Source organism: Muntiacus reevesi, chromosome 22, assembly GCF_963930625.1.
Source record: "Muntiacus reevesi chromosome 22, mMunRee1.1, whole genome shotgun sequence".
In the NCBI taxonomy this organism is placed as follows: domain Eukaryota; kingdom Metazoa; phylum Chordata; class Mammalia; order Artiodactyla; family Cervidae; genus Muntiacus; species Muntiacus reevesi.
In genome coordinates this window covers 6,299,374-6,371,462 of record NC_089270.1, presented here as the reverse complement: position 1 = coordinate 6,371,462, position 72,089 = coordinate 6,299,374, and the positions used below count along the sequence as shown (strand labels likewise).

At 44.2% G+C, this 72,089-nt stretch overlaps 1 protein-coding gene across 1 annotated transcript; it reads left to right on the top strand.

The window, feature by feature from the left end:
• Positions 1-18,194: 18,194 nt before the first annotated feature.
• Positions 18,195-71,823, top strand: CD38 (CD38 molecule). Its single transcript, XM_065914605.1, has 8 exons — positions 18,195-18,550; positions 50,122-50,251; positions 52,777-52,909; positions 59,822-59,907; positions 62,279-62,352; positions 64,421-64,507; positions 65,172-65,258; positions 68,491-71,823. Exons 1-8 carry the CDS (start codon positions 18,342-18,344, stop codon positions 68,516-68,518), a joined length of 834 nt encoding a protein of 277 aa, XP_065770677.1. The 5' UTR covers positions 18,195-18,341; the 3' UTR covers positions 68,519-71,823.
• Positions 71,824-72,089: the final 266 nt, after the last annotated feature.

The window sequence follows — 72,089 nt, the reverse complement described above, 5'->3', positions numbered from 1 at the left end:
TCTGAAAAGTTGGTGACGAGGCTTATGAGAGGCTTATATCAAAACTGTAGGCTTCCCTGGTAGCCCAGTTGGTAAAAAAAAATCCGCCTGCAGTGCAGGAGACCAGTTCAATTCCTGGGTCGGGAAAATCCCCTGAAGAAAGGATAGGATACCCACTCTAGTATTCTTGGGCTTCCCTAGTGGCTCAGCTGGTAAAGAATCCACCTGCAAGGCAGGAGACCTGGATTCGATCCCTGGGTTGGGAAGATCCCCTGGAGGAAGGTGTGGCAACCCACTCTAGTATTCTTGCCTGGAGAATCCCCATGGACATAGGAGCCTGGTGGGCTACAGTCCATGGCGTCACAAAGAGTCGGACACGACTGAGTGACTGAGAACAGAACAGCACAACACATGTCAGTCTTGTGTTGACCTGGGAATGTGATAACAGATCCAACAATTGCTTAGATTGTGTTCAGTAGCTATACTTTGTGACAACTTTATACTAAAGAATTTTCTTTCCATCATATATACTGGGGCAAGAGGCATCTAGAAGTAAAACAGTAATTTTTGGTTTAGAATGGGAGACAAACATTTGGAAACAGTTCAACTGAACTAGTAGGATGGATCATACAGGTCTGGTCCAGACCTGTGAGTTACAGCTATCCACTACTGTCTTATTCTAGCCTTCTTCTCATCTTGTGATCCTTTTAAAAAAAAAAAAAAACTACTTCATGGTACATCCCAGATAGCTCAGTGGTAAAGAATCCACCTGCCAAGCAGGAGACATGGGTTCCATACCTGGGTCAGGACGATCTCCTGGAGAAAGAAATGGCTACCTACTCCACTATCCTTGCCTGGGAAATCCCATGGACAGAGGAGAAAGAAGGGCTACAGTCCATGGGGTCAGAAAGAGTCAGAGATGACTCAGCGACTAAACAACAACAGCAACATGTTACATTTAGAAATATTTAACCTGTAAGCATTTAGTTTAAAAAGATTATTTATTTTAATTTATTTGGCCATATGGGGCCTCAATTGTGCATGTAAGATCTAGTTCCCTCACCAGGGATCAAACCCGGGCCTCTTGCATTTCAAGGGTGGAGTCTTTAGTCACTGGACCACCAGAGAAGTCCCTATAAGCACTTACGTTTCAACAGAATTGAATAGAACTCTTCTATGGATTAATTTTGGCAATATCATCCAGAAACAGAAACATACCATATATGTAAGATATAGACAAACATCTAAATAGACACAGAGATCACCTAGTTTTCGTTTTAAAACTTAGTCGTGAATCATGTATTAGAGTATAAAATTCATTGTGTGTGTGCGCTCAGACAGGTCTGACTCTTTGTGACCCCATGGACTGTAGCCCGCCAGGCTCCTCTGTCCTTGGGATTCTCCAGGCAAGAATACGGGAGTGGGTTGCCATTTCCTTCTCCAGGGGATCTTCCTGACCCAGGGATCAAACCCAGGTTTCCTGCACTGTAGGCAGATTCTTTACCAACTGAGCTACAAGGTTTTAAAAATATATTTAAATATATATTATGAATATGAATAATCTTATTTGCAGTGCATGTGTGAGTTCATAAATAATCATAAGGAAAAGTTAACTTTGCTTGCTTTTCAAAGGTCTCCCCCCTACCTTTTTTCCTTTTGCTGCTGCTGTTGCCGCTAAGTCGCTTCAGTCGTGTCCGACTCTGTGCGACCCCATAGACGGCAGCCCACCAGGCTCCCCCATCCCTGGGATTCTCCGGCAAGAACACTGGGGTGGGTTGCCATTTCCTTCTCCAATGCATGAAAGTAAAAAATGAAGTCGTTCAGTCGCTCAGTCGTGCCCGACTCTTAGCGACCCCAGGGACTGCAGCCTACCAGGCTCCCCCGACCATGGGATTTTCCAGGCAAGAGTACTGGGGTGGGTGCCATTGCCTTCTCCGTTTTTCCTTTTGCTGCTGCTGCTGCTGCTAAGTCAAGTCAGTCGTGTCCAACTCTGTGTGACCCCATAGACGGCAGCCCACCAGGCTCCTGTCCCTGGGATTCTCCAGGCACGAACACTGGAGTGGGCTACCATTTCCTTCTCCAGTGAATGAGAGTGAAAAGTGAAAGTAAAGTCGCTCAGTCATGTCCAACTCTTTGTGACCCCATGGATTGTAGCCCACAGGCTCCTCTGTCCATGGGATTTTCCAGGCAAGAGTACTGGACTGGGGTGCCATTGCCTTCTCTGGTTTTTCCTTTTAGTTTCTACTAATTGAGTCAGATAGAGCTTCCAGGTGGCTCTAGTGGTAAAGAACCCACCTGCCAAGGCAGGCTAAGAGTCACGGGTTCAGTCCTTGGGTTGGGTAGATCTCCTGGAGGAGGACACAGCAACCCACTCCAGGATTCCTGCCTGGAGTATCCCATGGACAGAGGAGCCTGGTGGGCTACAATCCACGGGGTCACAAAGAATCAGACACAACTGAAGTGACTTAGCATTCACAGCACAGTACAACTGAGTCAGAGTCATAGTCTCTGGCCATGTGGGCTGTGTTTACATTTCAAGGACTTGATAAAAACAGTTATGGTTTTAATCTCTCTCCTAGGAATACTTATGTTCTCTTGGCATCAAAATTTTGAGAAAACTTTGTCGGGCTAACTTGCTCTAACTGCGTACACGAAAGGCAGTTTGGGAATGTCAGGAGAGCCCCATCTTGGCCACTTCAGGTTGAGATAAGTATTTTCAAGGACTGGCTCCATTTCAGATGGACATGAATTCAGCTGGAGTTTCAGGGGCAGCTGCCAGCCTGGGAGCTGGTAGGCTTTAGAAGCACAATTTCCCTTTTTCTTTTAGTTTCATTTTACTGTAAAGTACAGATCTTTCTAATTTTTAGCCATGTTAAAAAATATTAGCCAACTCACTTCACTCCAAAGTTCCTTCTATCTCTTTCCTGCCTAGAAATGCCCTCTGTGTGACTTGCTCAGAAATTCCCCGTTTCTCTACGAACTTCCTCCTCTATCCCCTGCTAAGAACTTCCCGCTATGTCCTCTGCTTAGGAAATTCTCCCTAGATCCCTTTCACCTAGAGACTCTACTGCTACCCCTTTAAGATTCCAAGTCTTGGGACTTCCCTGGTGGTCCAAGGGCTAACACTTCACGTTCTCCATGCAGGGGGTTTGGGTTAAATCTCTGGTCAGGGAAATAGATCCCACATGCTGTAACTAAGAGTTCAAATGTCACAACTAAAGATCCTGCATGCCAAAAGTAAGACCAGGTGCAGCAGTAGAATAAATAAATAATAATTTTTTTTTTTTTTTTAAGTCTCCAAGTCTTAGGAAAATAGCCAAACAAAACTCGTGGCGCATCACTTAGTACAAGAAGATCTAGCTATCCGGAAAAATTCACTGAAGCGTCTGAAGAGGGATGTGAAATACATTGAACAATGCCTATGACAGTAACCAACAAACAATCTATAACAGGAATAGAAAAGAGGTCTATTTGAGCCAAACTAGGGGCTATAGCCGAGGAGACACAGGCTCAAGAAGCAGTTGAATTGTTTTCCACTGGACTATAAAATGGGAGAGGCTTATCAAGGCAAAACCCATAAAATTTCTTAAGTCATTTGTCAAGAATCGTAACTGGAGCTGTAAGAAGTAAGAGAGCTTGATAAGTAAGGGTAGTTTGGGTTCTGAAATGACTGCATGTTACAACGGAAGACCGTGAGATCATACGGCTGCAGCTCTGTTAGCAGATACAGTTTTGAGCACGGTGGTGTCCTGAGTCTGATTCAGTTCAGAAAACTCAGGTTCTCAGTGATGCAGGAATGTGTCTGAAACCACCTCCACAATGGCCATCAGGTTCCATTTTGAATGCCTGAACCACAGCTACTCCATTTTGATTTTTAAATAGTTAAAGCAAATGTACAGTGTATGTTATAATGGGCCACAAAACAGGCTGTCCTAGTCAACGTGAAGTTTAAGCTAAACTGCTTTTAAGCCAGAATAACTTCCCCATGTCTCAGTATGGAAAAAGCTCTTCCATCAGGTTTTACAGGGTTAAAATATGTATTAATTTCCAGTTCCTTCTGATTTCTGTCACTTTTCTTCTAATACAAAGAATAATATTTTAAATTGACATAATATTGTAAAGCAACTATCCTCTAATTAAAAGTAAATTTTAAATAAGAATACTATTTTTTTCAAATTCCAGAACTTATTTTAAGAAAATCATAGGGGATGTACCCAGAGGTTTTTAGTTTTTTTTTTTTTTTTTTCTGGATGCTATAATAGCATAGCAAAAGATTGGAAATAGTTGAAATTGAGATAATGATCAAATAAACCATGGTAGGCCAATACTATGGAAGGCTATACATTGTTTGCAATACTACTTATGAAGAATATTTAAAGAGAGTAAAATATCTGTTAAAATCCTAGAGTATAAATGTTAGGAAAATCATATATATAATAATAACTTATTATATATTAATATATTATATATTAATTATAATATATAATTAATTATATATTTATATAATATAATATATTTAATATAACAAATTAATTATAATTAATATAATATAATTAATTATAATAATTTAATATATTATAATATATTTAATATAATATAAATATATTATATATTTATATAATATAATATATAATTAATTATATTATATATAATATATAATTAATTATAATATATAATTACTATTATATTTAATTATATATATTTCTGAGTGATGTTATGAGTAATTTTATTTTCTTCTTTGTAGTCTTCTTAATTTTAAAAATTACATATCACCAGAGACTGAGGCTGGGTAGGACTGTGGGAGCACCAGTTCCTAACTACTAGACAAGGCCCTGGCTTTGCAGAAAAGAATTTCCACAAAGACAGAAAGCAGTGAAGCAAGTAAAATATTTATCAGGAGAAAAAAGAGTGCAGCACGTGTAGAGAGACAAATGGTGGACTCAGAGAGGGAGATAATCGCTGAGTCACACCTTCATGGCAATTGGAATTACTTTTATGGGTTGTTTCTTTTGGATTTCCTTTGGCCAGCCATTGTGATTTGCCTGGTTCACAGTCCATATTTGGTGTATTTCAGGATTCTGCCGGGTTTGCACATGCATCTCTTACCCATACAAAGAGGCGTATGGGTAGAGCATCTCTTGACATCATTCCCTTTTGACCTCCAAGGAGGCTTTCTGCACTTGTGTGGCCAAGGAGGTCTTCTAACTTTCAGAACAAGAAACATGTGGTCTAGGCTCCTCCCTTAATTGTCCTGCTATTCTTGTCTTGGAGTTTTAGACCACAGGGAATGAATCTCCCGATCACTTAACCCTGGGACGGGGGTGGGAAGGTGGTTGATGTTCAGCCGCTCAGTCGTGTCCAACTCTTTGTGATCCCATGGACTGCAGGACACCAGGCTTCCCTGTCCTTCACCATCTCCCGGAGCTTGCTCAAAATAATGTCCACTGAGTCAATGATGCTATCTAATCATCTCATTCTCTGTTTCCACCTTCTCCTCCTGTTCTCAATCTTTCCTAGCATCAGGGTCTTTTCCAGTGAGTCAGCTCTTCACATCAGGTGGCCAAAGTATTGAGCTTCAGCATCAGTCCTCCCAATGAGTATTCAGGGTTGATTTCCTTCAGGAGATGGGGGCGTCCAACTACCTCCTGCCTCCTTATCTTGATGAGTTTCTCTGTTCCCTCTGATCTTGCCTCAGGTGATTTCTTGGCTCCTCCCTTGATTATCAACTGTTGGAATCCACCCCTTGGAACACAGTGAAAATCATGGAAGTTGGAGTCTTACTTACAAGAAACAGGGGAAAACAACAAAAAAAAGCCTTCCATGTTCAGAAGCCCACAGGTCTGCCCCGGTTTCAGTTACAAGTCATTATATATTTGTGAAAACTTGTTCAATATACAGTACCAAGGATCAATCTTTATATAAAAGTGCTGTTGCTCAGTCATGTATTACTTTTTGCGACACTATGGACCGTAGCCCGTCAGACTCCGCTGTCCGTGGAATTCTCTAGGCAAGAATACTGGAATAGATTGCCATTCTCTTTTTCAGGGGATCTTCCTTACCCAGGGATCAAACCCAGCTCTTCTGCATTGCAGGCAGATTCTTTACCATCTAAGCCACCAGGGAAGTCTAATCTTAACATAGCATATGAACTTTGGGTGATTATGATGTGTCCATGTAGGTTTACTTGTTGTTCAATCACTAAATGTCCGACTCTCTGTGACCCCATGGACCACAGCATGCCAGGCTTCCCTGTCCTTCACCATCTCCCAGAGTTTGCTCAAAGTCATGTCCATTGAGTCAGTGATACTATCCAACCATCTGTCCTCTGTCATCCCCTATTATCCCCTTCTCTTCCTGCCTGCAATCTTTCCCAGCATCAGGCTCTTTTCTAATGAGTTGGCTCTTTGCATCAGGTGGCCAAAGTATTGAAGCTTCAGTTTTAGCAACAGTCCCTCCAATGAATATTCAGGACTGATTTGCTTTATGACTGATCTTTTTGGTCTTCTTGCTGTTCAAGGGACTCTCAAGAGTCTTCTCCAAAACCACAGTTTGAAAGCATCAATTCTTTGGCACTCAGTCTTCTTAATGATCTAATTCTCACATCTGAACATGACTACTGGAAATACCATAACTTTGACTACACGGGCCTTAGTCGACAAAGTGATGTCTCTGCTTTTTAATGTGCTGTCTAGGTTGGTCTCATGGCTGTAGATGGTGACTGCAGCCATGACGTTAAAAGATGCTTGCTCCTTGGAAGAAAACCTATGACAAACCTAGACAGCGTATTAAAACGTAGACAATACTTTACCAACAAAGGTCTACAGTAGTCCTATTTGAATGTGAGATTTGGACCATAAAGAGGGCTGAGCATTGAAGAATTGATGCTTTTGAACTATGGTGTTGGAGAAGACTCTTGAGAGTCCTTTGGACTGCAAAAAGATCAAACCAGTCAATCCTAAAGGAAATCAATCTGGAATATTCATTGGAAGGACTGATGCTGAAGCTGAAGCTCCAATACTTTGGCCACCTAATGTGAAGAGCCAATTCATTAGAAAAGAGCCTAATGCTGGGAAAGATTGAAGGCAGAAGGAGAAGGGGAAAAAAGAGGAAAAGAAGGTTGGATGGCATCACCGACTCAATGGACTTGAGTTTAAGCAAGATCTGGGAGACAGTGAAGGACAGGGAAGCCTGGTGTGCTGCAGTCCATGGGGTCACAGAGAGTCGGAGATGACTGAGTGACTAAACAACAGTAGCAACTGGTTGGTTTAAGAATTACAACAAACGTGCCTTCCTGGTGGAGGAGGTTATGGGAGGGAAGGCAGTGGGTGTGTGGGGGAAGGGGGATATGGGAACTCATTCCTTTCTGCTCACTTTTGCTGTGAATCTAAAACTGCTCTAAAAGCTTGCTTATTTAAAAAAAAAATTAGAAAATCAGTGAATGATATACAATATCCTTCCTTTCAGTGTATTCGATTTGGGGCTTTCTTTTGAGTGTCTGTTTATTTTGTTTTTAGCCTAAAAAAATACAAGACTGAGAAAACATAGTTTCACAGCTGTCTCTTAAATATTCAAGAATGTGTTCCTCCTCCCAGCTGAGATATTTGACCTTTAGCCCTTTTGCGTTGGAATATAAGAATGGGAAGCACAAGTGTCCGAGGGACCCTTATAAAGGAAATCATTGAGAAGGCTTTGGCATGACTTTGGGGAGTTCTGGGTGGTTTGTCATTCAAATGTGTAATGACTAGCGTATAATCTTTGCCCAAGTTAGATTCACCCAGGCTAGATTTGACAATGAGTGTGCTTTCCTGCTGTCTTTAAAATTCAGCATCTACTCTCCCTTCTTCTGGGGATGATATCCTGATTTTTTTTCTATGGAGGGGCTGTAATTCCCAGATCAGGCAACAGGAGACTCAGACCTAATGTCACCAGAATGTGTCAGCCCCTGGCTACAATGATCGGCTCAGAGCCAATGGGAAGAGCTTTTTAAGTGACTGGAATGAGGGAGTGTGTGTGTATGTGTGCGTGTGTTTTCTCAGCTAAGAGGAAGCATGGCATAGAAGAGCATGCATTTTATACCCATGACTTGGGTTTGAATCCCAGCTACCCAGTTCCACTACCCTCTGGCCGAGTGGCCTTGGAAAAGTCACTCATCCTTTCTGGGTCTCAGTCTTCCCCTGCAAAATTGGGCCAAGAATCCTCCCTGTCTCACAGGTTGTTATGGGGGTTGAACGGGTGAATGTTTGTAAAGCCTGTCCTGATGTTTGTCTCCTCAAAATTGTCATGTGAGCATCTCAAATTTAACACTTTTCACACAAATTCTTTCATTGTCTTCCTCAGCTCAGTGAATGACATCAGCTTTCCTGTTGCTCAAGCCAAAAATCCTTGAAGTTGTCTTTGACCTTGATCTTTGTTTCTTTACTCTACAAACAACTCTGTCAGGTCTATCTTCAAAAATAGATCCAGAATTCAACCAACTTCCACAGATGTCAACCTGGCTCAAGGCACTATCATCTCCTATCTGGATAATGGCACCATAGCCTCCTAAAGTTCTCCCTGCTTCTGCTTTTGCCCCACTTTAGTTTATTCCCAACAAGCAGCCAGAGTGAACCTGATAAAACCAAGTGAGAAAATATCACTCTACTGTACTGTTGACCTAAAAGATGGTCACAACCTAAAAGTTGAGAGTTATATTTTATTCGGTGGGAATTTTTAGGACTTAAGCCTGGGAGACAGCATCTCAAATAACCCTGAGAAATTGCTCCAAGGAGAGTTCAGATTATATAGAAGTTTTGCAACAAGGGGCAGGTAGTCTGAACATCAGAAGTGTTTTGTGAATTAAAGAAAATCAGATATCCCAAGTTAAGGAATTTAGGACTTTTCTACGTATGGGAAGATACAAGAGTCTGGGCTCACAGAAGTCATTCTTTTCCCACACATCTCAGCTATCTGGGGCCAATATCCTGTGTTTTTCACATCCTGGGTTCCTCGGTGCTCACCATAGGCAGTGGCTGCAGCCTGTTGACTGCTGGATTGTGCAAGGATTCTTCTCCTTCCTGGGTGCCCTTAGGGCTCAGAGATTCACATGTGGAGAGACAGAATTGCTGATGACCATGACAGCCTTGTTTACTGGTATGGCAGGAATACTCCACTTCTCAGCACCATGAGTGCCCATCTACCCCATCACATGCCGTCACGTCTCCCCATCTCTAGCCTCTTCTCCCACTTCCTCCCATCTTGCTCTCTCTGCCCTTGGCATCTCTTACCTGACTTTTGCTCTTCTGTCAACACACCAGGTCCTCAGCACTCGCTCTTTTTCTTCCCTCTGCTGGGACTCTGCTTGCCCTGACGTCATGTGGCTACCCCACCTTCTTCAGATCCTTACCCAAACGCTGCCTTCTCAGTTGGAAGGTCTTCATTCCAGTGTTGCCACCCTTGCCCTCCTCTCCCAGTACTTATCTCATTCCTTGCTTATTTTGTTTCCTAGCTCTCATCACTACCTTACATGCCCTGTGATTTGCTCATGTTATTTTATCCATTATATGTCTGCTCCCTCCCATTAGAATCTAAGCTCCACAAGAATTGAGTTTTTAAACTGCTGTGTGTCTGTGTGTGCTCAGTTGTGTCCAACTCTTTGTGACCCTGTGGACTGTAGCCCACCGGGCTCCTCTGTCCATGGGATTCTCCAGGCAAGAATACTAGAGTGGGTAGCCTTTCCCTTCTCCAGGGGATCTTCCCAACCCAGGGATCGAACCCGGGTCTCCCACATTGCAGATAGATTCCTTACCATCTGGGCCACCAGAGAAGCCCTTCAACTTATACAGTGATGTATATCAGCTATTTCTCAATAAAAATCGGGGGGAGGGGAGGTTAAAAAAATGAAACGGTTCATGGAACATAATAGGGGCTCAGTGACTATTTAATGCATAAGTGAATGAATAAATGAGTAAGCAAAGAAAGATTTGCATTATAATGTGATATTCTTCAAGATACAGTTTTACAGACACACAGTTTTGTGTCTACTAGGGGTCAGAGACTTGCTAGTCACGGGGGTCACATCCGAGAAAAAGATTGTTTCAAATTAAAGTCTAGAGTAGGGCAAAGAAGAATGAGGAAAATGACCCCAAAAATCCCCAACCGACCAAGCAAACAAAACCACCCAGGAAGTTTTGGGTGCATATGGACGCTCATGACAGGAATGAGAAAGTTCAGAAAAGATTCTAGACATGGGGTGTGTAAGCTGTGACCTAAAAGTTCACGAAAGGGCAAGTAAGTCGACCAAAGAGGTGGAGGGTGAGGAGAGCTAAGTTGCCAGATCTATTAGGCTGAGGTTAGAGCACTGACTGAGGAAGAGGCTGAGAAGTTGATTTATCACAACGAGCAAGCCAGGGCAGTGCAGAGAGAACACACAGCTCACAGTGAATAAAAAGCAATTCACGGCTTTCTGCCAAGTCGTGTCAATTCTGTTTCATTGAAAATACAGGATAAAGGGTGAATGACGTGGCTGTTCTCAGTTTCAGGATGTGGGAGATGTCACCGTACGGCTTTCGTTTTCACAAGAAGGTGAGAAGAAAAAAAATCCCCAGATGAGAGGCTGTGATGTGTTTGACATCAATGGATGTGTGTTTCTCATGGTTTTGATATTTGGCATCTATTCACCCTTCTGATTTGGAAACACGTTGCAAAGACAAATGCCTTCTTAAGAAAATAGGTCTATTCTAAAACCCTTGATGATGCTCGGAGTTGATGGCTGCCATGGATTCATACCCAAAAACATGTTTCCAGAAGTTCCCACTCTGGACCACAAATCCTCTGTAGCAACAGGTTGAGTCTGTCAATGCTGGGCCAGCACACAGCTGGAACCATTGACTATCTGCTGCCTAAGTGCGTAGAGGTAGGATTAGCTGGACAGGCTTGAAATGAGATTGTCTGAGTTCAAACCCCTCTGTGACTGACTAACTTTGGCCAAACTGCTTACCTTTCTAAGCCTCTGATTCCTCATTTTTTCTAGTCTTCATGTGGACTAACAAAGAATTTACACAGTGGCAATGCTGTAGGGTATTGTACACAAAGTATGTGACAGTAATTGATGTTAGCAATCACTACTGAAGGAGGAAAAATAACTCCGTAATTAACCAGAGCCTTTCCCCTCCCCTCCCTTCAACATTGCACTATACTTGTCAGATGACCAACAGATGCTTACTGGATGGATCGGTTTTAGCTGATGAGTCTTTTTCATTGGTTTCGCTGGGTCTTCGTTGCTGGCTCTTCTGCTCTGCAGAAGAGGAACTTGTCCTTCAGAGATATTTTGTTACTTGCCCCACTGGCAGAAAAAATAGGATCTTTGGCTCAGATGGTAAAGAATCTGCCTGCAATACAGGAGACCTGGGTTCGATCCTGGGTCAGGAAGATCCTCTGGAGAAGGGAATAGCTACCCACTCTAGTATTCTTGCCTGGAAAATCCCATGGACAGAGAAGCCTGGCAGACCACAGTCCATGGAGTTGCAAAGACTTGGACACGACTAAGCGACTAACACTTTCTCTCACTTTTAAGTGGCAGAGATCACTCAGGTTAACTTAACTGGCAAACTATGCTCTTATTGTAGATTTAACTTTTTGATCATTATTTTTATTGTTATAACATTATGGCCCAAAAGATGGGCAATTAAGTTTCCACTTTGGGTAAAAAATTGAAGTACAGTCAATTTACAATATTGTGTTAGTTTCAGGTGTATAGCAAATTGATTCAGTTGTATATCTGTATTTTTCAGATTATTTTCCATTATACTTTATTACAAGGCATTGAATACTGTTCCCTGTATTATACAGATAATCCTTGTTGCTTATCTGTTTTATATACAGTAGTGTGTATCTGTTAATTTCATATTCCTAATTTATCCCTCCCCCTTCCCTTTCCCCTTTGGTAAAAATAAGTTTTGCTTTCTATGTCCCTGAGTCCATTTCTGTTTTCTAAATACATTCATTTGTATTAGATTATTTTTTAGATTTCATGAATAAATGATATATGATATTTGTCTTTCTCTTCCTGAATTACTTCACTTTGTATGATCATCCCTAGGTCCACCCATGACACTACAAATAAAAATATTTCATTCTTCTTATGGCTGAGTCATAGTCTATGGTAAACATATGCCCCATCTTCTTTGTTTAAAAAATATTATTTATTTATTTTGTATTTTACTTTTTGGTCACGTGAGGCATGTGGGATCTTAGTTCCCAGACAGCATATTAAAAAGCAGAGGCGTTACTGTGCTTGCAAAGGTCTGTTTAGTAAAAGCTATGGTGTTTCCAGTAGTCATGTATGGATGTGAAAGTTGGACCATAAAAAAGGCTGAGTGCTGAAGAATTGATGCTTTAGAACTGCGATGTTGGAGAAGACTCTAGAGAGTCCTTCAGACTGCAAGGAGATCAAACCAGTTCATCCTAAAGGAAATCAATCCCGAATAGTCATTGGAAGAACTGATGCTGAAGCTGAAACTCCAATACTTTGACCACCTGATGAGCTGACTCATTTGAAAAGACCCTGATGCTGGACAAGATTGAGGGCAGGAGGAGAAAGGGACGACAGAGGATGAGATGGTTGGATGGCATCACCAACTCAATGGACATGGGTTTGAGTGAACTCTGGGAGTTGGTGATGGACAGGGAGGCCTGGCGTGCTGTGGTTCATGGGGTCACAAAGAATCGGACACGCTGAGCGACTGAACTGAACTGAAGAGGAACATCCAGGGTAGGAGAAAGAATGACTTTCTACATATTTACCTGGTTCTATTTGGCTTTTATTCCATGTGTATTTATCTTTTCTTTTAAAGTTTTTTCTTATTTTGGTAAAAGTGACATAACATAAAACATACTATTTAACCATATTTAGCTGTACAGTTTAGTGGCACTGAGAACATTCACATTGTTTTGCAACTCCTACCATTGTCCATCTCTCAAATTTTTTACATTCTTGAACTGAAACTGTACCCATTAAATATGAAACAACTCCCCTATTTCCAAAAACAAATGCCTTGTTACAAGGGATTGTTTTGCGTGGCAGATCTTAGATGCTGTAATAACAAAAGACTCAGTTCAGTAAGGAATAGGAGTAACTGATTTTGGATCTTGCTCAATATTCAGTGTAAAACAAAGTTCACACCCAGGAGAAGGGAGTGGAGGAAGGCAGAGCGCAAGGTCAGAGATCAGGGAAATGAACCCTCGGTCAAAACCAACTTTTCTTACCCCATATTCATACTATTTCACGTAGATCTGAGATTGTAAAAGTAACCCTCTGAATCTAGTTTGGAAAGGATGGGGTGGCAGGGGCCAGAAAGAAGACTCTGGTCTGTGATTCATTCATCTATTCATTCAGCCAGCAGTTGTGGACACCAACTTGAGTCCCAGGATACTGAGAGAATGAGCTACTGTTCCTGCAGACCCAGGCTCGAGCAAACTCTGGCCCAGTTGAAGAGGACATCTTGAAGAAATTCTCAGAGGACGTGTTCCTGGTCTAGGTGGTCCAGACCAGAGATCTGGGGCTCTGTATGGTCACTGACATCTGTGTTCTTCTGCTAGGAAAGTATACAGCTTGGAGACCTAACCCAGTTTGGGATCTCCATGGGGTCAGGAAAGGCTTCCAGAGAAAGTCACATTAAGGGAAATCAGGAGGAGTTGGCTGGGGATGGGAGCAGGGGTGGGGAGGGGGGTGAAGAGGTGATGGCATCTGTGAAGACCCAGTATCAGGGAAGAGCTTGGGTTTAATCCCTGGTCTGGGAAGATCTCCCATGTCACAGGGCAACTAAGCCCGGAAGCTGCAACTACTAAGCTGGCATGCTGCAACTAAGCCCATGTACCTAGAGCCTGTGCTCTGCAACCAGAGAGGTCACAGCAAGGAGGAGCCTGCCCACTGCAGCTAGGGAGTAGTCCCCGCTGTCTGCAAGCCCGCACAGCAAAGACCCAGCACAGTCAAAAATAAATAAATAAACAAAAGTTCTAACGCATTACAAATGGCTAAGATGTGAATCAAATTAAAAAAAAAAACCAACAACTATATGTGTCCATACCCATGTCTCCAGGACTAACCCCTGGCCTGAATGCCAAATGTTTATATCCCATCAGTCACTTGGTGTCTGCTCTTGCAGTCTAATAGGCATCTCAAACTTAAGACCTCTGAAACCAAATTCTTGCTTCATTCCTTTTCCCCCCAAAACCAAATCTATTTCACCCCCAGTTTTTCTTTCGCTGTACATGGCAATTCTGTCCTTTCTCTGGTCAGTTACTCAGACCAAAATTACTGGAGTCATCTTAGACTCCCCTCTTTCTGGTAAACCCTACATCCAACTCATAAGTAAATTCCCATGCTTCTGCTTTCAAACTAAGTCAGGAATGCAACTTCCTTTTTTTTCTTTGCTGCTTCTGCTGTTACTCTCCTGGTTACAGTCATCATGACAGGTGTCCACCTTTCTATCTTTACTTTCCTACAATTTATTCTCAATACAGAAGCCAGACGGAGCCTTTAAAGTGTTATATCTGATCAAGTCCCTCAGTGACCTTAAATAGGTTAAAAATAAAATCCACAGCCCCAAAAGTCCTTCGTTTGTGCTGCAGGCCCATAGGTGGCCTGCCTTCCCCCTACCCTCTGAACTTCTCCCCTGATCTGCCTCCCTGAGCCCTGCGTAACAGACCAAGAGCTTTTCTTGTTGTTGTTCAGTCGCTAACGCGTGTCTCACTCTTTGCAATCCCATGCACACACACCAGGCTCCTCTGTCCTCCACTACCTTCTGGAGTTTTTCTGCCTCAGGGTATTGGCACCTGCCCTCCACACTGTATGGAAATTTTTTGCCCCCGGAAATCGCTTTCCTTAGGTCTCTGCTGAAATATCAGAGATGCTCCTAGTGTAGAACCTTGAGAGAGGCAATGCAGTGGGTGCGGGAAAAGCCATTGGATTATTTATTGAATCACTACTTTGAGTACTGACTGCATGCCAGACACATGCCAGGCATGTTCCAAGCAGCACCGCGTGGGTTACAGAACTGCATCCTGTCGACAGCCTCAGGGAGTAGTTGAGGGCTTATCATGCGCCTAGCTAAACACTTGGCAAGTGAAGAAGTGAAGTGAAAGTCACTCAGTCATGTCTTTGCGACCCCATGGACTATAGCCCGCCAGCCTCCTCTGTGGCAGGCTTCCCTGTCCATGGAATTCTCCAGGCCAGAATACTGGAGTAGGTAGCCATTCCCCAGTCCAGGGGATCCCAACCCAGGGATCGAACCCAGGTCTCCCACATTGCAGGCAGATTCTTTACCAGCTGAGCCACCAGGAAAGCCCTTGGTAATAATGAGCTCACTCAATCCTCATAACAACTCCGTAAAGTCAGTATGACTATGGTGTCCACTTTACATCTGAAGCACAAAGAGGTCAAGTAACTTACCCCACAGCACCCAGGCAGAACTTACACTGATGCCGCTGGAGAGAAGGCTTAAGCAGAGCCTTTACAGGAGGCTGAGCAGGTGTTTCTCAAAATGATAAGCAGAGGTAGATATTGCACGCACACAGGCTGGGAGGCAGACAGTCACTTTGTGTAAAGTTCGCTTGGGAAAGGGAGCCAACCAAGGTGTATAGTTATACTGTCTGTTCTTTGAGCATCTGCCAAGTAAGGTCAAGGGCTTCCCAGGTGGCTCAGTGGTGAACAATCCGCCTGTCAATGCAGAAGAGGCCAGTTTGATCCCTGGGTGGAGAAGATTCTCCAGAGAAAGGAAATGGCAATCCACTCCAGTATTTTTGCCTGGAAAAATCCATGGACAGCAAAGCCTGGTGGGCTGCAGTTCACAGGATCGCAAAGAGTCACGACTGAGCAACAGGACAACAAGTAAAGACAAAGTGGTGGCTTCTCCCTGGAGATGAGGAGCCTGGCTCCCTCTGCTCCGGAAGTGAACAATTCAGTTCAGTTCAGTTCAGTCAGTCAGTCGTATCTGATTCTTTGCAACCCCATGGACTTTAGCAGCCACGCCTCCCTGTCCATCACTAGCTCTCAAAGCTTACCCAAACTCATGTCCACTGAGACAGTGATGCCATCCAACCATCTCATCCTCTGTTGTCCCCTTCTTCTCCTACCTTCAATCTTTCCCAGCATCAGGGTCTTTTCCAATGAGTCAGTTCTTCGCATCAGGTGGCCAAAGTATTGGCCATTCATTCCTTCCAATGAATATTGAACACCACAGTTCAAAAGCATCAGTTCTTTGGCCCTCAGCTTTCTTCACTGTCCAACTCTCACATCCATACATGACTACTGGAAAAACCATAGCCTTGACTAGGTAAACCTTTGTTGACAAAGTAATGTCTTTGCTTTTTAATATGCTGTCTAGGTTGGTCATAACTTTCCTTCCAAGAAGCAAGCATCTTGTAATTTCATGGCTGCAATCACCATCTGCAGTGATTTTGGAGCCCCCAAAAATAAAGTCTGTCACTGTTTCCACTGTTTCCCCATCTATTTGCCATGAAGTGATGGGACCAGATGCCATGATCTTAGTTTTCTGAATGTTGAGTTTTAAGTCAAATGTTTCATTCTCCTCTTTCACTTTCATCAAGAAGCTCTTTAGTTCCTCTTCACTTTCGGCCATAGGGTGGTGTCTATCTGAGGTCATTGATATTTCTCCTGGCAGTCTTAATTCCAGCTTGTGCTTCATCCAGGCCGGCATTTCTCATGATGTACTCTGAATATAAGATAAATAAGTAGTGTGACAATATACAGCCTTGATGCACTCCTTTCCAGATTTGGAACCTGTCTGTTGTACTACGTCCAGTTCTAATTGTTGCTTCTTGACCTGCATACAGAGTTCTCAGGAGGCAGGTCAGGCAGTCTGGTATTCCCATCTCTTTCAAAATTTTCCAGTTTGTTGTGATACACATAGTCAAAGGCTTTGGCATGGTCAGTAAAGCAGAAATAGATGTTTTTCTGGAACTCTCTTGCTTTTTCGAGGATCCAACACATTGACAGTTTGATCTGTGGTTCCTCTGCTTTTTCTAAAACCAGCTTGAACATCTGGAAGCTCATGGTTCAGGTACTTTTGAAGCCTGGCTTGGAGAATTTTGAGCATTACTTTGCTAGTGTGTGAGATGAGTGCAATTATGCAGTAGTTTGAATATTCTTCGACATTGCCTTTCTTTGGGATTGGAATTAAAACTGACCTTTTCCAGTCCTGTGACCACTGCTGAGTTTTCCAAATTTGCTGGCATATTGAGTGCAGCACTTTCACAGCATCATCTTTTAGGATTTGAAATAGCTCAACTGGAATTTCATCACCTCCACTAGCTTTGTTCATAGTAATGCTTCCTAAGGCCCACTTGACTCCACATTCCAGGATGTCTGACTCTAGGTGAGTGATCACACCATTGTGATTCTCTGGGTCATGAAGATCTTATTTGTACAGTTCTTCTGTGTGTTCTTGCCACCTCTTCTTAATATCTTCTGCTTCTGTTAGGTCCATACCGTTTCTGTCCTTTATTGTGCCCATCTTTGCATGAAATGTTCCCTTGGTATCTCTAATTTTCTTGAAGAGATCTCTAGTCTTTCTCATTCTATTGTTTTCCTCTATTTCTTTGCACGGATCACTGAGGAAGGCTTTCTTATCTCTTCTTGCTATTGTTTGGAACTCTGCATTCAAATGGGTATATCTTTCCTTTTCTCCTTTGCCTTTTGCTTCTCTTCTTTTCTCAGCTATTTGTAAGGCCTCCTCAGACAACCATTTTGCCTTTTTGCATTTCTTTTTCTTGGGGATGGTCTTGATCACTGCTTTCTGTACAATGTCATGAACCTCCATCCATAGTTCTTCAGGCACACTGCCTATCAGATCTCACCCCTTGAATCTATTTGTCCCTTTCAGTGTATAATCATAAGCGATTTGATTTACATCATACCTGAATGGTCTAGTGGTTTTCCCTACTTTCTTCAATTTAAGTCTGCATTTGGCAATGATGAGTTCATGATCTGAGCCACAGTCAGCTCCCGGTCTTGTTTTTGCTGACTGTATACAGCTTCTCCGTCTTTGGCTGCAAAGAATATAATCCATGTATCTGATCCAGTCCATTTTAGTTCGCTGATTCCTAAACTGTCGATGTTCACTCTTGCCATCTAGGAAGTGAATGGCTGAAGGCTTTTTAAGACCGTGAGATCCTTATTGGTCGAGCGATCGCCACCGAGGGACTTCGAAGGAGGGGGGAGGAGCAGGAAAGGAAGCGAGAGAAAAGGCGAGCGAGCGCTAAAGGGGAAGTGCAGTTTGAGAACCGGGCTAGGGCTCTCCTCCCCGGCCGCTGGGACTCTAGCAGCCTCTTCTCCAAGTCGGTCCCGGCGACCCGCATCCGACTCCATGGGTGACTGCTGCACCCAGAGGAAGCTCTGCTGCTTCGTTCTTTTGTGCCTTCTGGTGGCGGGGATCACCGGGGGGGCGATCGGAATCTACAAGTGGCACTACTCCGGGCTCAACAGGTGGCACGGGAGAGGCAGCACCGCCGATTTTCAGAAAATCATCCAGGAGCGATGCGACTACTACACCCAGCAGATGCGGCCGGGTGCCAGGTGAGTGGGCGTCTTGGGCGCCCCGCGGGGCCCCAGGCGCGGTGGGGACGGCGCTCGGCGGGCGCGCTGGGCACAGCTGGACCCCGCGCGCCGAGCGGCAGCCGTCTGCATTTGCTGGCAACAAGGCATCCACTGTCCCGAGTCAGCTGAGAGCCCGCCGGGCGGTGCCGAGTAGGCAGTCCGGGCTCGCGTTTGCGCGCGCCACTCGCTAGAGGTGCGGGCGGCCGGGGGTCCCAGGGAGCCAGCCGAGAGCGCGCGGCTCCCGGCGCGTCCGCTCGGCGGGTGGGACTTGTCCGAGACGCCCAGAGCCGGGCCTTCCATTTGGGGCCGCAGCCCACCCCCCCGCCCCGGGTGCCCACCGGGTTCGGAAGGTCAACGGGAGGCAGGTGAGCTGCTGGCATTATCTACTTTGCGCGGGGTTTCTGTTCGCCATCTCTTGCCTCCCAAGTCCCCGGAGTGTTGCAGATGACACTGGATTAAGTGGTTTGCGGAGGCTGGGGTCGGGGAAGGACAGTGTCTGGAGGGCCGGATCACCGACATTCATTTCATTCATTAATATACCAGCCCCGAGATTCTCCTTGTGCGCCCTGAAATGAATGTGACCAGAGCTGCCAGTAACGACAGAAAGCAAAGTAACAGCAAGGTTAAAAATTAAGATTCTAACAGCCGCGAAAGTGCATCTGCTTTATGAATCGGTAGAGACCCTGGAAACACCCAGTCTATGGAAACTTTTGTGAAGGTTTCTCGGGCCCTATCCCAGCTAGCCACTAATCTTCCCCCCAAAGTGAACCGATTTCCTGACTTCCATTCCCAGGGCTTAGTTCCACCCGGAAAACTCAGTTTTGAAATTGTACATGAAGTAGTAAATAAGCTGGGAAGTAAAAAGGTGCTGGTTGCTTTTTCCAGGCCGCCAAAGGCGGGCAGGCTAGCTGCGATATCCACCTATGTGATTCAATTCAGTTCTGCCTCCTATCACACTTGACCCCGGGTGGGGGAGAGAGGAAATGGGTAGAGAGACCCCCCCCTTTCCCCTTCCCCAAGCCTCCCTGCGTGCCCTTGAGTTCAGGTTCTAGCGCAACCACTGAAGTTTCTTACTTGCAAATTGTTCTAGTCCAGATTGCCTAGGTCTCAAGTGTTTTGCTTACAATTAGTTAATTGAGAGAAAATGTAGAAGATGAGCTATTCCTTTAGATTTCATTTAACATATCAATTAAATCAAGTGATGTGCTGTGCTGTGTTTAATCGCTCATTCCTGTCCGGCCTTTTGCGACCCCATGGACTGTAGCCTGCCAGGCTCCCTTGTCCCTGGGGATTCTCCAAGAAAGAATACTGGAGTGGATTGCCATGCTCTCCTCCAGAGGATCTTCCCAACCCAGGGATCAAACCCAGGTCTCCCATGTTGCAGGTGGATTCTTTACCATCTGAGCCACCAGGGAAGCCCCTGAATACAGGAGTGGGTAGCCTATCCCTTCTCCAGGGGATCTTCCCCACTGAAGAATCAAACCGGGGCCTCCTGCGTTGTAGGCTAATTCCTCACCAGCTGAGCTACCCCGGAAGCTCAAATCAAGTAATACACAATCTGAAATGGTAATGGTAAAAGTGATCATTTTATTTTCATTTAATTTAATAGTCTTTAAATTGCTGTTGTTTGATCATCTTTGGGGCGTTCACATCCGTATAGCAAGCAGGATGCCATAGAGATTAGGTGGCTTTTTAGTGCTTGTCAGGATGCTTCCTCAATGTTAGACACACACTCAGAATTCGAAACACACAATGTCAGAAAGGCACATCCTTTGGTGAATGCATATATATGTTTAAAATATTAATGGGGATATCTTGTTACTATTTTTTGAACATCTTTCCAGATATCTCTCAATACACTTACACACACACTTTGTGTAAGCAGGTTAATAATTAATCTGGTACTTCCTGTGTGCCAGGCACTTAAAAAATGTTAAACCAAATATTTAGCCCTTTCACAACTATCTGAGGCATTACTTGTGCTATCTCCTTATTACATGTAAGCAAACTGAATTGGAGAATTTGAGCAAACTGCCCCAAATTTGGCTCCAGAAACTGAACTCTTAACACTCTGCTACCTGTGTAGGTTCTGTAGGTGGAGGGATCATAATGCATTGACTGTGTCTGGAGCTTTTTGGAAAGAAAGGGGACACTATTCATAATTCTGCTGGCCTTAATCAGAACATACAGTCACTTTATCCTTGGATAGTTTAAGAGCAGGAACTCTGGAGTCACACTGGGATTAAATCCCGGCTCTGTCACAGTGTAACTGGGCAAATTACTAACTTTCTTTGAACTTCAGTGTTCTTAGCTGTGAAATGGAACGTCAGTACCTACCACATGGGGGGAATGATGGGAATTAAGAGCAAAAATCCTGATATGTTTTAAACGTTCAACATGCTATCTTTGAGGGAAGTGCAATATCACAGACATCTTTCAATGATAATAAACATGGACCAAGGCCAGCATCAAAACAGATGTTCCTTTTCCATAATCGGCCTAAAGGTGACCTCTAGTAACCATTTGCTGTTGGTGCAGGACTTGCAGAGCTCATGGTCGGATCAACCCATGCATGAGCTCTCCCGGTCACACTGAGATGATCCTCACTGGAAAGGAACAGATTATTCCTAATCTTCCCAAGCCGGGGATCAAACCCGAGTCTCCTGCATTGTAGGCAGACGTTTTACTGTCTGAACCACCAAGGAAGCCCTAAATCAGAAGAGGAGGTTGCACAAAAGAAAAAGATATCCCAGAAGAAACTGAAAGAACAAAAACTATGGCCTGGTAATAAATGCCGCAAAAAAAAAAAAAAAAAAAAAAAAAAAATCCAAATAAAAGTAAAAGCAAAAAACAAAAAACGTAGGTGCCTAAGATTTGATTTATTTAAATCACAATCCACCAGATCAATCCTTCAATGATGAAAATTTTTTTCTACTGTAATTATTATTATTATTTTTTTTTAATTCATAATTGACCCCAGAGATCTTTCAATGTCACTACACATAGGTTGTGCAGGTTAAGTCGCTTCAGTCATGTTTGACTCTTTGTGACCCTTTGGACTGTAGTCTACCAGGTTTCTCTGTCCATGGGATTCTTCAGGCAAGATTACTAGAATGGATTGCCATGCCCTCCTCTAGGGGATCTCATGGACCCAGGGATTAAATCCCCATTTCTTATGTCTCCTGCATTGGAGGGCAGGTTCTTTACCACTAGCACCACCTAACAGCTAATAGTATTCTGTAGGGTGGATGTAAATATTTCCTACTGATAGAAAATTAGTTTCCAATGTTCAGTCCCATTCATTTATTCAATAAATGTCTGTTGAGCATCTTCTATGTTTCAGAAAGTGATCTAGTTCTGACAATACAGGACTGAAGGACAAAGTGCCCACTGTCATGAAGCTATCATGCCGGTTGGGGAGAAACAGGCTGCAATGAATATTTTTGTTAAATATATAATTTTTGTTATATATATTATGTTATATATATATTTGTTATATATGTTATATATATATATATAGCTACCCAGGCTTCTCAGTGGTAAAGAATCTACCTGCAATGCAGGAGACACAGGAGACAAGGGTTCGATCCTTGGGTCAGAAAGATCTCTGTGAGGAGAAAATGGCAACCCACTCCACTATTCTTACCTGGAGCATCCCATGGACAGAGCATCCCATGTAAAGAGGAGCCTGGGGAGCTACAGTCCAGGGGGTTGCAAAGAGTCGGGCATGACTTAGAGACTAAACAACAGCATATACATATATTTGTGAACATATGGGAGTGTTTCTATAGGATAGATTTCTACTGGGCCAAAGGGGGGTATTGTGCATATTTTAAAAATTTGATAAATATTTCTGAATTCTCTCCAAAGTAACTGTATCGTTTTATACTCCCATCACCACCTATCAGAGGTCATACTTTCCCACAATCTCTTCATTGTTGACTAGTAAGAACTCTTTCGAGTTGTGAGAAAAACAACTAACTGTTCCCTGATTATTGGTGATTCTTAGAGTATTGTGTATGGTTATTGGTTATTTGTATTTTTCTTCCTGTGAGTTTCCTATTCAGATCCTTGTTAATTTCCACTGTGTTGCTTATTTCTTTCCATGAGAATTCTTCATATATTATAGATTATATGTAATCTAATGGTGTTTTCTTTCTCTCTGCCTGTTGTCCTTGTAGCCCTCTAATTTCTGTTCCCCCAGAGACTTTAACTTCAAGGTCATGGCTCTTTGGTTAATAACTTCCTCCTTCCTTGTTGTTGAAAGTCCAGCATGCTATTTCCCTTGTAGTCATACACTCTTTTCCCTGATGAAAGCTGAGACCATTTCTGCGATCCTTCTTGGCATCCATCTCTTGCCTAGACTACTCTCTCTTGCCTTGATTATTTATAGAGGGCCCAAGCAGCAATTTATGCCAACTGTTCAAGTTGGTATTTCTACTCTAATCTGGCTCTTCTTACCCCTGCAGTACTTTATTCAAACTATGTATAACATATAAAAATGTGATAAGTAATATCATGCAAAACAAGACTGTCATAAAAATGATAATAATTGCAGCTGTGTAAAATCGAGTGTCGAGGAAGAAAGACAGAATGTGGCAGTGCTAGGTAAACGGACTTGTTAGCCACTGATAATTATCACCCCACTGCCTTCAGTAGGTTTATGATAGGTCTCTTCCCTTATTACTCTTTAGTTTCAAATAATCTGTAGTTGGTATTTTGCTTATCTATTACCATGTAACAAACCATCCCCAAACTTAGTGTCTTAAAACATAAGTCGTTTTACTGTTTTGCATGACTCTGAGGATTGATGGGCTTAGCTAGGTGGTTCTTCTTTTCCTTGTGGTGTCAGCTGGGGCTGAAGTCACTGGGGGGCTTAGCTAAGCTGGAGCATCCCAAACAGCTCAGACATCACTTCCGTGAATGGCATGGTGGAAGGGTCAGCTGAAAGGCTGGCGTCACCTGGGATGCTGGAAATGCTGAGCTTCTTCTCCATGATGTCTCAGAGCCTTCCAGTCACACCTCTGAAGTCTTGACCCTGTGAATGTGTTTTATTGGCAGCACCCTGGATGTGATCATTGCCTGGAGGCCATTTCTTGCTTTGAAATCCTTTTACTAGGAAAGATTGGGAACAAAAAGCAGTTTTATTTCAAACCTAACAAATCTTGACTTGGAAATGCTTGCTCTTGAATCTGCTTAGAAAGGAACAGTTCTCTTTTGGTTTATTTCTCTCTTTCTCCCTGGATGTTTCTCACAGACAGCTAAAAGAAATGAGTTGGCACTTCCAACATTCTGCCTGGAAATCTCCTTAGCCAAAACCCTAAGTTCACTAGGTCTGTTTCTATTGGCTCCATTATGGCAGGTGACAGGTCTTCATAGCACAGGTTTCATTTTCCCAGCCTCCAATAACAATTTCTGTCCTGTCTGTTCAGCCTTCACAAATAGTCTTCTTGAGGCCTTTCAATTAATAACTGTAGCTTGTCACCCAGTCCTAAATGCCAGAGCCACGTTGTAATCAGCAAGAGAAAGAGACAGAGACAGAGAGATAGAGACAGAGGGAGAGAAAGAGAGAGGAAGTGCTCATTTAGCGTATTATTGACCAGAGACGTGGCAATGTGTTTTTAAGAGTGAAACAGTTAACATCACCATGAAAAATTGTTAGAGCTAAAAATTGATCAAGGGTTCATTATACAACTTGTGGTTGTTATCATTCATATTTTGCTCCATTAGGTTTTTGTTCCAACCTTATGTATATCATAAGTAAGTTTATTACCATAAAAAATTTTAAAAGGACACATCACAAAATTTTATTTTATTTTATTTATTTTTATTAGTTGGAGGCTAATTACTTTACAATTTTTTTTTTTTTTACAAAATTTTAAGTGAAGAGTCATTTTTCGGTGAATTTTATGCAGATACTTTCTCTGATTGTCCAAGCAACATAGATACTAGGATCTCAGAAGATGATAGTTCTTCAGAATATACTTCTGCTTCAGATAATGTGACTACTAGGCCAACAAAAAGAATAAAATCCTTCATGATTCAGTATTCACTTGCTTAGTTTCTGCAAAAATCCTCTAGTTGATAATGTTTAAGGAATTGGCTCACATGATTTGGAGTCTCACAAGGCAAAATCTTTAGGGTGGGCAGGCAGGCTAGAGATCCAGAGAAGAGTTGATGATGCAGCTCCAATCTGAAGGCCTTTGCTGGCAGAATTCCCTTCTCCCTGGGAGAAGTCAGTCTTTTTTTTAAGGCTTTCAAATCACTGAATGAGGCCCACCCAGACCGTGGGTGGTCACCTGCTTTACTCAATGTGCATCCATTTAAATGTAACATACCCACACACACCCACACACAATAAATGCAACATACATCCAGATGCATTTGACTAAATCTCTGGGTCCCATGGGCTAGCCAAGCTGACATAGACCATGAACCATTGTACACATGCTGGACTACAAGGAGATCCAGCCAGTCCATCCTAAAGAAGATCAGTCCTGGGTGTTCATTGGAAGGACTGATGCTGAAGCTGAAACTCCAATACTTTGGTCACCTCATGTGAAGAACTGACTCATTGGAAAAGACCCTGATGCTGGGAAAGATTGAGGGCAGGAGGAGAAGGGGATGACAGAGCATGAGATGGTTGGATGGCATCACCGACTCCATGGACATGAGTTTGAGTAAACTCCGGGAGTTGGTGATGGACAGGGAGGCCTGGCGTGCTGTGGTCCATGGGGTCGCAAAGAGTTGGACACGACTGAGCGACTGAACTGAACTGAACTGAACACACGTTTCAGGTTTTCGTTAGGCCATGGCTCGCTTCCAGGTACACTTTCTGTTTTGGTTATCTTTTGCTGCATCAAAAACTACCCTAACATTTAGGGGCTTAGAGCCTCAGCCATTTGTAATCTTTCCCGATTGAGTGGCTTGTCTGGGATCAGCTGGATGGCCTGCTTCACATGGTGCCAGCTAGGGCTGTAGTCATCTGACGTGGCTGGAACATCCAAAACGTGGCACCTGCAAGATGGCGCCATGGCATGTGGTACCATCCGGCGTGGTGGCCTCGCTTTCTCTCTCTGTATTCTTTTCAGGGCCCCTCTTCTCGTGGTGTCACCATACGATCTCTTTGTGGTGTGGCTGAATTTCTTCCAAGTTCCCAAACTTTCAGAAGTAGAGGCCTTCCTAAAGCGTTAGGCCCGTAACCAGCGCAGCATCACTTCCGCGTTGGTTAAAACAGTCACCCCTTCAGCCCAGATTCGGGAGGCAGAGAAACAACACCACCCACTCCATTCGAGGAGGGTCAGGTATTGTGGACAGCTTCACCCTTTGTGTATCGTTATGTTAGCTTTTAAATGTTCGTTTCCTTATCATCTTTTTTGTTCTTCTGTTACATCTCTTTCTACCTTATTGCTTTTTTTTAAAAAAACTAGATTTAAAAATGCTAAAAATCTAGCAGATGCCTCGTGAAATATGAGCTCCCTTAGTCTAGAGACATTCTGTTGAGGGATCTATCTCGAGGCTCTAAAAGAATGCCTGGAATATAATAAGCAAGAATATTTAGCTGGGTTAAATGAATGATGTACAAGCCAGTAGGGGCTACACAGATGACTCAGTGGTGAAGAATCCGCCTGGAATGCAGAAGACGTGGGTTGGATCCTGGTCTGGGAAGATTCCCCTGGAGGAAATATCGCAACCCTCTCCAGTATTCTTGCCTGGGAAATCCCATGGACAGAGGAGCCTGGTGGGCTACAGTGCATGGCGTTGCAAAAGAGTCAGAAACAGCTCAGAGACTAAATAACAATATACAAGCCAGTATATTGCAAATAATAGAAATGAACAAAATCATAATAAATGATTTTTTTTGTCCCTGTCCCGAGACAAGCTAGGGTCCTGGCTGAAGACCTTGTTTGCTTGCTCATGCTCAGTCATGTTCAACTTTTTGTGACCCTGTGGACTGTAGCCCACCAGGCTCCTCTGTCCATGGGATTTTTCAGGCAAGAATACTGGAATGGGTGGCCATTTCCCTTGGATGGAGAGGGGCTGTTTAATTCATCTCTGCATTCCCTGTGGTCCAGCACGCCCTTCATCACATTACAGAGTCTTAATCCGTGCTTGCTGAATTGAACCTGCTTAAGTCCACACCGTGCTTGTTGATACATAAACAGTGAGGGACTTAATCAGAGAAGATTCTTCTTTGATCTTTTCCCAACTGCTAGTGATCACTTCTGTGATCACATCCACTGTCTCTTCTGATGCCTGTATCTCTAGTTCATCATTTGTTTTGGCTTCTCTTTCCTTTTCAGAATTTCCAATAAGCTTTCTCAGGGCCAAGTCTTCATTTTTACTTCCCCATGCCTCCCATTTTAATGACTCTAGCGTTTCCTTAACTTCCACTTCCTGTTAAATGTATGAGCAAAAAATTGTACCCAATAGCAGATTCATATGAACTCTTAGTCAAGGCTTTCGTGTGTGTGTGTGGAGCTGGGAGGGGACGTGGAGGATTCGGGGAGGAAGAGCACATGGGTACTGCTCTCCAGGTCCTGCAAGGCCAGTTTAGGAGGACGGGCCTGGAAACAGTAACGCAGGACAGTGAGATGCACAGCAGCTGAGAGGATGTACCCAGACGAGAGGGGCCCTGAGCAGGGAGGAGCCACTTCTCTGTTATTAGCCCTTTTTGCTGGATTCCCCAGGGCCGTGTGGGATGTACGCAGGTACCATCAAACAAGAAAATATTGGTACGTGAATTGCCATGTACCAAGGGTCAGAGCAGCACCGCCGAGATTTAGCAAACTGAACCCACCTGGAGAGGCTGGATCAGGAAGGAGCTGATGAAAGAGGCCATGCATGACGTCTTCCTTTAACGGTAGGGTTTCCACAAAAGGGTGTTCCCAAGAGTGTGGGTTAACCCTGTTGAACAAAGCCTGGGAGATAGATAAGATGCTATTGCTTGTGGCAGGTTGGCCAGTCCGTGGACCAAAGCTCTCTGATGGCTGTGGGACCTCGGGAGGATCCCGCTGGCTGGAGGGCCGTGTTGGCCCACGTGCAGCCTGGACGTGCCCAGCACATGAGACCGTGAGGGTGGCCGTCCTTGCGCGGGCCGGAGCGGCAGTGTGGTCGCCCTTTGCGGCGATGGAATGGCCACCTGCTCATGTGCCTCCTCCCGGTGAGACCCTGAACCTCATCAGCGCACCACAGGGCCTCCGGTCCACCCGTGCGCTCTGTGATGATCAGGTTTCCTTCAAGCCTGTCTTTCGTTCTGGGCTTCTGAGGCAGGGACCTGGGCCAGAGAGTCTCAGGTGGGCCTGACTGAATGTAGAAAGTGAAACAAGGATCCGAGCTTCTGCTATGGTTACGAGGAGGGAAGTCAGACCCTGCAGCTGAGTTATCCATGGAGAGAAGGGTGGGGTGGAGGATGTATGCAAATTAGCGGAGTGTGGGGCCTGTGGGGCTTGGGGTGCTCCCAGGACATCTGGGGAAAGTTAGCTGGAGTGGGTAGAATCTGCTAGAAGGCGGGGTTAATTGGATGCTCTGGGCGCCCATTAGATGGCTGAGTGAGAGGACAGGAACAGGTGAGAGAGAAGCGGAGAGGCCACTTCCAGGCTCTTTGGCCTCGGGCTTTGCTTCTGATACTGTTCTTAGAAAGGTCCGTGCTGTTTGCAGCTGCCTGCAGCCCACGCTCCCTCCCTGGTATCGTTATTAATAACCGAAGGAAGTGGCCATGAATAAAGACAACCTTTATTCAGCACCACAGTGAGCACTCACGGCCGCTCTGCTTCCTCCTCCCCTCTTTGGAGGGAAAAACCCTTGGAAAACAGCTGCCAAAAGCCTGTTTAGAAATTTCGAGGGGATAAAGGTTGGGAATCACTGTGTATGGGCTGTCTGCAGTGCACTAGGAGCTTTATCTCAGGGGTTCTTTCTCAACATTATCAGCATCCTGTCGGGGAAGTCTTAGGACACGCATTGTAGGGATGGACCCGAGACAGTTATTATAAATGATTCAGTGACAGTTAGAGCTCGCAAGGTAACTTGTGGGGCCCTCGTACAAGTAAAGATGACTTGCTTAATGTTCAAAAAGCAGCAGAAAGATTTTTTATTCTGTGGTCTCTCTCTCCACTGGAGCGGTAGTTTGAGCTTCCTAGGTGGCACTTGTGGTAAAGAACTCCCCGTCGATGCAGGAGACATAAGAGACATGGATTCCATCCCTGGGTGGGGAAGATCCCCTGGAGAAGGAAATGGCAACCCGCTCCAGTATTCTTGCCTGGAGAATCCCATGGACAGAGAAGCTTGGCAGGCTGCGGTCCATGGGGTCACACAGAATCAGACATGGTGGTTTATCACTGTTATTTTATGTGATCTTTTTTTTTTTTTTTGGCTGCGCTGGGTCTTGGTTGCTACACGTGGACTTTCTCTAGCTGCAGCCAGAGGTGGCTACTCTCTGGCTGTGGTGCAACGACTTCTCGTTGCGGTGGCTTCTCTTGTCGGGAACCATGGGCTCCAGAGTGCTGGCTCAGGAGTTGTGGAAAATGGATTTAGTTGCCCCCCAGCATGTGGGATCTTCCCAGACCAGGGATGGAACTCATTTCTTCTGCATTGGCAGGTGGATTCTTAACCACTGGACCACCAGGGAAACCCTGCCGGGTGGTTTTTATTTGCTGTTTGAGGTCGGGTTGTTACTGAGTCCAAGCCCACCGCAATCAGTCTGAGACGAGGCACTGCAATCAGGACTTTATTTGGGAGGCAGCCTACCAAGAAGATGGCAAGCTAGCACCTCAAAAGAACCATATTGTGGGGCCTGGATCCCAGGTTCTTTAGTGAATCAGAAATGCGGGGAGGTGAGGAAACTAAGTAAAAAGACTATTCAGTCCTTACACGTGACCCCACGATGGCAAGTCTCAGGCAGGGGGATGTGTTAGTTTGACTTCCTCGCAGACCTTCACCGGTGGGCAGCTCAGCCCGTCTCCCTGAGGCCGGCCATCATGTACGCAGGTAACAACAAAAGGGGAAGATGAGGGTTCCGGTCACAGAAACAGATCCCGCAGAAATTCAAGATGAACCTTTCCTGGTTGCAGGGTCCCCTTGAGCTTGGGGGTTACTGGCGGGGAGAGTTCAGAGCCTCACAGGTGCTGGACTGCTCCCCGAAACTTGCTACACAGGGAAGGGGTACCTGACTCCATCAGACCCTCCTGCTGGTGGGCAGAGAGAGGAAGGGTCCTCACAGGCAAGACCCTGCCCCAGGGAGGTGGAGAAGCAGCGATGGGGCACCGTATGTGAGCCAAGGCTTCGAGGCCCTTCCAGTGTCCCATCGGGCTTGTCTTGTAGAAACACAAAAGCAAAGGCAAAGTTTTTAAAAGTTTCCAGACAGCGACTTCAGACCATTAAACTCTAAGTGTGGTCTTTCTGAGCCCCGGGCTCTCTGTGACTGTATCAGGGCGTGAAGACAATCTTGAGTTAGTATATGGCAGAGTGGGGACCGAAGCTCATCCCTTTCTACTCTTGGAACCTTCAGGCCCATTCAAACGTGGAGGAAGCAGAGACAGAGATTTTCCCAGGGTCAGAACTGGCGAAATGGTAGAACTGGCTTTTGAACTGACTGCGTAGCCTGGAGCCGTCCCAAGCAATGGTTTCCACAAGAGAGTTCTAAGCTGGGCTGAGGCCAGAGGCAACCCGTTCCCAGAGTGTTAGCGTTTCTGCTGTCTCCAGATGGAGGCAGCCGGTGTCCTCTGTCATCTCACAGGTGAGTCATTAGGCTGCTGGGTGAGGTCACAGGTCTGCATTTAGTGAGGCAAGGTCCTAGTGCTTGTGCTTCAGGACTTGCCAAAGACTTCCGCAGGTGAGGCAGCAGGGTGCCACGCCTGCGCCAGTTATCAGACGTAGTGTTTGTGGTTTATCTCACGTCTTGAACTGTCACCTCTTGGAACTGGGTCAGGAAGGATGTGGTTCATACCAGGCACGTTAATACTGGGTCCCTGGAAGCCACTGCTGACTGCTGACAGCACGTGGGGGTGAGCCTGGGTTCAGCCTCAGTCTGCCCTGTAGATAGATGCTAGCAGTGGGTTAGAATGAGCCCGAGAGATGACATCTATTTGTGACTCTGCAGCAGAATCACGTTGCTCATCAGTAGAGAAGAGTAAAATATTATTTATTCCACCTGGGGATATTCTTCCCCTTCACTTTCAGATATGGATGCCTAAGTGCACCAGGGGGTAACAAATGAGAGTGGTTCTGGAGTAGGGGTGGCCAGAGGGGACAGAGGATAAAGGGCCTAAAGTTGTGCGGTTAAGACAAATCTGATGGGAGGGACCATAGGTGACCAGATGTCCTCTACCAGCTGGAAAAGAGTCTTGTTGTGAGTGGACCAGATGTGTGTTGTGTAGCTCGGCAAGGCAGAATCAGAGCCTCAAGAGGCAAAAAAGCCAAGAATACCAGCCAACATTTGCACAGCTCATCACAATCTTTTTGTTGAGCTTTTTTGTTGTTGTTGTTGTAGTTGCTGCTACCACATGGCATGAGGGACCTTAGTTCCCCAACCAGGAATTGAACCCGTGCCCCCTGCAGTAGAAGCCCAGGAGTCTTAACCACTGGACCACCTTGGAAGCCCCACAACTTATTTGAACTGAATAATTTATTTGAATTCATTTGTCAAAGCAGGAATTTCAAAATGCTTAGGGTAGGAATTTTATAATGTACAGAATCAACACATGTCAAAGATTTATTTATTCCTTTATGAGGGAATCTGTAAAGTGATAAAGTCCACTCAGAGAACATTGGGAAGCACTGGATCACTTGTAAGTATTTTAAAAGGAATATTAGAATAGATTGGTAGGTTAGATTTAAAACTGGTCAGTGTTCTGCAAGACAATAAGAAGCCATAACCTTTGGGAATATCTTTTCTATCAGACAGAAATTATTTGCATCTCTAATAGACAAGATCTATAAGTTACCATCAAACTTCACAAGGTTTGAAAATCAGTAGAAGAGACAGAGACACAACTTGCTAGATAATTAATTCATTCTGGAGTAAACTTGTCAAGAAAGAGGAAAGTGAAATAGCTGGTTCAAAACTCAACATTAATAAATTAAGATCATGGCATCTGGTCCCATCACTTCATGGCAAATAGAAGGGGAGAAAGTGGGAGAAATGGCAGATTTTATTTTCTGGGGGTCCAAAATCACTGCAGATGGTGACTGCAGCCTTGAAATTAAAAGACGCTTGCTCTTTGGAAGGAAAGCTATGACCAACCTAGACAGCCTATTAAAAAGCAGAGACATTGCTTTGCCAACAAAGGTCCATCTAGTCAAAGCTATGGTTTTTCCAGTAGTCATGTATGAATGTGAGATTTGATCCATAAAGAAGGCTGAGTACTGAAGAACTGATGCTTTCAAATTGTGATGCTGGAGAAGACTCTTTAGAGTCCCTTAGACTGCAAAGAGATCCAACCTCAAGGAGCCCTGAATATTCATTGGAAGGAGTGATGCTGAAGCTCCAATAATACTTTGGCCACCTGATGCAAAAAGCCAATTCATTGGAAAAGACCCTGATGCTGGGAAGGACTGAGGGCAGGAGGAGAAGGGAGAAGCAGAGGATGAGATGGTTAGATAGCATCACCAACTTAATGGATATGAATTTGAGCAAACTCTGGGAGATAGTGGAAGACAGAGGAGTCTGGCTCCAGAGTGTTGCAGAGAGTTGGATACACTTAGCAACTGAGTAACAACAAACTTGTCGAACAATGACCAGAAAGGACATTGAAAGGATGTGTGCCCACCTTTTGGTTTTATTTCCAAATCGTGTCTATTTTTTGCAATACAGTTATTCAGTAAGTTTGTATTGAGGTTCTGTTACCTATCACAAACCCCGCTACATCCTGGGGATATAGCAGTGAACCAAACAGACTCCATTCTCGCTCAGATGCAACAGATATTCTAGTGGGAGGTGGGGCACAGGCTAGAAAGCAAAAAATATGGGACGGATGGTGACGTGTGCTGGAAGGAGTGCTTAGAGTTTTAAGTATAGTAATAAAATGAGAAGGCTTCTGTGGAAGATGGCAGGTTGGTAAAGACCTGAAGAAAGAGGGAGAGCAAAAACTAGAAAAGTCTGCAGAAGAGCATTCGAGGCGAAAGAAAGAACATGGGCAAAGGCACTAGACAGCAAGGACACACATAGGAACAGAACGTTTTGTTACAGAAATCTTTAAACATCTCTAAAACTAGAGAAAATAATAGCCAATCCCCTTTTGAGCATTACTCAACCTCAAGAATCATCAACATCCTACTCTTCTTCTTTAATCTGTCTTCTCACATTTCCCCCCCCTAAAGCAGAGGTTCTCAACCTCTGGGATCTAATGCCTGATAATCTGAAGTGGAGCTGATGTAATCAGTTCAGTTCAGTTCAGTTCAGTCGCTCAGTCGTGTCCGACTCTTTGCAACCCCATGAATTGCAGCACGCCAGGCCTCCCTGTCCATCACCAACTCCCAGAGTTCACTCAAACTCATGCCCATTGAGTCGGTGATGCCATTCAGCCATCTCATCCTCTGTCGTCCCCTTCTCCTCCTGCCCCCTGTCCCTCCCAGCATCAGGGTCTTTTCCAATGAGTCAACTCTTCGCATGAGGTGGCCAGAGTACTGGAGTTTCAGCTTCAGCATCAGTCCTACCAATGAACACCCAGGACTGATCTCCTTTACGATGGACTAGTTGGATCTCCTTGCAGTCCAAGGGAATCTCAAGAGTCTTCTCCAACACCATAGTTCAAAAGCATCAATTTTTCAGTGTTCAGCTTTCTTCACAGTCCAACTCTCACATCAATACATGACCACTGGAAAAACCATAGCCTTGACCAGATGGACCTTTGTTGGCAAAGTAATGTCTCTGCTTTTTAATATGCTATCTAGGTTGTTCATAACTTTCCTTCCAAGGAGTAAGCGTCTTTTAATTTCATGGCTGCAATCACCATCTGCAGTGATTTTGGAGCCCCCAAAAATAAAGCTGATGTAATAATAATAGACAAATTGCACAGTAAGTGTAATTCACTCAAATCGTCCTGAAACCACCCCACTCCCACCCCTGTCCGTAGAAAAATTGTCTTCCATGAAACCTGTCCCTAGTGCCAAAAGTTTGGGGACTGCAGCCCTAAAGCACTTTCTTTAAAGCAAATTCCAGATTTCACATTATTTTGTCTGTAAATACTTCAGTCTGAATCTTGAATGAAAAATAACCTTAGAAAAATTCAAGCCAGTGTAATACCATACTCTCATATAACAAAATAAAGAGTGGTTTTTCAATGTTGTCCAATATCCAACTTGTGTTCAGTTTTCTATGATTTTCTTAAAAAGCATGTAGTTTTACAATTGATTTGTTCAAATAAAGATTCACCCAGCACATTCAGCTATCTGAAGTATCCTCTAAGTATCTTCAAGGATGTATTATTAGTTTCCTTTAATTCATAATCATTTTTAAAAGCCTGTTACTCTGTTGATGAGATTGGGTGATTTGTCTTGTAGAATTTCCTACCTGCTGAATTTGGCTCCTGGTTTTATTTCATGTTCTCCTCTAGTCCCTGTGGCGAGTGGGCTCTGCTCAGCTGTTTCCACCTCTTTGCAACCCCATGGACTGTAGCCCATCAGGCTCCTCCGCCCGTGGGATTCTCCAGGCAAGAATACTGGGGTGGGTTGCCATGCCCTCCTCCAGGGGATCTTCCAGACTCAGGGATTGAACCCGAGCCTCTTACATCTCCTGTCCCTGTATGACCTGCAAACAGAGCTAGGTCAGAATCAGATTAGATTTGGGGGTGATCAGGAATGCTTCATAGAGGGAGCTGTGGAATTCCTCAGCCATCACCTCAGGCAACGCATAATGTCACGTTGTCTTGTATCTAGGGGCGTTAACAAAATTGGCCATTATTCACTCGCCTAATTCATTTGTTATAAAGTTCCACAACAACTTTTCATTGAATTAGTTTAGCAGCATTTGATGACTGTTGCCAAGATTGATTATTTCCGTAGGAGCTCTAACATGGATGTTTTCTTTCTTTTCTGTCAAAATGCTTTTACTTAGATCCATAGAAAATGTCCTATTTACTGTTCATCAGTTTCTCAACCTTAAAAAACTTAGCAAGTACAAACTAAACAGAAGAGTCTACAATGATGAATGTAACTTGAACAACAGAAACTAGAAATGGATGGAAAAGAAGATGAAAACTATAAATTTGAAAACAAAATGTAGCTTTTTGAAATTAAAAAATCTTAGGCCAGATATTATATGTACAATCAGCAAGTAGCGTTAAAAGAATAAAAACATGTGCATTTAATAGTGATGAGTAAAATGGATATTATCTAATTGTAAAATTCCTTCTGCACTTCTTACTCTGATTCTTACAAACAGAAGGCTATCTTTCATCAAACATTTGGTTGTCCTGAAATAGAGTCCATGAAAGAAAAGCAGGACAGATGCTTGTTTCTTTACCTTTTTAAAAAAATCGATTTATGGAATAACAAATTGATTAGTGCCCTATCAACTTCTAGAGGTGACCTATGAGTTTTTTGAAGTATCATTTTGAACTCATGATTTCTTATATGTTTAATGAGTATCAGTTCCTTACATCACTATTCAGACTACATCAGAGTGCTAATTGCCACTGGATTGTCATAACTATTCAGCCTTTTTAATAGATGATGCTGGAAAACATATCCTTTTCAAGAAAGAGAAATTAGGAGTTCAAGACGCAAGGCTTTTAATCTAAGATTTTAAAATGTTATGTTTGCATATTTCTCTGACACTAAAAATCTTGGTTCCTAATAACATTAACATAATCATGTATTTTTTTTCGCATGCATATTACATAATAAATAATTATATGTATATTATTATTGCTATTAGCAAAATATGTAAATGTCTTTATGATTCTTTTGGTCCTTAGGATATAGGATACATCCCACTAGTGATGAATAGTGATGTATAGACTGATGGATAGTGGTGTACAACTGTCTGACGCCGTGTTAAAGGGATCCCTCTGGTTGCTTTGAGAATAGGACAGAGACATGGAAGCCACGTAGAAGTTCGTGTAGTTGTTCAGGTGAGAAGTGACTGAGGATTTGGTCTTGATGGATGGGGTTGAGAAGGGGACATATTCTGGATATATTCTGAACACAGAATTCATATGATTTGCTATGGACTTCAATGTAGGATGCTACAAAAAAAGAAGAAACAATAAAAACTCTGAGGTTTGTGGGCTGAGTTGCCAGAAAAATGAATTTCTGTATATTAACAAGGGAAAGACTGGGGTGAAGCAAGTTGGGACAGGGACCACCAGTTTGGTTCTGTACATATTAGCTTTGCATTGTCCATGGTCACTCAGGTGCAGACATTGAATAGGATGCTGGCTTCTGTGAGTCTAGGGTCCTGGGGAGAGGTCTGGGCTGAAGATGTGAATGTGGAAGTCAACTGTGCGTAGCCGCTCAAGCAGCTGTTTCATGTGGAGCAAGTGCTGCTTGTCTTATTCAAGTGCTTCTGACAGGCTGAACAAGATGAAAACTGAGGCTGGACCAATGGATCCATGGCTTGACAAAATGGGTTTTGGAGGAGCGGTCGTGGTGAAAGCCTGGCGTATTGGACTGATGAAGAAGCAGGGAAGAGAGGAATTGGAAATTGAAAATAGACAGCTCTCCCTAGGAGTCTCACTGGAAAGGAGAGCAGAGATGACATGGTGATTGGATGGATACGGGGGGATCCAAGATGGGAGAAATTGGGGCTAGTTTGAGAGAGAGCTTCTTTGAAGTGGATTGAGGAGTTGTCTAAGTAAAGAATGCTTCTGAACTTCTACGGTTCCTAAGCTCTTTGACAACTGACCGACCAACATCAAATTCAGCCACATTTTTATTTATTTATTTTTTTAAAATTTTATTTATTTATTTATTTTTATTTTTTATTTTTCAGTGGGATTTGTCATACATTGATATGAATCAGCCATAGAGTTACACGAATTCCCCATCCCGGTCCCCCATCCCACCTCCCTCTCCACCCAATTCCTCTGGGTCTTCCCAGCTCAGCCACATTTTTAAAGTGACTCACCTTGGTCGCTTCTACCCAAAACTTCAACTTAGTTTTCACAGGAATAAACCTTTTCTTTTTTCACTCACCCGATTTATTTGCGAACAATTTAATGGAAGGGTGTAATTAAAGCAAAAAGAATAGGCATACACTTATTTAAGAATAGGTAAATAAAGAACCAAATGAATGAAAATGAAAGTTCTTGGGTATACTAGGAAGTAGCCTATTAATTGTGTAGAAGACGGGCAACTTGTACAGAGGGAGTGAAAAATGGTGGTGGTTAACACAGAGATTCAGTTAAGAGTTTCTTTTTTCTTTTTTGTAATGAATGATTTTAGAAATGGTCAGGCATTACTTTTTTGTTGTTGTTGTTAAAGATCTTTTCTTGCCTCAGGTCAGAAAACTACCAGGACAAAGTTTTCTTTAAATGAACTATAGTGTAAAGGTCTGCCTGCAATGCAGGAGACCTGGGTTCGATCCCTGGGTCTGGAAGATCCCCTGGAGAAGGAAATGGCAACCCACTCCAGTATTCTTGCCTGGAAAACCCCATGGACAGAGGATCCTGGTGGGCTACAGTCCATGGGGTCACAGAGAGTCAGACAGGGCTGAGCAACTCACTCACACACACTCACGGTGTAAAGAACAGATACAAGAGGGTGAGACTGAAACATGAAACTGAATGATAGATGAAATCAAGAATTGCTTTCATGTGTGCGTGGAAGGGAACGAATGGTTATATTCACAAGTTTTTGTAGTTGATCTGAGTGGAGAGTAGTGATAGCTTATGGTGAGCGATGTTGGATTCGTGATCTCTGAAGAAGATTTAACTTCGGGAACAGGGACCAAGCTTGATCACTCAAGAGCTTTTGTGTGGCAGAGTTTTAGTCAAGTTAAGAAAAGGCTCAGAGAAAGCTTCTGACGTAGACATCAGAAGGGCATGGAGAATGCCCCCCTTGCTGGTGTTAGCAAGGGAGTTATATACTTTTACATTAATTAGTACAGTAAATCAGAAGAATGTCTCAAAGTTGTAAAGATCTTACTAGACCCACTCCCATAATTTACATTTTAAGATAACAGGATTAGCCAGAGGTTTTCAGGAAGGAGAAACTGTCCTCAAACAGGGTACATTGTTGTCATATAATCTTTAGTACAGAGTTTAAACTGAGTCGTTTGTTGTGTAATCATCAGTTCCAGGCTTAAAGAAAACATGGTTTTATGTGACTAAGACTATGGAATATAGAGGGAAAAAAGTTTGTCCTTTCCTCCTCCTTGATAATTCCAGACCCCTTTCTCCTCCTTAGGAACCCTGGACTTCTTATCAACCTGCCTAGGAGTTGACTCTCTCAGTAGGAGATCACGGTTTATTATTATTATTATTATCACCAGTAAATACCTGCTCTGAAACTGGGAGGGATGATGAGAAGGTTGTTTTTAAAGATAAAACAGAAAGTGAAACCTGAGGTCAGAAGCTTGAATAAGTGCTGCGTGAGAATGACACTCCTTGTCCTCGCAGTGACTTTCCTTCTCATTTTAAAAATAAAACATGCCCTTTCTAGAACACTTGGAAAAAGAATATTTTTTAATGTAGAGAAGAATACAAAATCACTTAGCCCCCAAGTGAAGTGAAGTGAAGTTGCTCAGTCGTGTTTGACCCTGTGACCCCATGGACTGTAGCCCGCCAGGCTCCTCCATCCAGGGAATTTTCCCAGGCAAGGATACTGGAGTGGGTAGCCTTTCCCTTCTCCCGGGGATCTTCCCGACCCAGGGATCGAACCCAGGTCTCCTGCATTGTAGGCAGACACTTTACCATCTGAGCCACCAGGGAAGCCCCAAAGTGGAATTCTAAATACTAGTGGGGCATACCAGAAAAATTAAGGAGATTCACAAAAGGAACCTGTATACTTGCTTAAATGGGTGACTTCAGCTAAGTAGTTTTATAGATATAATTCGAATTTCCCCTATAATATGACATGGAAAAAATTGCTAACCTACGTTCTCCACTTCCTACCTGAATGCATCTATATAGCAGAAATCTATCTACCTCTTTAGTCTCTGGATGTTTTGAAGCAGTTAGTAAACCTTGATTTGAAATGATGTTAACAATTCCGCCCATGCTTTTACTTGGCCATGATCCATATTCGCCTTGCCATGGTTAAGATGTTTCTTTTCTCTTGTGACTATTAAGAAAACAGTATAAAGTAGTTTCTGTCTTTGGCACCCCACAGTTTAAATATTGTAAAGTACATAATAAATTTCTTCCTTCATTATCTTGGTTTCTCAGAGTAAAAGTCTGTGTATGAATTAGCTTGTGTAGAGCAGTAATAAAATCTTCTTGGGGATTCTTTAAGAGTAAGGAAAGATGGAAAACATACAGTTTTGTATGGAAACTGGGAAAGATTTAAAACTGCAGAGGAATGTGTGAAACTGAGAACAAAGGTAACTGTTTGTATTTGGGGGATCTGATTTCATGTTTAAATACTTCTTGATAAAATTTTAAAAGGTTTGCATTTTTTTTCTTGTCTAGCATAACTTCTTTGTTCCCACTCATATTTCATTTTGTACAACTCCTTGGAGCTCCTTTCTGTCTGCTAAATTGGGTGCTGGTCCATTCATCAATTGTTGATCTTTTAAAATAAAAAATAATTTTAAAGGTTCAGAAACCAAGATTATGAACATATCCGTTTATGCCAAACATTGTACTTTTTGTATTTGACAGGTCTCATTTTCTTCATTCTTTTTTGTTCAATATTCCTTACTCCTCAGTTCATATATCCTCTCAAATCTTTTCTTTTAAACACGTTAAATCATGACACTGTTAAACACACTGAAATATCTGTAGAACAAATATTCATTTACTCATCATGCAGAATTAACTGACAATACAACTTTTGTCATATTTCCTTCAGATCTTTTCCCCCTAGTTTTCAAAGAAACAACATGTTAGAGATAAAAATCAAAGTACATCTTCCCTCAATTTTCTTCTTTCTCATATGCTAGCAATACTTGATTCACCTATATCTTTCTAGAAATATTTTCTGAATATATGAGCACATATGCATATATTCATTTTTTCTGCACACATCCTTTCATCTGTGTCTCACTTACTTTTTCACTTAATCGTGTATCTTGACTATCAATGTAGTTCTGTCTCATTCCATAATAGCGTTCCACTTTATAGATTTACCAAGTCCTAGACTTGTATTGATGGACGTTTGTTGCTGCTGCTGCTGCTAAGTCGCTTCAGTCGTGTCCGACTCTGTGTGACCCCATAGACGGCAGCCCACCAGGCTCCCCCATCCCTGGGATTCTCCAGGCAAGAACACTGGAGTGGGTTGCCATTTCCTTCTCCAATGCATGAAAGTGAAAAGTGAAAGTGAAGTCGCTCAGTTGCATCCTTCTCTTTGCGACCCCAGGGTATTTAAACACGAAATCAGACCCCATGGACAGAGGAGCCTGTCGGGCTACAGTCCATGGGGTCACAAAGAGTCAGACACAACTGAGTGACTTCACTCTAACTTTTTAAACTTTCACAATAGATTGCAAACTATGCTGCAATAAAATCCTTGGGTTTGTAAAACAGAATCCTAGAAGTCAAAATACTTACCACTCTACATTTTGAAAACATGGACACACTTCTCTTGATGAAGCAATCCTCTTCATGAGGCAATGAAACTTTATTTCCCTGTGTGTTAACTAAGAAGGATGTTTTAAAAACTTTCTGATTTTTGTCAATCTGATAAGGGAAGATGTTACTACATTTGAATTCTAATTTGTATTTGTTTTGTGTTTTTGCCCTGTAGAATGAGCTTTGCTTTTTTTCCACTTACCAATATGTTTTGGTGATTTCAATTACATTATTTTAATGATTTATTCATGTTGCTATATGAACACTAGTTCATTCATTTTAACTGCTGCATAGTAGCCTAGTAAATGACTGTATCTTACATTTATGAATAAATTTCCTTTTTCTAAAGGTATAAATTCAATATATTTATTTTAAAATGTTTTCTTTCTTTTTTAACTAGCACAGATTATAATTGTACAATACTGAGAGGTGTAGAACGAAATACAGCTATGGGAGGAGAGTTGCTCCGCAGTGCTCCGTGTCGGCCTCTGCCTCGAGCAGCGTGAGCCGGCCACAGGCACACGCACGCCCCTTCCTCTGCACCTGCCTCTCACCTCCCTTCCCATCCCACCGCTCCAGGGTGTCGCGGAACCCTGGGTTGAGCGTTCTGTTTGACACAGCAAATTCTCCCTTACTCTCAGTTTTTGCTGACCTAAACCACGCTGAAACACACACATCCACTGGCGCCTGTTTTTTCTCAGATCTTTGGCTAGAGATGGAATTCCTAAGCCATAGGGTGTCACTGGCACCTTTCCTGGGTGCATTAGTTTGCTAGAGCCTCCATAATAACCTACCACAAGCTGGGTGGCTTAAACAATGGGAATGTATTGCCCCACAGTTCTGGAGGCCAGAAGTCCGCAGTCAGGGTGTCAGAGGGCTTGGCTCTTTCCAAGAACCATGAGGAAGCCTCTCTTAGTTTTTAGACGCCTTCTCCTTAGTTTCTAGATGCCTCAGGCATTCCTTGTCTGAAGTGAAAGTGAAAGTGAAGTCGCTCAGTCGTGTCCAACTTTTTGCGACCCAGTGGACTGTAGCCCGCCAGGCTCCTCTGTTCATGGGATTCTCCAGGCAAGAATACTGGAGTAGGTTGCCATTTCCTTCTCCAGGGGATCTTCCTGACCCAGGGATCGAACCCGGATCTCCCGCATTGTAGGCAGACGCTTTAACCTCTGAGCTACCAGAATTCCTTGTCTAACAGATGGAATTCTCCCTGTGTCTCCACATTTCCTTCCTTCTGTGTGTGTCTGTCTCTAGATCCAAATTTCCTGCCCTTTCTAAGGACTCTGGTCATATTGGGTAAAGGATCCTCCTTATTCTCACCTTAACTTGATCATCTGCAAAGATCCTAATTCCAAATAAGGTCACCTTCTGAGGGGCTGGGAGTTAGAACTTCAGTATCTTTTAGGGGACACGATTAGCTCATAACAGTGCATGTATCAGTGAAGATGCTTTTGGTCACAAGAAAAAGAATACTCAACTATAAGAGGTCTAAAACAAGAGGTTTTTAATAGACGCACATAACAAGACATACAGAAGTGGGGTGGTCCTTGGGTAGGTTCAGCAGCTCACCCATTACTTGGGACCTTCCATTCCTCCATCTCCCTAGGGCGGCTTTCATTCTTGTGCTTCTTGTCACAAGACGGCTGCTGCTGTTCCAGGCATTACATCCTTGTATCATGATGCCCAGGAACAGAGAGCAAGGGGATGGGCATGACTGCCTTCCCTGCAAGTCTCCTGATCAAGGAATAGCATCCTTCCCAGAGCCCTCCTGCAGTTGCCTCTGTGCTTCCTCCTTGAATTTCATTAGCCAGAATTTGTGCACATGGCTCCCTAAACTGCAGAGGAGGCTTGCAAAGCGAGTATTTGATATTTGGAATCTCTAGGGAAGAAGAGTGAATGATATCTATTCGGGTTGGAAAGCAAAGTTGTCTGCTACATCACATGTGGCCAAACTGGCCTCCAAATTTGTGGTATCAGCTTCCCTTCACAGAAGCAGGGTGAATTCACCTGTTACCGTGCATCCTCACCAGCACTTGGAAATTGTCAAAATATCTTGCCCATCTTTTGTGGCTCTGATTTTTGTTCCCCTGATTACTAACACAATTGATCATTCTTTAATGGTTTTAAATGGTTTTCTGATTTCTTCTGTGAAATGCCTATTTTTATCTTTGAATGCCTGTTTTTATATTGAATTTTTTTCTTTATACTGAATATATAAAGATTGTAAATTTTTGTCAGTTACATGGATTACAAATAAGCTCTCCCTATCTGTGGTCTCACCTGACTTTATTTATCAGGTCCCTTGTCTTACTGAAGATTTTAACATATTCATATTATCTTTTATGGTTGTGCCTTTTTGCATCTTTATTTTTATTTATTTTATTTATTTATTTTTCTTTTTGCATCTTTAAAAAAATGTTTATTTATTTTTTGGGCCACACTGCAGGGCATGTGGGATCTTAATTCCCCAACCAGGGATTGAACTCATGCCCTCTGCATTGGAAGCTTGGAATTTTAACCACTGGACGACCAGGGAAGTCCCTTGTATCTTATTTAAGAACTTATTTTCTACCAGAGGTCACAAAATGTCACATATAATCAAAAAATTTTAAAACAATTGATTTTCATTAGTGTTTTATACTTTTGGAATATATTTTTGTGTGTGATATAATGTAGGGACCTAATTTCATTTTTTTCCCTGCAGTTGGGTAGTCAGTTCTGTGAGTTCTATCTATTAAATAATCTATTATTTATGAAGGGCTTTATAATGCCACTTTTGTTGCATATCAGGTTTATTAGTTCACTTCTGGGCTCTAATATGTTTTATGATTTTTTTATTTCTAAACCACATTGTTTAAATTACTAATGTCTTGATACTGAGTAGGGTACCTCTACTTTCTGCTAGTTTACATTTTTTTTTTTTTGAAGTTTATGCAAGCAGAATCACATACTTCATATTTTTGTCTCTGGTGTCTTTCACGGCTTTGGCATGATGTTTTCGTTAGTTCATCCATGTTGTACCAATAGTTTCTTCCATATTATTGCTGAATTGTAGTCTCTTGTGTGTGTGTATACCACAATATGTCTATCCATTCACCTGTTGATGGGTATTTGACTTGTATTCACCTTTTGGATAGTATGAGTAAAATTTTCTATGACTATTAGTATACAAGCTACTGTGTAGACATGTGGTTTCATTTTTCTTGGGTAAATTCCCGGAAATAAAGTAGCTGAGCCATTGTGGTTTAGCTGTGTCAGAAACTGCTACACTGCTTCACAAGGTAATTGCATAGTTTTATGCGTTCACTATCAGGGTATGAATATTCTTGCTAGCACTGTTATTGTCAGGCTTTTATGTGTTAGCCATTCTAATGAGCTTCCAGTGGTATTTGAATGGTGGTTTTAATGTGCATTTCCCTCATGACTAATGATATTGAACTTCATCTCATGGACTTATTGATGTATGTATTCAAGTCTTTTGCCAATCTTTAAAAAATTAGATTTTTGTTCTTACTGTTGAGTTGTAGGTGCTTTATTTATACTGAATACAAGTTCATTATTAATTCAGTTCACTTCAGTGGCTCAGTCATGTCTGACTCTTTGCAACCCAATGGACTGCAGCACGCCAGGCCTCCCTGTCCATCACCAACTCCCGGAGTTTACTCAAACTCATGTCCATTGAGTCAGTGATGCCATCCATCCATCTCATTTCTGTCGTCCCCTTCTCCTTCTGCCTTCAATCTTTCCCAGCATCAGGGTTTTTTCAAATGAGTCCTTTATCAAATGTGTTCTAAACATATTCTCTTTCACTTTGTAACTTATCTTTTCATCTTCTTTAATGGAGTCTTTAAGGACCAAAAAAAAATTTTTTTAAACCTTTATAAGATCCAATTTGTTCATTTTCTCTTCTACAATTTATGCTTTAGGTCTTTGATCAATTTCTAGTTAATTTTCTGTATGGTGTGGGGTCAATTTCTTTTTTTGCATATGAAAACTTAATTTGCTATAGTATCATTTGGGCTTCCCAGGTCTGCTAGTGGTAAAGAATCCGCCTGCAGTGCAGGAGACCCAGGTTCAATCCGTGGGCCGGGAAGATCCCCTGGAGGAGGGCATGGCCACCCGCTCCAGTATTCCTGCCTGGAGAATCTCCGTGGATAGAGGAGCCTGGTGGGCTACAGTCCATTGTGTTGCAAAGAGTTGGACACAACTGTAGTATCATTTATGGAAAAAGCTTCCCCTTGCCTTCTTTGACTTTCTTCCTGAAAGTCAGTTGACCGTGTCTCAGTCAATTCCAGAGGCTGTAACAGAATAGCATAGACTGGGTGGTTTATTGGCAACAGACATTTATTTCTCCCAGTTCTGGAGGCTGAACATCCAAGACCAAGATGTCAGCAGATTCAGAGTGTGCTGACAACCCACTTTCTAGTTCAAAGATGGCCCCTTCTCGCTGTGTCCTCACAGGGGTTAAAGAGGGAGTTTTCTGGGTCTCTTTTGTGAGGATGCTAATTCCATTCATGATAGCTCCGCTCTCATAAGTTAATTACCCCAAATGCCCCACTGCCAAATACTATCGCCTTGGAAAACAGGTTTCAGCTTATGAATTTTGGGGGGACACAAACATTCAGTCTATAGCACCAAGTATGTATGGGTTTCTTTCTGCCCTCTCTTCTACTTCTTTGATTTATATCAATTCTTTCATGACTCCTACATTGTCTAGATCACTGAAGCTGTTTAGTAAATCTTGAAATCATATCATGTAATGTCCTCTAGCTTTTCCCCTTTGATTGGTTTGGCTAGCTTGTATAATAAAGTTTAGACTTAACTTGTCAATATTTTTAACAAAACATGCTGAAAGTTTGATTTGTATTTTGTTACCATCTTAATATTGAGCCTTCCAACCCATAAATATGGTATATTTCCTTGAAATGTTAACCACTCAGTTGTGTCCGACTCTTTGCGGCCCCAAGGACTGTAGCCTGCCAGACTCCTCTGTCCATGGGATTCTCCAGGCAAGAATACTGGAGAGGGTAGACAGTCCCTTCTCCAGGGAATCATCCCTACTCAGGAAACCCAGGTCTTCTGCATTGCAGGCAGATTCTTTAACATCTGAGCCACCAGGGAAGCCCTTAGGCATTTGAAAATTTCTTACAGCAATGTTTTGTTTTCAGAGTACAAGTTGCATATATTTTGTTAAATTTGTTAATATTTCCCACTTTTGCATTCCTGTAGTTTAATATACATGTATATATTCTACCTTGATATAATATATAGTATGTAGTTTTCATATAGTACATTATGTGTAGTATTTAATATATAGTTTATAGCGTAATAGGGGATGACAGGGGATGAGATGGTTGGATGGCATCACTGACTCGATGGACGTGAGTTTGCGCAAACTCCAGGGTTGGTGATGGACAGGGAAGCTGCGTGTGCAGCAGTCCATGGGGTCACAGTCAGACACGACTGAGCGACTGAACTGAACCGAACCCATACAATATATTACATATTCTGATCAGTACCGCCTCGACCTAAAGACTTCTCCATCCCAGTTCATGGCAAAGCCATCCTCCCAGTGTCTCAGGCCCCAAACCCTGGAATTATTGAATCCTTATTTCTCTAACACTACTTATCCTACCTGTTAGAAAATCTGCAACAAATCAAAAATTTACTATATCTGTTACCTCCCTGGTGCAAATCACCATGGGCACTCATCCAGATTACTGGTCTACCTCTCTCTGCCTTTTCCGCTTTTCAGACTCTATTTAACAAAGCGGTCAGAGAAGTGCTGTGAAGCCTAAGTAATGCCAGGTGCCTCTCCTCGGTTCACCATGAGTAGAAGCTCGCTGAGCTCAGCCCAGTGGACAGCATCACCTTTCTGACCTCATTTCCGTCCACTGTCCACCTTGCTCGCTGCTCCAGCCACACTGGCTTCTCTGCTGTTTCTGGATCACACCAGGCATCAGGGCTATTGTGAACGCTGTTCCTTCTGCCCAGAATGTGGTGGGTGTCTGTGCGACTAACTTCCTTGCTTCCTTTGATCCTTTGCTCAAATGTCATCTACTGTCCTCCCTGTTTAATGCCAAACACAGACACTTCCTCCCCATGACTTCTGACTCCCTTCTCCTGTTCTATTTTCCATTTTCTCCCCCCATAGAATTTATGAATTGCTAGGATATTCTATAATACTCATTATCTTTACTGTCTATTATCAGCCTTGCTCTGGTAGAATGGAATTCTCCCAGGACAGAGCTTCTTGCCTGTTTTGTTCACTGGTGTATATTATTTGCTCACAAATGTGCCTGAAACATAGCAGATGCTCAATAAATATTTTCTGGGTGAGAGAATGAATGATTTCTGAGCTTTCCTTCAGCCTGAAGAGTCTTTTGATTTTAAGACTGCTGAAAAAATCCTCGCCACCTCAGAGAATGTGATCAATCTCTTTCTCCTTCCAGTAGGTGGCGGTCTTCACCTTCAACCCAGGCTTCCAGGAGCCTCCAATTTGAGACCACTGATTCCTGCATCGCAGGCAGATTCTTTACCCTCTGAGCCCCCGGATCCTAATTTCTGTTAGGACTCAACTTCATTCTCGGGATAAGTTGTTATTGTTGTTCAGTCGCTCAGTCGTGTCCGACTCTTTGCGACCCCATGAATTGCAGCACGCCAGGCTTCCCTGTCCTTCACCGTCTCCCGGAGTTTGCTCGAACCACTGTCCATGAGTCAGTGATGCCATCCGACCATCTCATCCCCTCTCGTCCCCTTCTCCTCCTGCCTTCAGTCTTTCCCAGCATCAGGGTCTTTTCCAATGAGTCGGCTCTCCTTATCAGGTGGCCGAAGTATCGGAGCTCCGGCTTCAGCATCAGTCCTTCCAATGAATATTCGGGGTTGATTTCCTTTAGGATTGACTGGGGATAAGAAGGGACATGATTTAAAATTTCCTGCAGGGGGCAGCATTGCTTAGCAGAAAGAGAGGATTCTGGCGATCTGGCACCTGTCCTGACTGCTGACTGACTGTGGGCAAGTTGCTAAGCTCTGGGACTAGGTAGCTCCAACGCAGGGGAGAGGGTAGTCCCCGCACCCAACACACACACACACAAGGAGGGCTGGTGTAAGAGTTAAGCCGGATGTGTCCACGATGAGCACGTGGTGCGCGCTGCGCTGTTCACACCCTCTCCTCGCTCCTTCTAGCGCTCCCTGCCGCTGGGCGCTGGAGACACCTGCGTGCGTGGGCCAGAGGTGGGAAGAAGGGGCACGCGGTGAGCAGGAGGGAATACTCGTGGTGGGAGGGAAGCTGGTGGGGGTCTGTGGGAAGGAGCTGAGTGGTAGGAAGGGGAGGACATCTCGGTGACCCTGAATCCTGACACTGGTGCCCAGCCTCATGCATCGAGACTCTAGCTCAGCAATTAAGGAAGCAAGCAGAAAGCTGCTGTCAGCCTGGGAGCCCAGCTCAACCCAGAAAGTTGCTTATGACAAATCACTTCTTTCAGAAGCTGCTCCCGGAGCTTGTCAGGCATGAGCACTGATGAAGCATGCTGATTTTTCAGGCTTCCCTGCTGGCTCAGATGGTAAAGAATCTGCCTGCAGTGCAGGAGATGCAGCTTCGATTCCTGGGTTGGGAAGATCTGGTGAAGGGAATGGCTACCCATTCCAGTGTCCTTGCCTGGAGAATCCCATGGACAGAGGAGCCTGGCGGGCTACAGTCCATGGGGTTGCAAAGAATTGGACACAAATTAGTGACTGAACAACGAAAAAACAGTTCAGATTGCTGGTTACCGTCAATGCCTGCTCCCCTACTCCCATCCCCCGAGAACACCCACACAAGAACACCAGTGGCTGAACAAGGTGGGTTTATTGCTCTTTGCAGAACAACTGGACGCTCACCCTAGGGATGCACAGGGGCAGGAGAGGGCTCCATCTAAGGATGCTGTGCGTCAGTTGCTTAGTCGTGTTCGACTCTTTGCAACCCCGTAAACCGCAGCCCACCAGGCCCTTCCGTCCATGGGATTCCCCAGGCAAGAACACTGGACTGGGTTGCCATTTCCATCTCCAAAAGAAACTGTAGAAAGAAAGTGAAGTCCTCCGTCCTGTCTGACTCTTTGCGAACTCGTGGACTGTAGCCTACCAGGCTCCTCCATCCATGGAATTTTCCAGGCAACAGTACTGGAATGGGTTGCCTTTTCCTTCTCCATCTAAGGATGTTAGAAGGGACTTAAAGGATTCTGACTTGTTTTATGAGATTTTGGCCAAGTTTCAATGAGGCTGGTTTTCCCTGGATGCTGCCAGGAGGCAAATGGAAAGGAGTAATCCTTCACGTGCTGTCTCTTCAGTTGTGTTCGACTCTTGTGACCCCATGGACTGTAGCCCTCCAGGCTCCTCTGTCCATGAGATTTCCCAGGCAAGAATCCTGGAGTGGGTTGCCGTTTGCTTCGCCAGGGGATCTTCCTGACCCAGGGATCGAACTCGCGTCTGTTATATCTCCTTCACTGGCAGATGGTTTCTTTACCGCTGAGCCACCAGGGAAGGCCATACGGGCTGGGCCTCACTGATGTTCGCCGATTCCTGGGCTCATCAGGAGGAACGAGCCACTCGACTTGGCCAGCCTGAGTCAAGAAGGCAGAAGACCCTTGGAATGGCTGCGTGATTAGTACCCTGCAGGGACAAAAGAGGCTCAGGGGGAATAGAAAACCGGAGGCTAGTCCTTATTCCCCTGGGTCCAGCTGTCTGATCTGATATTACACTTGGGATGCCAAGTCCAGAGGCCAGAGTTTGTCCTGACGACATTAGCCGAACTCTGCCAATGGAAACTCACTCTCCGCTCCCCCCGCCAGGAAATGATGGGCTCGGGTTCACTTGCAACACAAGTTCACAAAGGAAGGTCCAGGTAGGTCTCTGCCGGCACCTCCAGATAGCCTCGCCTCCATCTCTGCTGCCTCGCCTGCCTGCCTGCTCTCCTCCAGGGGCTGTTTGGAGGGGGCCGTGGGGTTCGAGTTTCTATTACAAAGACTTCTCCCCATCTTTGAGGCCGGCACAGATTTTTTTCAGAATGATTTTTCAAAAAAAAAAGAAAAAGTCAGCAGAGGCCACCTCCCTGCTTCCACCTACCCACTCTCTTCCCCTGGTAATTAGGTGAGATTCGGAACCATTTCCTCGGTCCAAAAGGCCCACGTGATCTCCTCTAGATTACTTTTCTGACTTGACTTCTCCCCTCTGCTCCCCTTATTCTTCCCTCACTTCCTCAAAATCAGCAAGTTCTTTTCTGCCTCAGGGCCTTTGCACTTTTGCAGGGCCTTCTGCTTGGACCACACCTCTTCCCAGCATCTAGTCTTAGGGAGCCATTTCCTGACCAGGCTTCCTAAAGTGGTCATTGCACCAAAATTCCCCATGGATTCCCTACGCTGTTATCATCACCTGTACTTGTTTTGTTAGCTCACTTGCTTGTTTGTTTCCAATCTGTCTCTCTGACCAGAGAGGAACCTCACGAGGGCAGGGACCTTGTAGAGCAGGGAGGCTGATGCTCACTCATCCCATAAGGACGCTGCACATGAGACGCAAGGGTGTGGATGAACCACTTGGCACACAGTGACTTTCTCAGCGAGACTTCTTTGGTGTCTGTGTGCGCTGTCATGTCCAACCCTTTCTGGTCCCGTGGCCTGTAGCCCACCAGGCTCCTCTGTCCATGGGATTCTCCAGGCAAGAATACTGGAGTGGGTTGCCATGTCCTCCTCCAGGGGACCGTCCTGACCCAGGGGTGGAACCCGCGTCTCCTGCATCTCTTGCATTTGCAGGCAGATCCATTACCACTAGCACCACCTGAGAAGCCTTGTGCTCTAACATGTATTTGAAATCGAATTATTCATCTTTCACTTTGCTTCCTGTCTTATCTCACAGAAGCGGAAACTGCCAAGGGATCAGGCAGGCGTTCACGAGTGCATTCATTTCCAAGGATCCCTGCAAAGCGGCAAAGGATGACTACAAGCCCCTGCTAGACCTGGCGCACCCCACTGCGCCTTGTGACAAGGTACCTGGGGCCAAGTTACGGACTTAAAAACTGAGGTTAAAGGCCAAAGGGGAGAGCTCATGATCAGGGTGAGGGAAGAGGAAAATTGGATATTAGGGTGTAGGCTTGATTGGCAGGGAGGGAACGTGTGGGCCTTTAGGAGACCAGGATGTCACAGGGATTCAGGACACCCCAGAGGACAGGAGGTTAGAGAGAGAACTGGGGATATAGAAAGAGGAAAGGAGAGTTGGCCAAAAACCAGGCCAAGCAAACCTAACGTAAATCCCAAGCCAATCCAAACAGGAGTAATCCACCTGATAAAATTCAAAACTCCCCCTGACCTCTGGCGATGGTGATGCTGGCAACAGCAATGCCTTTTTGAATTTTCTGAGTGTCCTTTTTGTTTACAAAGGACTCTCTGAACCTTATCCTGTTAGGTTTTCACTGTCAGCCTGTGAAATAGACAGGTCAGGCATCAGTATCTCCATTTCACCAGAAAGAATTCCGAGACTTTGTGAGTCTGGGGACCATGATGACTGAGTTTGATGATCCTGAAAGTGCCCATCTGAAATGTGCAGGGTTCAAGATTTAGAGCCAGACAGGCCTGGATTTTAATACACTAATTATACCGGAAAAGGTCTATAACGGAGTGCATCTTTTCTTTTAAAAAAAACTTTGTTTTAATTGTAGGATAACTACATTACAGTATTGTGATGGTCTGGGCCATACATCAATATGAATCGGCCATAGGTATACAGGTGTTCCCTCCATCCTGAACTCCCCGCTCCCATGGAGTGCATCTTTTCTAAAATCAGCGTTTAAGGTGAAAGTTCACTGTGCTCCAAATCATTGTCATGCAGCCCTGCAGCCTTAAAGCCACAAATTACAGCCCATCTTAGAGCTGCGGTTGCTATGGAGCTCTGGTTGGTACAACAAGAACCAGGCCTTTCACAGAGGGGCTGCTCGTAGATTACCACCCAGGAGACGCTGGCTGAATAGGTGATGGGGCCGCTGACAGCAGACAAGCACTTCACTTGTATTGTCTCATTTCATCTCAGCATCTCAGGGGTTCCTTACAATTGTTATCGATGGGGGCTAAGAGGTCAAGAATCTGCCTGCCAGTGCAGGAGAGGGAAGAGACCAGGGTCTGATCCCTGGGTTGGGAAGATCCCCTGGAGAAGGGCATGGCAAGTGTTGGTTGCTAAGTCATGTCCAGCTCTTTGTGACCCATGGACTGTGGCCCACGAGGCTCCTCTGTCGATGGGATTCTCCAGGCAAGAATTCTGGAGGGGGTTGCCATGCCCTTCTCCAGGGGATCTTCCCGACCCAGGGGTCGAACCCGGGTCTCACTTGTTACCATCTGAGCCACCAAGGAAGCCCCTAAGGCTTCCCTGGGTCGGGAAGATCCCCTGGAGAAGGAAATGCAACCCACTCCAGTATTCTTGCCTGGAGAATCCCGTGGACAGAGGAGCCTGGTGGGCTGCAGTCCACGGGGTCACAAACAGTCAGAGACGACGGAAGTGACTAAGCGCACACACACCATTTTACGGATGGGGAACGTAAGGCTTAGAGATTCTTTAGTCGCCCGAGATCAGACAGTTAGTGAGCAGAGATGCTGGGTTTTATACAGGCAGCCTGACTCCAGGACCTGGCTTCAAAGGGCACCATCCACTGCCTCCTACTGAGAATGAACAGATCCATGGAACAGAAGATGGTTCTGAAATTCGACTTTACAAGGGCCCCTGAGAGAGCTCACCATATTTGTTCTTTTCCTTTGTTTGTAAGGGACTAGGGGAGATTTGAGGGGGAAAGCAGGGATTATAGAGCTCTTTAAGAACCAATGAGCAGTTTTCCCAGAAAATGGCATGTAGAAAAAATTGTTTTGCCAAAAACTTTAGGAATTTGTAACTTCCTAATGCCTTTCCCAGATGTGTTTGGAGCTTTAAAAACGCCAAGATTTTTTAAACTTTTGTATTCATTTAATTGTTGGCTGCACTTTTAAATTTCTTTTATTTTTGAATTTTTATTTATTTAATTTTGGGTCTGTTGCTGAGCTCAGGCTTTTCTCTCGTTTCGGTCCACGGGCTCCTTGGTGCAGTGACTTTTCTTGTTGCAGAGCGGGGAGTCTAGGGGGCGCAGGCGTTAGTAGTTGTGGTTCTCGGGCTTTGTTGTCCCTTGACATGTGGGATCTTCCCACATCAGGGGTCGAACCTGTGTCCCCTGCATTGCCAGGCAGTTTCTTAACCATTGGACCAGCAGGGAAGTCCTATTATAAGACACTGATTAGTGGCGTTCAGGCTTCTTTCCTGCAATCCAGAAAAATTAGTTCACTTTACATTGTGACCTAGATAGCACACACACACACATGCACACACACCCTCTCGCTCACACACAGAGATTGATGATGCCCGCCGTACTTGCTCTTACACAGGTGATTTATGTGATGTTTCCCATGTTTTCTTTCATTTACAGAAGATGCAGGTTTGCTGTTTTTATTCAACTTAGTAAATCGGTCCCAATAATAGATTGTGTTTATTCTTTCCTAGGCGGTCTTTTGGAGCAAAACACGGGAGCTGGCTCATGAGTATGCGAAACAGCGGGGCCTGTTGACCCTGGAGGACACGCTGCTGGGTTCCCTTGCCGATGGCCTCAGCTGGTGCGGGGAGCCAGGCTCTCCTGGTGAGACTCGGGGCGTGCGGGGCGGCCCTGGGGACGGGCAGGGTGCAGGAGCCTCATACCTGGTTAGTGCTCCTACAGGTGACCCCGGCACCCTTAAGGACAACTCGGGCCGATGGAAGACAGCATCCTATAGGCCAGCTCATGTTTTCTAGAAAAAAATAAATGACTTCAGGATTTGGGATTGCCCAAGCTTCCTGATTTCCTCCTTTCTGAGGGAAGGTGTAGCCTGCTTCGGAATGGTTGGTGGTCTGCTTTCTCTAAGTGCATCATTCAGGACCAAAGAATTCTCGGGCAGGAGGAGCCTCCAAGGGAAGCAGGTAGAGGTCCTTGATTGGCAGAACAGCCCCGGGGCCACGGCCTGGGCTTCTCTGTCTCGGGCTGTGTGTAGCTTTGCCAGAGATGAGAGGTCGCTTTACCTTCCTAGAAAGACCTAGAACACCTCCCTGAGGGAAGGTATTTCTACTCAGAAAGTCTGATTACACTGTCACTTCTTTTTCTCCTTCTCTTTTTATTTTTAATGTGGGTAATTTTACTTTATATCATTTTAGTCTTTTACTTTATATATTCTATTCTTTATATTATTTTATTGCTTTAGACTTACCCCAAAAAAAACTTACTGTGGTGGCTTCTTCAACCCAGATGTGCACTGTTTCCAAATACAAAAAGGATGGACTCTTTTTTAAAAAATAATTTTTAAAATTTATTTATTTTTGGCCGTGCTGGGTCTTTGTTGCTGTCACGGCTTTTTCTCTAGTTGTGGCAAATGGGGGCTGCTCTCTAGTTGCCGTGTGCGGGCCTCTCACTGCCATGCCTTCTCTTGTTGCAGTCACGGACTCCAGGGAGTGTGGGCTTCTGTAGTTGGGGCCCAGAGGCTTAGTTGCTCCTTGGCATGTGGGATCTTCTTGGATCAGGCATCGATCCGTGTCTCCTGCATTGGCGGGTGGGTTCTTCCCCACTGAGCCACCAGTGAAAAAGTTGGCTTAAAGCTCAGTATTCAGAAAACTAAGATCATGGCATCTGGTCCCATCACTTCAAGGCAAATAGATGGGGAAAGAGTGGAAACAGTGACAGACTTTATTTTTGGGGGGGGCTCCAAAATTACTGCAGATGGTGACTGCAAGCCATGAAATTAAAAGACGCTTACTCCTTGGAAGAAAAGTTATGACCAACCTAGACAGCATTTTAAAAACCAGAGATATTATTTTGCCAACAAAGGTCCATTTAGTCAAGACTGTGGTTTTTCCAGTGGTCATGTATGGATGTGAGAGTTGAAGTATAAAGAAAGCTGAGCACCGATGAATTGATGCTTTTGAACTGTGGTTTTGGAGAAGACTCTTGAGAGTTCTTTGGACTGCAAGGAGATCCAACCAGTCCATCCTAAAGGAAATCAATCCTGTATATTCATTGGAAGGACGTATGCTGAAGCTGAAACTCCAATACTTTGGCCACTTGATGACTCATTGGAAAAGACCCTGATGCTGGGAATGATTGAAGGCGAGAGAAGGGGACGACAGAGGATGAGATGGTTGGATGACATCACCGACTCAATGGGTGTGAGTCTGAGTAAACTCGGGCAGTTGGTGATGGACAGGGAAGCCTGTCCCTGGGGTCACAAACAGTCGGACGCCACTGAATGACTGAACTGAACTGAGCTGAGCCACCAGGGAAACTCCTCCATTTTTTACAATTGAAATATAGTTGATTTACAGTGTTCTGCTGGTTTCTGCTGTATAGCAAAGTGACTCACTTAAACTCACATATGCATTCTTTTCTAACATCCTTTTATGATTTATCCCAGGAGATGGCATGTGGTCCCCTATGCTATACCATAGGACCTTGTTGTTGGCCTATCTTTGATTTTGAGGCTCAGCATATTTGTGTATTTAATGGTGGTCATTTCTATTCTTATTGTTAACTGACAGCTCATATGTATTCATCCTTTTATTGGGATGTTTATTGCTTTCTTAAAGAAGTTCGATTTAAGTAGACAGTGGTGGCTACTATTTATTGGGACTTAAAATAGCCCCAGTCCTTGCTCTGTGTGCTGTATGAATATTTGCTCATTTAATCCTTCAGGACTCCTACGATGATCCCATTGTGCAGGTGAGAAGTCTGAGGCCCAGGGCTGCAGAGTGAGTTGTTGGCTAGTGAGTGGTGGAGCTGGAGCAGATCCAGGATTACTGGCTGAAGGATCCGTCTTCTTAACCATGTGACATCCTGCCTGTTTTCTGTCACGTGTCTATCTTTCTCAACTTCTGTTTTTCATTTAATGCTGTTTATATTCTGTGTTTCGCCTACAGAAATGCAGGCAAGTCTGTCAACCCTGTCCCATTTGGCTACTGGGTTGCCTGTTTTGCTTAGAGTTTCCTCATGCAAGATTGAAGTCTTCTATATTTTCATCTTTTGTTTTAATTTTGTAATTTTCAATTCATCTTTAATCTAGACTTTTCACCTAGAAATATGACATATAAATACGTCTGTCCACTTTTTTTTTCTTTTTGGCTAAATTCCAGTTTTCCCCATATTTCTTGCTTTCTTTTTTAAATTTCCCTTATTGTAAGTTAGGCTTCCAGGTAGCACTAGTGGTAAAGAGTCCACCTGCTTTAGCTTTTGATGGTCATTCATTTAATCCTTTTAGCTTTTAAATGTGTTTCCTTAAAACTTTTAAAGTTGCTTTATTTTTCAATTTACCACTTCAATTCTTTCTTAGAGTGAAAAGTATATAAACATCTACTTCTCATCTATTTACCATTTAGAGTTCATTATTATTGCTCTCTTTTCAATTGAATCCCGTATAGGTCATTTTATTTTGTCAGCTTCCTTCTTCTTTGGCCTCAGTTTTTATTGATTTTAATCTCTTCTCCTTATTTTATTTGTTGTCTTTAATTCTTAATTTTCATGTTTTAATTGTTCTACAGTCTGATTTTTTCCTTATTTTTTACTACATTAATTTTGCCTTGTTTGTTTTCTTATGAAAATGGTAGTTTCCATTGTAACTTCTAATTCTTTTTTTAAAAACTTCTTATTCTGCTTTTTAGGTACTTGATTTCTCTTTATTCTAAAATTTCTCTCCTTTTTCTTCCCCCATGACTTTAAACTTTTGTCTAATGTGCAGGTGGCAAGGGGGAGATATCCTTGTGGGCAGGAGGTAGGTGACAAACTCAGAGACTTCTCTCTGGCTGTGGTTGTGAAGATAAAAAAGTTTTATGTTCATGAAACCCTATAAACAGGGGCACCATTGTAGCACCTTACAAAACGTATGTTCACTTCATTATCATCAACATTTTTGCCTCTCTTGGAGATGATTCAAATTTATCTTTCGACTCCACAGTATTTATTTACATCTGTATATGGAAAAGTTTTTGTTCTAATTTGTGTTATTTTGTTTTTAATGCATTTAATTATTATGGAAACCCTCAGGATTACTTCCTCATCCCTGGGAGGTTTCTGAGCTAGAGCTTTATTTTCTGTCATTGGTGGTCAAGCCCACATCTGTAGTTACATTAGTTTCCCGAGGCTGCCATAATGAAGAACCACATTTTTGCTGTTGTTCAGTCACTAAGTCATGTCCAACTCTTTGTGACCCCATGAACTGAAGCATGCCAGGCTTTTCTGTCCTCTACTATCTCCTAGAGTTTACTCAAATTCATGTTCATTGAGCATGTCTGATGATGCCACCCCACCATCTCATCCTCTGCTGTGCCCTTCTCCTGCCTTCAATCTTTCCAGCATCTGGGTCTTTTCTAATAAGTCAGTTCTTCATGTCAGGTGGCCAAATTATTTGAGCTTCAGCACCAGTTCCTCCAATGAATATTCAGGGTTGATTTCCTTTAGGATTGACTGGTTTGATCTCCCGTCAGTCCAAGGGATTCTCAAGAGTCTTCTCCAGCACCACAATTCAAAAGCATCAGTTCTTTAGCACTCAGCTTCTTTATAGCCCAACTCTCACATCCATTCATGACTACTGGAAAAAACCTTAGCTTTGACTAAATAGACCTTTGTCAGCAAAGTAATGTCTCTACTTTTAATATGCTGTCTAGGTTTGTCATAGTTTTCCTTCCAAGGAGCTAGAGTCTATTAATTCATCTTTGCATTTGCTCTTTGCAGTGATTTAGGAGCCCAAGAAAATAACGTCTGCCACTGTTTCCACATTTTCCCCTTCTATTTGCCATGAAGTGATGGGACCAGATGCCATGATCTTAGTTTTTTGAAAGTTAAGATTCATGCCAGCTTTTTCACTCTCCTCTTTCACCCTCATCTAGAGGCTCTTTAGTTCCTCTTCACTTTCTGCCATTAAGAGTGGTATCATCTGCATATCTGAGGTTGTTGATTTGTCTCCTGGCAGGTGGCTCAGTGATAAAGAACCTGCCTGCTAATGCAGGAGATGCGAGTTTGATCCCTGGGTTGGGAAGATCCCCCAGAGGAGGGCATGGCAACCCACTTCAGTATTATTGCTGAGAAAATCCCATGGACAGAGGGGCCTGGCAGGCTGCACTCCATGGGGTCACAAAGAGTCTGACACAACTGAGTGACTGAGCGCACACACACACACACACACACACAAAATCTTGATTCCAGCTTGATTCATACAGCATTTAGCATGATATACTCTGCATATAAATTAAATAAGCAGGGTGACAATATACAGTCCTGTCATACTCCTTCCCCAATTTGGAACCAGTCCACTGTTCCATGTCCAGTTCTAACCATTGCTTCTTGACCTGCATACAGGTTTCTTAGGAGACAGGTGAGGTGGTCTGGTACTCCCATCCCTTTGAGAATTTTCCACAGTTCGGCGTGTCCACACAGTCAAAGGCTTTAGCGTAGTCAAGGAAGCAGAAGTAGGTGTTTTCCTGGAACTCCCTTGCTTTCTCCATGACCTAATGAATGTGGCATCAAACAATATAAATTTATTTTCTCACACTTCTGGAGGCTAGAAGTCCTAGATCAAGGTGTCGGCTGGGCCATGCTCTGTCTGAAGGCTCCAGGGGGAGAGACTCTGACTGTTCCAGCTTCTGGTGTTTGCTGGAAAACCTTGCTCATGGATTTATCACTTCACCCCCTGTCTCCATCCCCTTGGCTGTCTTCTTCCTGTGCATCTCCATAGAGTCTTCTCCCTATGTTTGCCTCTGCAACCAAACCTCCCTTCTCTTAAGGACCTCAGGCTTATGGGACCAGGACCCACCCAACCTTGCGGTCTCATTTTTTAAAATTAATTAATTTTAATTGGAGTAGCAGTCTCATTTTGACTTGATTACATCTGCAAACACCCTTTAACACATCTTTTGGGGGGTACACGATTCAACCTATACTAAGAGGGAGCAGAAAGATGGGTGTTTTTGTAGGGTCAGCTATGCTCATGGCTGCAAAGAAGACAGGCAGCTGCTACGTGTCTGAATTCCAGGGCCTCTCCACACCCCCAGGACCTGCTTGCTTGTGCAAAGCCGGGGTGACACAATGCCAGATTATGCCTCCCCACTCTCATTCTGCCCTCCTCTGCCACGCCCAATCAGTCCCCACCTGGTCATTTACCTGGCATTCATCCTTTCCTTCCTGTGTCTGTTACCACTGCCTGAATCCAGCTCACTAATATGCTCTCCTTTCTTGGATGGACAGACTGCTCACCCCTGACCCCTTTAGGTCAGCCTGCATCTGGCCATCACAATGGGACTGCTTCTGTCTCGTCCCTAAAACCCAAACAGCTCTCTTTTGCCTCTAAGATAAAGTCTGAATTCTGTCTTTCATACGCCTTATCACCAGTCCGGCCCCTCCCCATCCCTTCTGCTCTGCCAAGATCATTCTAAACTGCAGGTCTCTGCACTGCTCTCTCCACATGGATCCCCTTCTTCTCCTGCCTTCCTTCAGTCTTAACCAGGGTCTTTTCAAATGACTCAGCTCTTCGCATCAGGTAGCCAAAGTGTTGGAGTTTCAGCTTCAACATCAGTCCTTCCAATGAACACCCAGGACTGATCTCCTTTAGGATGGACTGGTTGGGTCTTATTGCAGTCCAGGGGACTCTTAAAGTCTTCTCCAATACCACACTTCAAAATCATCAATTCTTCTGCACTCAACTTTCACCATAAGGACTTCAAAGTTCTCATAAAAAAAAAAAAAAGAATATGAGGTGATGGATGCACTAATTAACCTGGTGGGGGAGAATCTTTCCACAATATGTATGCATATCAAATCATTACATTGTACCCTTTAGGTATTTTACAATTTTATTTGTCAATTATTTGTTGTTGCAGCTGTTCAGTTGCTAAGTCACGTCCAACTCTTTGAGACCCAATATGCTGCAGCATACCAGGCTTCCCTCTCCTGCACTGTCTCCCAGAGATGGCTCAAATTCATGTCCGCCGAGCCAGTCATGCTGTCTAACCAGCTCATACTCTGCTATACCTCAGTAAAAAGCAGTTGGTGTGTTAAGGCAGGTATCCTTGGTAGAAGTAGTACAGAAACTGCATGTTCCTGCCTAATGTCTGTGGTTCCTCGCTGACAGCTGAGTCTGCCTGGATGCGGTGTGTGTGGGAAGACTCTGAGGGTATCTGAGTCTAAGGGTGTGGGGATGAAAGCAGTGAGGGAGGAAATGATCTCAAATTCTCCCTGGAACTGGAAATACTACTGGGAGCTTGTCTCTGTCAGATGAGCCTTTGCTGCAATTTCCCAGAATGATGACTCAAAGCTGGTCACTGTATCCCTGTCTGGGGCATGGAGGGTAAGCTGAGGACTTGGAAGGGATTCAGGGGGCACTTAGTTAAATTGGGTCAAGAGGCGTCCGTTCTCCGCCCTCTGTCTTGGCAGTGATGCCACGGAAAGTGACTCCACTGAGATCTGACAGCCCACAGAGAACAGAGACGAATTACGCCTTTTATCGCCCACTTTAAGTACTTTTCTGCAAACCATGTCTTTTAGATTTGAATTATCAGTCTTGCCCAGACTGGAAGAAAGACTGCAGAACCAACTATTTTTCTGTATTCTGGGAAGCGCTGTCCGAAAGGGTAAGAACCGGGGTGGGATGGGAGCGGGATGGGAAGGAGTCTCTAGAGGGAGGGGATATATGTATATTTATGGCTGGTTCATGTTGTTTGGGCTTCCCTGGTGTCTCAGACAGTAAAGCGTCTGCCTGCAATGCGGGAGACCTGGGTTCAATCCCCAGATTGGGAAGATCCCCTGGAGGAGGAGATGGCAACCCACTCCAGTAGTCTTGCCTGGAAAACTCCATGGATGGAGGAGCCTGGTAGGCTATAGTCCATGGGGTCGCAAAGAGTCGGACACGACCGAGCAACTTCACTGGCACTGGCATATTGTTGTACGGTGTGAAACCTACCCAACGTTGTAAAGGAGTTTATCCTCCCATTAAAAATATTAAAACAAAATAACTCACTTTATGAAGAAAAACAAGCAAAAGGGTAAGTACCACAAATGAAATTCTAGAATTTGGAGGCCAAAGAGCTTAGGAGGTTATCCCATCAGTGGTTGATTTTAATTCACTTGGAGAAGGGAGCATCCCAGATCCTTTTAGAAAGAAAAGTTTAGGGTTCTTTCCTGAGAAAAATGTTCTTAAGCACGTGTCAAAAGATTTTCACATGTAATTTGTGGCCATTCATGGAAGGTCTGGAGCTCTGGATGAAGATTTCCTGCTTCTGCCTTTTTTTGGAGCTTTGGCTGCCAGGCACCTCTGGCTTGGTTGAATCCTCTGATCCAGGTATTGGCCAATCTTAGATTCCTGGAACAGTCCTAATACAGACCATTTACTGTGTGCTCGGGGTAGTCCTCAGAGTTTTACGTGGATTAAAATCAGGCATCCTCGCAAGAACTCTGTGAAGCAGGTACCTGGAGTGTCATACCCGTTGGAGGTGCAGGTAAATAAGCATTCCACTAAAGAGATGCAGCAAGTGGCAAATATGGGTGTTTATCCCAAGGTGTCTGACTCCAGATCCAGGATTTAGCCTGGGAAATACCATCTTCCCCTCTCTCTATATATTTCTGACATCATTCTAAGCTGCTTTTGTGCTTATTTTTAAAATAATTTAATTAATTAATTTACTTATTTATTTTTGCCTGTGCTGGGTCTTCTTGCTGCACCCAGGCTTTCTCTATTTGCAGTGCAAGGACTTCCCACTGCTGTGGCTTCTTTTGTTGGGGAGCACAGACTCTGGCCGCGTAGGCTTCCGAAGTTGTGGGGCATGGATTTCATTGCTCTGCAGCATGTGGGATCTTCCCAGACCAGGGATCGAACCTGTGTCCCCTGCATTGGCAGGCAGATTATTAACCCCTGGACCACCACAGCAGCCCTGTCCTGGCCTTTCTGTGAGCGCTTGCCTCAACCCCTACCAGGCGAAATCCCATTCATCCTTTAGGACTTGGTTTTTGTCCTCCTCTGTTACGCCTTTGCTGGTTCTTCCTGCTCTCCATCACGGGGTATTTGGACATCTGGCTGTCCTTCCCTCTTCTCCGTCCATGGACTTTCCTTGGGCGCCCACTCACAGTGCCCTGGCTGCAAGGCTCCAGAGCTGTGGAGGTGGGTGGGACGGCCAGGCCCACAACTCTCAGTCCCAGGGGCTAAACCCACATTAAACTCATCATCACAATGCCCTAGAGCTGGATAATGTGAGAAGGGGATGCAGAGATAGTGCCAGGGGTCTGGGTGGGCCTCCTGGAAGAAATAGTAGATTGCATAGTGTTTTTATTTTGTATTAGCATTTAGCCGATTAACAGCAACGTTGTGAGGGTTTCAGTGAGCAGTGAAGGGACTCAGCCATACATATACAGGTATCCATCCTCCCCTCCCTAGCTTGCATACTTCTGTCCATCTTATTTTCCCCAGTGTCTAGCGAAGATTCCAGCTGAATCTTTGTTGCATGAAGAACTAAAACCCCATGCTCAAAAATATCCACTCGTTCGTTCCTTCTCCGCTCCTCACTATGCTGGTGCAGCCTTCAGGGCCACCTCTGTCACAGTTTCTTTCCCTTGGCGTTTTCTTTTGTCTTTCTTCGTTTCTTACGGCTGAAGGGCCTGCTCCCACTGAATGAGGCGCGTGGTGTTAGGAAAGCAAAGTCACCGTCCTTCTCCGGCTTTGATGCTGTTCTTACTCGCCCGGACTTCTGCCTTCTGAACCGCCAGCTTCGCAGCGATGAAGCTGAACTTCACTGTTCAGACACAGATTGGCACACTGGCTTCCAGAACTCCGGAGGGAAGCATATGCCCTCCAGTAATTTGGGGTAAAGGTTCCTTAGACCTCGCTGTCTGAGGTAGAACCCTGCGGGCAGTTCCTCTTTCACCAGCTGATGTTAAGAGCTGTTGGGGGTGGACCTGCTGGGGACTGGCAGTGAAGTTTGCATGCTGAGGAATGCTGTTTCTGTTTTTAAGTTTGCAGAAAATGTCTGTGGTACAGTCCAGGTGGTGCTCAATGGATCCATCGAGAACGCCTTTGATAAAATGAGGTACTTACTTCTTTGCCTCCTGTGGGTTAAGGTTAACACAGTCTCCTCCTGGCTCTTCTGCCTTTAGAAGAATATGCTTTTCATGTCGAACTTCAGGACTGAAGATGTGGGCTAAAAAAGGTAAAATGTATTCTATGGTGAGATTTTTGTCTTTCTAAGTCAACACTTGTGTCCAGTTTCTCCAGTTTAAAATTCTCCAAAGGTCCTTGCACGGGGTCCAGCTCTTCCTCCTAGCTTTTTGAGGCCTGCTCTCTCTCCTGTAAAGCTTCCCAGGTGGCTCAGTGGTGAGGAATCTGCCTGCCAATGCAGGAGACACAGGAGGCATAGGTTCAGTTCTTGGGTTGGGAAGATCCCCTGGAAGAGGAAATGGCCACCCACTCCAGTGTTCTTGCCTGGAGAATCCCCATGGATAGAGGAGTCTGGCGGGCTGCAGTCCACGGGGCCACAAAGAGTTGGACACGACTAGCTGGCTGAGTCTGCCCGCTCTCTCTCTCTCGTAACACTCCATCCTGCCCATTTCCCTTTGCTCACCCTGTTTCCCCACAGGACCTGTCCCCTCCTTCCTTCCGCTTGTCTAAAATCTTCTTCTCCACGAACACCTGCCCAAGACTCCTCTCTCCCCCCGGACAGTATGGATCCCAGCGGATCTGCTGCTGAGAACAGCGGGAGCTCTGCCATGCCTTTGACCTGCATTCCACCTTTTGCAGGCAGTGTCAGCAGTTTATTGTCACGGTTAAAAGCGGGGACTCCAGAGGTCATGACCTCTTACCTGGGTGACCTTAGCAGGGCCCCACTAGTCTCTGTGTACCTGAGGAGGTGCTGGTGATGTGAAGATGGGTGGGAGGGTGTATGAAAGATGCTGAGCCACGTGCCACACAGAGAAAGTGCTGGTTGAGTATCTCCTTTCGCCCACACCGCTGACCCTGGTCTCACCCCGGCTTTCCTTCGCTGACCGCCTTCTGCACTTACAGGTTCTACCACATTGCTTACCTTGGTCTTTCTTCTCCAACCTTTCCCTGGATAAGGCTGATTGAGACGAGGGAACATATATTAATGTGCCTCAGGGGCTTCCGAGGTGGCGGAGCAGTAAAGAATCTGCCTGCCAATGCAGGAGATGTGAGTTTGATCCCTGAGCTGGGAAGATCCCCTGGAGAAGGAAATGGCAACCCACTCCAGTATATTCCTCTCCGTGGGCAGAGGAGCCTGGGAGGCTACTCCATGGGGTCGCAAGAGTTGGACACGGCTGAGTGACTAAAGCTCCACGACCGGGCACTCCAGGTGCCCCCCAAATGAGTTTTCCTGCTTTCCTCTTTCTTTTCTTAAAAATATTTGTTTGGCTACATCCTGTCTTAGTTGCAGTTGCCCGCATGGTATGCGGGATCTTAGTTCCCCAACCAAGGTTTGAACCCACATTCCCTGCACTGCAAGCAGATGCTTAACCACTGGACCACCAGAGAAGCCCCCCTTGCCTCTGTTAATGTTTGAGTCCTCCAGGAAGCCTTTGTCCTCTTGTCTTCTTCTGACCCCAACCTCTCGGGCTTTTGGGTGCAAGTGTGAACATTCCAGAATTTTGTAATCTGGTATTAGGGGCCCAAGTACTTGTAACAGGAGTGGTGGCGCCTAATGGGGAGAGCTTAGGGCTGGGGTCAGAACAGGACATAGGGGTCTTTCAACGACATGCTTCTCAAACTCACTGTGCGTGGGAATCCCCTAGGAATTGTTGGGCTGCTGGCTCAGATTCAGCAGGTGGTGCTGGGCAGAGATTCTGCGATTCTAATGAGCTCCTTACCTTGGTCTAATCGAGTGTAAGATAATTGTATCTTCTTGGAATGGCAAGTGTGTAAAGAGTCAGCATCAGTGTACAGATGAAGACCCTTATTCTGAGAATCTTCCTTATTTGGGGTCATCCTGAATAAGTAAAGGTGGCTGACTCTGACGCAAATCATGGGTCACTTCCAAACGGTAGGTTCTAACCGGTGACACCCGCCCGATGACTTTTCACAGGGGCTGTGGGTGCTCCAACAATTCAGCTTGAGGTTAACAATGTTCTGTGTCTCTTCTATCTTAGCATATTTGGACGAGTGGAAGCCCCTAACTTGAGGCCAGCGGTTACACTAAAGGCTTGGCTGGTACATGACCCTGGAAACCCTCCCAGGTATGTGTTATTACTTTGTACTCCTAGATGTTCTCAGGCTTATTTCAGGAATCAGTCCATGAAAGACCCCAAAGTCACAGGGATGAATGCGCTGAGAAAAGACTGGCTCAGGAAATGAACGGGGCCTTACTCTACCTTTACCCCATCCCAACATAGCTCAGTTGGTAAAGCATCCGCTCAGCAGGAGGCCCCGGTTCAATTCCTGGGTTGGGAAGATCTGCTGGAGAAGGGACAGGCTACCCACTCCAGTATTCTTGGGCTTCCCTGGTAGCTTAGCTGGTAAAGAATCCGCCTGCCATGTGGGAGACCTGGGTTCAATCCCTGGGTTGGGAAGATCCCCTGGAGAAGGGAAAGGCTACCCACTCCAGTATTCTGGCCTGGAGAATTCCATGAACTGTATAGTCCACGGGGTCGCAAAGAGTCAGACACAACTGAGCGACTTTCACTCACTCCACAGTCTCTTAATTGTGTCTCCGTGGCAGGTCTCTACCTAGTTCACATCTTAGACTCTACTGCAGACCTGTGAGCTCTCTGAAGCTCCCTCCACATCACGTCTTCATCCGAGGGCCCTGCCCCGGGCCCGCCTCCTGGAAGACACCAAGCGACTCCAAGGAAATGCGTGTGAGCTCTTGTTATTTTAACACTTTCTTCTTTTTTCCTCCAGTGACTCATGCTCTGGCCCCTCTATAAAGGAACTGGAGTCCATCCTAAATCAAAGGAGTGTCAGATTTATCTGCAGGGATAATCTCAGGTAACTGCTGATGCTCTTCCCTTGGGCCGTGACGGCGGTCTGGGTGGTGACCTTCAGCGAACTCTGCCCTTCTCCCAGCTTAGCCCGGAAGCCGTTTCCATCCAGTGGCCTTCTGATGTCCACTCCCCTGCCCTGTTCCTCGTCCTTCCCCACGCGACTCTAGCAGTGATTTGCCTCTAAATGTGACCCAGGTTTGAGGGCATCTTTCCTGCTTTCCCATGTGAGAGGCCTGACCCAGAGCTCCTGACTTTCAGGGGTGTAGAAGCACATTTTGCCAAAAGCAAAGGATTTATAAAAGCCTTGTGACTTGGCATATCTTGCAGGTGGGGTTTCTTTGGTTGGGTCTCAGTTGTAGTTGCATAACACTTGGTGGCTTACACACAGACTCAATTAGCTCAGCTCACACCCAGGTCAGCTCCCCTGGGTGCATAGCTCCTCTAGAAACCAACACTCAGATAAGCTCAGCAGGGCTTTAAGCAGACACGGACAACAGACAGGAGGGCTGATGTCAAGCCTCCACATTTATTCTCCTTAAAGCCCTCCACCCTTTCAGGGCTTCACTCCATCATCTGTAACATCGGAATGGACTGGGTGATTTCCAAGACTTCCTGGCTTGGCCTCCCTGACCCTTGAGGGTCAGCCCCCTTGGGTAGAGCAGCAGCTACAGCCATAGTCTCATATCATAAAGAGCAAGCTTTATGATTTTCTAATTAAAAAATGTAAAATCTTAAAACTGTTTACCCATAACACCTATTTATTGGAGGAAAGTTTAAATTACAGATAGGCATATTTTTTTTTCTTATTTTCAAAAATTTTAGTTATTTGTTTATTTTTGACCGTGCTGGTCTTTGTTGCCATGTGGGCTTTTCTCGAGCTGTGGTGTGCGGGCTTCACATTGCAGGGGCTTCTCTTGTCGTGGCTGTCAGGCTCTAGGGTGTGCGGGGCTCAGTAGGTGGCGGCACTTACGGGCTTGTTTGCTCCACAGCAGGTGGGATCTTCCCAGACCCGGGATCGAACCCATGTTCCCTGTATTGGCAGGTGGATTCTTATCCACTGTACCACCAAGGGAAGCCACAAGTATATATTTTTTAAAATCACCTGCGACTCTGTTATCATAACCGATACCCCTCACTATTTTTAAGATGTGTGGTCAGTATTTAACTCCAGGCAGAGATCTGTGCTAAAAGCATCTTTGGAAATTTTCCCATATGTGACAGATAGATACGGGACAGATAGTTCCCAGAGAACAGATGCAGAGAGAAACAGCTTCCCAGAGAACAGATGCAGAGAGAAACACCTTCTCAAAGAATGTCGAAGCTGAAATGCTTCCCATCACTTCCCTGTCACCACCCTTTCCCACCAACCATGTCAGAAAGGCGGGAGGACAGATTCAAGGAACATTCTCTGAAGCCTTTGTCTCTCCGATGACCTGAATTCCCCATCAGCCGGCTGGCTTCTCTCTGGAAACTGCCAGAAAATAACACAAGCTTTCTATAGCAGTTAGGTGGGAAAACAGAAAAAAGGAACAACTATAAAAGAGACATGGCAGACATCTGACCAGTCTAAGTTACTCAAAGATCTTTTGCATTAAGAGAATGGAATATGAAAACCCAGGACAAGATTAAGGAATGTAAGTGAGTCATTCACAAAACTCTTTTATCTCTTCCCTTACATTAACCATTCACCTTTTTTTTTTTTTTTTTTTTCATGAATGGCCCAAGCTGCAGGCTCTGGGTGGGCTCACTCATCCTTCACCTTGCAAAAATAATTAAGTATACCTTCCCACCTGGATTTGTGGAGTGGCCTACATAGGAAGCCAGTACCTGTTGCTCAAGCATCAGTTCATGTGACCTTACACTTGGGGACCATATTTGAAATCACTTCTGGTTTGCTCCAACCTTGAGGTCATGATATATTCAGCATAACCAGACCCTCAGGGACCCCTGTTGAATCTAACACTTCCCTGTTGTACAGAACTGTTGTATCTAACAGTTCAACAACTTTACAAGAAACTTGCTTGTCTCTAGGGGAGCTCAAAGTGAATGTCGTGGATATAGATGTCGACTGTAGACTCCTCTTCCACAGCATTATTTCCTTGAGGATGAGGATACTTTTCCCACCTAGAATGTATTCATGTGGGTTTTCCGGGTGGCGCTAGTGATAAAGAACCCATTTACCAGTGCAAGAGACATAAGAGATGAGGGCCGACCTCTAGGTGGGGAGGATCCCCTGGAGTAGGAAATGGCAACCCACTCAGGATTCTTGTCTGGAATATTCCAGACAAGATTGGACAGAGGAGTCTGGGGCTATAAGACACAGGGTCTCAAAGAGTCAGACACGACTGAACATGCACACACACACACACACACACACACACACACACTCACACACACACACGTTTTCACGTGGGGGATCCCAGACCACAATGTTGGTGAGGATGGATGACTCTACTTAGAGCCAATGTGCTCAGCTGGTCACGACTGAGGGCTGGAGGTGAGCCTGAGATGGCCCCTCGTAGAAGCCCAGGGATGCTGCTAGCTACTTCTAAGGCTCTCTCTCTTTCTTGACTCACATTTAACAAAATCAGATTTGACTGCAGTTTAAGGAACCACTTTCCCCCACTAGACAACCCCTCCACTAACTGCCAGCCACTTCCGTTGAACTCCGTTGCTTTGTGATTTGATTTTTAAGAAAAAGAGGGTCATTCACCTGCCTATACTATAGGAGGTATTCTGTGCAAAGAATCAGGGTCCTCTCGCTGACGGCAACCAGCCCTCTTCTAGAGTCTCTGACCTCTTGCTGCCTGATGCCTTGACCCAACACGTCCTCAGAAAGTTCTTGAGGAAGAGAAAACCAATCCTCAGTGGAAACTATGGGGTCTGTCCTCTTTGGTTGCTGCTTCGCTGTTTCTTGACCATCAGCTGAGGATCACAGCACCTATCTGTGACACGTGTGAGCCCGACATTCGTTCCCATCTCCACATATTATCATCAAACATCAGTTATCTATTTCTATGGCTTTGCACATGAAATGACGCTAAATTGGGCTGTAGTTTCAGTCATTCACTCTTGGACTTGACCTTTCTCGGTATTGTCACTGCAGCAGAAGGAGCTTGTGTGGATGCTAAGTGGCCCATGCATACTTTTGTTGTTAATGAAGGACCTTGTTTCATTGGCGAGTTGACCAAGGTGTATCGTACTGCCTCCTGACCTTTTTTTCTTTCTCATCATAGCCGTGACCAGTTTCTTGGAAGTTTCTGAGGATTCATTCTGCAGATGAGTCAATCAGCATGGTTGAGCCCTGGCAGTACAGATCAACACACTCGATTCAGGAGACACGCTGGTGTCTTGGACTTTGGGGGGAAACTTTCGTCATAAAATTAACACCAGAGATGGAAGCCTTTTCCTCCGAATCTTAAAATAACTTATGCTATTGACATAGTTTTTATCTTGATCTAATAGTCAAGAAAAATTAATTATTGTATAAAGTTAGAGTGGAAATTTTATATAGTTTTTTATTTTTTTATATGATTCTTTTATATTGCTAATATGTTGGTAACATCCTTTCTGTTGAAGAATGACCTCTCAAAACCTATTGGCCGGTCAAGAAAAATAAATGCCCAGACTTTTCAGCAAAGATCACATATCAAAATGGATGACCTTATCTCAGGATATATTTTTGTATCTTTCCTACAGATAAAGTATAGATGCCATGATTATGGGTCATGTTACATTCTGTAAGATGTAAATTACTCCTGTGCTTGGGGTTTTATCTCTAATCCTTCCAATAGCTCTGTGGGGTTGATATTACTATCCTCCATTTGTTAAGTGAGAAGAATAAGTTCAGAAAGTTTATATAATTTCCCAAAAGTCATACATTTAGGTCAAGGTAGAGAATGAATTTGAACTCGACTTTGTTTCAAAACTTCACATGCTTGCCCTTTCTAGGCAGATAACACTAGATTGATAGCCCTTATGTTCTCTTCTAATGGATGTGTGTTGGATTAAATTGAATACAGTAGAGTCTGAAATGTGATTTTTCTGGATGGCTTCAAAACAGGTACAGTTTTTCATCCTCTTCCTTGCTTTTCCTCATCTCGGTGTCTTGTGTAGGAGTCAGTTAAAATGTATTTATTTGTTCTTGATGCTGACAGTTTGCATCTCACTTAAATTTTACTTGATTAGTCTTGCTTTGGGAATGATCATTTTTACTACTGTTAAAGAACCAACATTTAACCTTGTTGATTTTATCATTCTACTTATTTAGGTTTTACTTTTCTCTGTATTATTAGAGATAGAGAGATTCTAATTTCTTTGCATTTCGTTATTCAGCTTCTTAAGATGGAAGTTCAGATCACTGAGTTTGTAGTAAATTTTCTTTTCTTATATGTTCATTTTAGTACTATAATTTTTCTTCTGAGTGCTGTCTTTGCTGCAGCTCTTAAAATTTTTGCTATGTCTCTTTTCCTCATAATTTAAAAATATTTTCTGATTTAATTGTTATTTCAAAATGTGTTGCTTAAGTTTTAAACATCGGATATTTTCTAGTTCTTTGCTGTTCTTGTCAAAACATAAGATGCATCGAGTGGAGAATTAATAAACTCATTTGGAAATCTTTCAGGGAACCCAGCAGGTGTGTTGAAAACAGCATACATTTTGGAGTCAGACATTTCTGGGTCCATATTTTGGCATCACTCTATGCTTTAGAATGAAATACCTAATCTCTCTGAACTTCAGCTTCTTCGTCACTTAAATAATGATTATAAATTTACCCTCATCAAAGTGTGGTGAGAACTAAAGAAGATAACAGAAAATGACAGTCTAACACAGTGAGTCACATGTCAGAGATTACTAGAACATAGACTCCCTTCTGCCTGCCCCCCTTGATTGCCAGTCCTGTTCCCATCGGGAGTCCTTACAGCTATGGTCACTTCCATCAGAGCAGGGCTTCTTCACCAGCCTGTTCTCCGCTTTCTCGTGGGATGTGGTCTTGGCTAAAATGAGAGTAGACGCTAGGGACCAGTTCTGGTTAAGGTTCAGTCTTGCCTCCTGCCTACCTGCAGAACATCTTCAGAAACAGGTCCCTGCTAATCCACTGGGTAACCCGGCTGCTTTTCTTCCCACCACTCTGCCTTATTGTTGGGCCAGCTTGCTGAGTTCTGGATCCTTTAATGTACCTTCTTCATTTACCAGGATACCCCCATGAGGTGGCTCCCTGTGTCAGGAAAATTTTGTCCTTAACATCTCTTTTCAGTGATGAAATGGATAGAGTAAAAATCAATTTGTGAGAATCTTCCCCCCCAAGAAGACTGATTTGAGTGCTTAAGGTCAAAGCTGGCGGAGACCAAAGAGGAGGCTGGTCCCCAGGTTGTCACACCTGCTGCAGAACGCCCTGCGGCCCCTGGAGGCGGCTGGGGGCTGAGGTGCTATTTTCCCCTCACACCACCTTTGTATCTTCATTACCATGATGTTTCATCCGTGCCTCCGCTCTCCCTGTAGTTCTGAGTTTGCATCTCTGCCATTGACCATGCATCATGGGCCTTCCCTGGTGGCTCAGCTGGCAAAGACTCCACCTGCAATGCAGGAGACACTGGTTTGATCCCTGGGTTGGGACGATCCCCTGGAGGAGGAAATGGCAATGCACTCCTGTATTCTTGCCTGGAAGATCCCATGAACAGAGGAGCCTGGAGTGCTACAATCCACAGGGTTGAAAGAGTCAGATACAACTCAGTGGCTAAACCATGCGTCTCTAGCCCTAAGCACTTTTTCTGTAAGTAGATCCTCCATATCCCTCTTCTTATAAATGACATCTCTACCAAATTACTCATTGCTCATCAGCCTCATATTTTACTCGTAAACCTGCTATGCCTTGTCTCCCCACTTCATTCCTATGTGCTCTAGAAAAATCCTGTTACTATCCCAACTTTTACACACCACCATATTCACCCAAAGGCTGTGGGAATGAACCAGAACCTAATTTCCCTTCTCCAGCTCCTTGAGGATCACTATTTTCCTTCTGTAATGGTTTATGACCTGATAACATTTGAGGCACACTTTCAAATACAGTTCTCATAGTTGAAGGGATAAACATGCACATATGCGTATATATGTATTTCTGTGTACACACATCTTTCTCAGTCCATAGGGATGCTGCATTTAGTAGGTCTCTTAGTCCCATTTGTGTTGACCTGTTTCACACCACATCTGTGTCTCTTATATATTTGGCAGACAAAGCCAAGTATATATCAAATATTTTGGCAAAATGCATTCTTTCGTCAGCTCGACAACTTTCTGTGCCTTTTAACTCTCCTTGGGAACAAGCTCACACAAGTCTGTACACTCCCCGGTGGAAGAGATGCCTTAGGAGCCTTGCTGACTTACTTCCTGGCATGCAGTTTCTCCTCAGGACCACTCCTAAGACTGTGACTTGAGCATCTCAAGTAGAATCCACATGGCTCAGAACAATTCTGTTTTTGTGGGTTTTTAAAGGGCAAGTGGTTATGTATATGGGTACAGGTTTTGTATGGCAAATTAGAATTGTATGAAGCAAAATGTTAAAATAAACCTACAGCATAACTTTAAAAGGCATTTGTATTTATTTATTTATTTGGAGGATAATTGCTTTATGATGTGTTGATTTCTGCCATCTGATTGCTTGAGTTGGTCATAATTATATCTCTTCCCTCCTGAGCCTCCCTCCCAACCCCCACCCCCATTCCATCCCTCTCAGTTTCCACAGAGCAACAGACTGGGTCCCCTGTCTTATGTAGCAGCTTCCCATAAATAAAAATAAGATATTAAAAAAGAGGGGATACATGTATATGTATGTCTG

Coding starts and splice junctions, on each gene's coding strand:
- CD38 (XM_065914605.1), top strand. CDS start 18,342: ATGGGTGACTGCTGCACCCAGAGGAAGCTCTGCTGCTTCGTTCTTTTG. Junction 59,908..62,278: donor GGGAAGCGCTGTCCGAAAGG/GTAAGAACCGGG, acceptor TCTGTTTTTAAG/TTTGCAGAAAATGTCTGTGG. Junction 62,353..64,420: donor AACGCCTTTGATAAAATGAG/GTACTTACTTCT, acceptor CTTCTATCTTAG/CATATTTGGACGAGTGGAAG.